The 70,748-nt window shown below is 49.2% G+C and overlaps 1 protein-coding gene and 1 long non-coding RNA gene across 6 annotated transcripts; one reads left to right on the top strand and one right to left on the bottom strand.

Moving 5' to 3' along the window:
* The first annotated feature begins 21,630 nt into the window (after positions 1 to 21,630).
* Positions 21,631 to 48,679, top strand: LOC132661245 (uncharacterized). 2 transcript variants are annotated; one of them, XR_009602140.3, is made up of 4 exons: positions 21,631 to 21,892; positions 22,354 to 22,469; positions 47,508 to 47,674; positions 48,270 to 48,679. It is a non-coding gene; the product is annotated as an uncharacterized LOC132661245 (long non-coding RNA). The 2 variants fall into 2 exon arrangements; XR_013550114.2 differs by lacking the exons at positions 47,508 to 47,674; positions 48,270 to 48,679 and adding an exon at positions 24,967 to 25,626 and having other exon boundaries at positions 22,354 to 22,474.
* A 349-nt stretch (positions 48,680 to 49,028) lies between these two features.
* TSKU (tsukushi, small leucine rich proteoglycan) lies at positions 49,029 to 63,332 on the bottom strand. Of its 4 annotated transcripts, XM_060605559.3 has the most exons (3): positions 63,233 to 63,307; positions 56,109 to 56,894; positions 49,029 to 51,528 (listed from the first exon to the last, which is right to left on the bottom strand). In XM_060605559.3, exon 3 carries the CDS (start codon positions 51,518 to 51,520, stop codon positions 50,447 to 50,449), a length of 1,074 nt encoding a protein of 357 aa, XP_060461542.2. In that variant the 5' UTR covers positions 51,521 to 51,528; positions 56,109 to 56,894; positions 63,233 to 63,307; the 3' UTR covers positions 49,029 to 50,446. The 4 variants fall into 4 exon arrangements, with proteins under 4 accessions (XP_060461542.2, XP_060461541.2, XP_060461543.2 ...); XM_060605558.3 differs by lacking the exon at positions 56,109 to 56,894 and having other exon boundaries at positions 63,233 to 63,332; XM_060605560.3 differs by lacking the exons at positions 56,109 to 56,894; positions 63,233 to 63,307 and adding an exon at positions 62,220 to 62,472.
* Positions 63,333 to 70,748: the final 7,416 nt, after the last annotated feature.

Raw genomic sequence — 70,748 nt, 5'->3', positions numbered from 1 at the left:
TTCCAGCCTCAAGACTGTAATACTCCACACAGTTGCTGGAGGGGTCGTTTAAGTGGTTTTGTTTGTTTGTTTGGGTTTGTTTTGTTTTCTTGCAAAGAGAAAGAGCAAGTGCAAGCGTGGGAGGGGCAGAGGGAGAGGGAGAGAGAATCCCAAGCAGGCTCCATACTGTCACTGTAGAGCCAGACAAGGGGCTCTATCTCACAACCATGAGATCATGACCTGAGCCAAAATCAAGAGTCAGATGCTTAACCAGTGAACCACCCAGGTGCCCCTGGAGGGATCTTTAAAAACAAATGCAACTATCCGTGCCCCTTGTGTTCAGCTATACAAACTCTTCCTTAGCTGGGAATGTACTGGGTCCATTCCATCTCAGCCTTTGCTCCGCTGTTCAGCTGGACTGTCTTCCACTCTTCTCTATTTGGCTCTCACTGGCCCTTTAAAATCTAGCTTCCTGGGGTAACTGGGTCAGTCAGTTAAGTATCTGACTCTTGATTTCAGCTCAGGTTGTGATATCAGGGTCATGGGTTTGAGCCCTGCATGGAGGGAGCATGGAGCCTCTCCTGTCTCTCTTCCCTACTCTCATTCTCTCCCTCTCTCTCTCTCTCTCTAAAAAAAATAAAAATTAAATTAAATTAAATTAGCTTCCTGAAGCACTGCCTAATTTTCACCCCAAGAGCTCCCTTGCCCTTTGTCCACATCCTCCAGTGATACATCCTGATCAGAAACCTTGCTGTCCATTCTTTTTTTTCTTTACTTTTTTTTTTAAGTTTATTTATTTATTTTGAGAGAGAGAGAAAACAAGCAGGGGAGGGGCAGAGAGAGACAGGGAAAGAGAGAATCCCTAGCAGGGTCTATCTACACTGTCAGCGCAGGGGGCTTGATCCCACAAACTGCAAGATCATGACCTGAGCTGAAAGCGAGAGTCAGGTGCTTAACCAACTGAGCCACCCAGGTGCCCCACTTGCTAGCCATTCTTTATGGTCCTACCACCCAGGACTCTGCCTGACCACGCAGTTTGAAATGAAGATTGTAGTTAAGGATGGAACAATTGGTATTTTCTAAAGGAACTAGTTGGATAAGGTATAATCAAAAGTAAAAGAGAAAACGGGGAAATGAGCCTATGGCCTCTCTGCAAAGTGACCGTAGCAGACGATAGATGCAAAATCTCTACTTGCAGGGTGCAGAACCTAGGAATAGAGGCAGTGTGTTTTAATAGAAATAGCAGGATATCTGAAAATTCTCTTTTGAACAGCAGACATTGAGCTTGGCCCTTGGCTGGGTGCTGGGAACACACTGAGGTAAATATAGGAAGAATCCAAGAGGGTAATCTACAGAGAAATAAAAGCCATTGAGGCCTGGGGAAACTTCTATTTCTAAGCATTTTTTTTCAATTTCAACCTCTAAAATTTCTGTTTTGTGTATGTTTTTAAATATGTATAATAATCATGTGTATGTAAGTATAAATGAATAAATATACAGATATTTGTATATTCAAAGTGAATATGCAGAAATACATACTCAAAAGTGATTTGCTGGAGTACCTGGCTGGCTCAGTTGGTAGAGCATGGGACTCTTAATCTTGGGATTGTGGGTTCAAGCCCCACTTTAGGTGTAGAGATTCCTTAGAAATAAAATCTTTAAAACAGTGATTCGCTGATGAGATTACAACAAAAACAGGGGAGAGGCCACAAAAATAGAGTGTGATAATGTGATAATATTTTGCTAGGACTAAACCAAAAAGTAGGGTGTTGTGGGAACCCCTATGTAGAAAGAACCACTGACCCAGCCAAGTGACTCAAGGCAGGAGATGAAGCCTTGACTAAATCAATACCCTGCATATTTCATCACATTTTCATCAACAGTGGAAAACAAAACAAAACAAAACAAAACAAACAAAAAACCTCTACTGTGACCAGGACAAAATTTAGGAGAGAAAAATTCCCCTGACCAGGAAAGCACTGTGGTAATATCACTTTCAAAAAACAAAATGGATTTCACAGTTCCCTCAGCAACGTCTATCTCTCTGTCTAGCTGACAAGTTTTTCCCAAATATAAAAGCAAATGCATGGAAATGTAGGGACCCTGAAAAGCCAAAACTGTCTTGAAAAAGATCAAAGTTGGAGGACTCACACCTCCCAATTTCAACACTGCAAAGCTATGCTAATCAAGGCAGTATAACACTGGCATAAGGAAAAACATGCAGATTACTGGAATAATATGAAGATTCCAGAAATAAACCCCTTACATTTTTGGTCAGTTCATGTTCAACAAGGATGTTAAGACAATTCAATAGGGAAAGAATAGTCTTTTCAACAAATGGTGCTGGGGCTACTGGATATTCACACGCAAAAGAAGGATATTAGACTCCTTCCTGCCACTGAATAAAATTAACTCAAAATGGATCATAGAGTTACATGTAAGAGTTAAAACTATAAATCTCTTGGTTTACATACAAGTAACTTTTTGTTACCTAAGGTTAGGTGGTGGATTCTTATATACAATCACAAAAGCAGGGGCGCCTGGGTGGGTTCGCCGATTAAGTGTCAGACTCTTGGTTTCCGCTCAGGTCATGATCTTGTGATTTCGTGGGTCTGAGCCCGACGCTGGCAGCGCAGAGCCTGCTTGGGATTCCCTCTCTCTCAGTTCCTCCCCCGCTCGCACTGACTCTGCCTCTCTCAAAATAAATAAACTTTAAAAAAAATCACAAAAGCACAAGCAACAAAAGAAAAAATAGATAAATTGGACTTCATCAAAATTAAAAACTTTTGGTTGCAAGTAATACCATCAAGAAAGTGAAAAGACAGCCCCAAAATGGGAAGAAATATTTACAAACAATATATTGGATAAGAAACTTGTATTCAGAATATATAAAGAACTTTTACAACTCAATAAAAACACACACAAAACAAACACAATTAAAAATGGGCAAAGCAGATGAATAAACATTTCTCCAAGGAAGATAAACAAATGTCAATAATCAGAACAGAAAAGCTGTTCACGTTTGCCATTAGAGACACACAAATCAAAACCACAATGAGAGGCCTGCCACTTCACGTATGCTAGGGTGACTGTAATCAAAATGTAAAACAAGAACAAATATTGTCAAAGGTGCAGAGAAATTGGAACCCTCATACATTGATGGTATGTAAAATGATACAAGCACTTTGGGAAACAGTTTGGCACTTCTTCAGAATATTAAGCAGAGTTACCATATGACCTAACAATTCTACTCTTAGCTATATGCCAAGAAATTTGAAAACATCCGTCCACAAAAACCTGTACAAGAATGCTCATAGCAGCTTTACTCGTAATAGCCAAAGAGTGGGAGCTGATGAATGGATTACTAAGATATCCATGCCATGGAATATTACTGGCAATAAGAAGAAATGAAATACTGATACATAATACAACATGAATGAGCCTTGAAAACATTATACCTCATCAAAGAAGCCAAACCCAAAAGGGTACATATTGTATGATTCCATTTGCATAAAACATCCAGAGGAGGCAAACCTTTAGAGATAGAAAGTAAATTCGTGGTTGGCTGAAACAGGGAGTGGGAATAGGAAGTGACTTCTAATGGGTACAAGGTTTCTTTGGGAACGATGAAAGTGTTCTAAAATTAGAGCGTGGCCTTGGTTGTACAACTCTGAATATGCCAAAAATTAAAATATAATAGCATACTTTATTTTTCTTTAAAGATTTTTTTACCCTTTTAAGTAATCTTTATACCCAAAGTGGGGCTCGAACTGACAACCCCAAGAACAAGAGTTGTGTGCTCCACTGACTGAGCCAACCAGGCACCCCAAAATTGTATACTTTATTTTTTTTAACTTTTTTTTTTTAACGTTTATTTATTTTTGAGACAGAGAGGGACAGAGCATGAATGGGGGAGGGTCAGAGAGAGAGGGAGACACAGAATCCAAAACAGGATCCAGGCTCTGAGCGGTCAGCACAGAGCCCGACGCGGGGCTTGAACTGACGGACCGCGAGATCATGACCTGAGCTGAAGTCGGACGCTTAACCGACTGAGCCACCCAGGCGCCCCTTTTTTTAACTTTTTAATATTTATTTACATTTTAGAGAGAGAGAGAGACAGAAAGTGTGTGTGAAAGTGCTCTGAGCTAGCTGCTTACATTCAAATCCTGACGCTGCTACTAACTACTTATACATATTTAGGCAAGTAACTTAACCTCTTTGTACTTTAATGTCGTTAACTATGAAATGGTGAAAGCATAATATCTACCGCATAGGCTTATTGTAAGATTTTTTTTTGTAATTTTTTAAAATGTTTATTTATTTTTGAGAGAGAGACAGAGCATGAGCAGGGGAGTGGCAGAGACAGAGGGAGACACAGAATCTGAAGCAGGCTCCAGGCTCTGAGCTGTCAGCACAGAGCCCAACATGGGGCGTAAACCCACAAACTGTAAGATCATGACCTGAGCTGAAGTCGGACGCTTAACCGACTGAGCCACCCAGGTGCCCTGCAGAATTGTATACTTTAAAACATACACTAAGTGTTCTAGTTAGAACATTCCTATTTTGGAAAATTGAGACAACACCTAAAACAGTGTAAAATATAAGGAAATCACTCATAATCCCACCAACTAGCATTAACCATTGTTAACGTGTGAGTATGTTTCTTTCCAGCATTTTATCTATGGATTTTTTTACATGATAGAGCTAATATTGCCTTTGTACTTCACATTCTTCCATAAACATTTCTCATGCTGTCAAAAAATCCTTGTAAACATATAATAGTTATATCGTATTCAATATTAGAGACATACCACAATATACTTAATTATCATATATCCATGTTACTTTTCTCTCATTACTGGGTACTTAGGTTGTTTCCAATCCCTAAATTTACTTTTCAGCTAACAAATGAGAACCAAAATTTTGGGAGCTTTCACCCATAGATTCCTAGTGAAAACTCTTTTTACTAGTTCCCAAGACAACAAAAGAAATCCAAGCTCTAATCCATTTTTTCCACACGAGATATGTTGCGCCATTTCATAACTGCAAAGGAAAATTTGAAACCGAAGAAACCAAGTCTGTAGGATCACTACAGATCAAGAGATTTCATGATCTACAAGTTACCTCTTGGCCTCTCTTAATACCGAGGCCCATTTAGGATAGCCTATCAACACTTCCTGGCTCCCGTATGTGGGAGATACTAGAAAGTCACTTACATGCAACACACTACAACCTCGGGATACAACCCCTAGCCTTTCTGGGAAGAGCCCCTGCCCCCAGGCTGGCTGGGAGCCCATCTGTGCTCTGCAGCCCTGGTTTCTCTCCACTGTTGTTTCTCTCACCTTTCATGGTAGTCTCTCTTCCAAACTCGGTCTCATTTTGTCTCTGTATCTTCAGTCCCTCATGGGGCCTGAACAGAGTTGGTGCTCAGGGAATATTTAAAGAACCACAACAATAACAATAGATATTTATTAAACATCTACAATGAGCCAGATCCTGTTCTGGGTTCTTTACATTGTATTAACTGAGTTAAATCTTACAACAAGGGGCACCTGGGTGGCTCAGTGGGTTAGGCATCTGACTACGGCTCAGGTCATGATCTCACAGTCTGGGTTCAAACCCCACGTCGGGCTCTGTGCTGACAGATCAGAGCCTGGAACCTGCTTCGGATTCTGTGTCTCCCTCTCTCTCTGCCACTCCCCTGCTCATGCTCTGTCTCTCTCTCAAAAATAAATAAACGTTTTAAAAAATTACAAAAAAAATATCTTACAATAAGCCTATGCGGTAGATACTGTGCTTTCACCATTTCATAGTTAACGACATTAAAGTACAAAGAGGTTAAGTTACTTCCCTAAATATGTATAAGTAGTTAGTAGCAGAGTCAGGATTTGAATGTAAGTGGCTAGCTCAGAGCACAGGTGCTTAACAGCTACATTAACAAAAATTGCTAATGAGTTTGTAGAATATTGCTAGCAAAGCCAAACTCTGAGAATTTTACAGGATACGGGAACACAGAGAGCCCCCATAAGGGTAAGCTAAGCTCCAGAAGTGTAGGAACTATGTAACGTCACTGTGTCCCCAACATATAGCTTGGCACAGAGTAAGTTGTCAATTAATATGTGGTGAACAAAATATAAAAAGGCAAGGATGAGAAATGCTACAAGAGAATAACAATTTTTAAAATGTTATTATATTTGTTATCTTTCTGTTTCATATAACAGTACCTGTTCACTATGGGAAATTTCAAAATATGGATGAGAAAAAACAGTTTTATTATGAAATACATAGTATATAAAAACAATATATAACCAAATATATTAAGAATAATAATGAGATAGAACCTGATTAAGATAGAACCTAACTGAGAGCTAGAACCTGACCAATGCCTTAAGCCCCATGTATCCTTCTCCAATCTTATTACTTCTCTCCCTCCAGAAGTAACCACTTTCCTGTATTTTGTTTTTATCATTCTTTTACCTTTGTATGCTTTTATCACATGACTATATCCTGGAACATAGATTTTTGCATGTTTCTTTGTTTTATAAAATTAGACTTATATAGTAAGTATTCTTCTGAGACTTTTTTTTTTTTGGCCCAACATTATACTTTTAAGATTCAGCTATGCTGTTGTATAACGCATATAGTTTTTTCCATTTTTACTCTTTTATAATGTCCTCTATTGTACAACCATGCCACGTTGTATTTATCCATTTCATGAGATGGATATATGTTGCTTCCCATTTTTGTTATTATAACCAAGGCTACCCTGAACACTCATTTGTACACATTTGGTACACATGTGCAAGACTTTCTTCAACATACTATCTGTGAATGGAAGGGGCTGCATATTTTCAAATTTATTAGAAAATGCCAAATAGTTTTTGAAAGTGGGTGTACCAATTTACATGTCCACAATAAAGCTATATTTCACAACAAAAGATATATTTATACAATAAAAATATAATCCACACACACACACTATATATATATATATTATATATTATTATATATTTATTATATTTATATATAATATATGAATACTATATATTTTATTGTATAAAAATATAATCCACACACACACTATATATATAGTATATATATATATACTATATATACTATATATGCTATATATATATATGCTATATACTATATATGCTATATAGTATATATATATAGTATATATATAGTATATATATACTATATAGTATATTTATATAGTATATATATATACTATATATATACTATATATATACTATATATAGTTATAGTATATATACTATTTATAGTATATATACTATAACTATATATAGTATATATATAGTATTTATATAGTGTATATATATAGTATATATAGTATATATAGTATATATAGTATATATAGTATATATAGTATATATATATAGTATATATATATAGTATATATATATACTATATATACTATAGAATATATAGTATATATATAGTATATATAGTATATATAGTATATATATATAGTATATATAGTATACAATATATAGTATATATATACTATATATAGTATATATAGTATATATATATGTATAGATAGTATCTATCTATATATATATAGTGTATATATAGTATATATAGTATACAATATATAGTATATATACTATATATATATACACTATAGTATATAGTATATATGCTATATATACTATATATATACTATATATATACTATATATATTGTATATAGTATATATAGTATATATATAATATATATAGTATATAGTATATATGCTATATATATATATACTATATATTTACTATATATATAGTATATATACTATATATATGCTATATATATAGTATATAGTATACACTATATATACTATATACTATATATAGTATATATATAGTATATAGTATATATAGTGTATACTATATACTATATATATATAGTGTATATATATATACTATACATATAATATATAGTATATACTATATATATATAGTATATATATACTATATACTATATATATACTATATATATACTATATATATATAGTGTGTGTGTGTGGATTATATTTTTATTGTATACATATTGTGTATATATATATATATATAATATATATATAATGAATCATCTGAAATTTTATCACTCGGTAGTGATTATTTTGAGCCAAACATTTTTTTCTGTGTATGTGTGCATATGTGTGTTTTATTAAGACATATGCAGATGTATGTTTGTTTATTTTTTTAATTTTTTAATGTTTATTTATTTTTTTTAATTTTTTAATGTTTATTTATTTTCGAGAGAGCCCGACGCAGGGCTCAAACTCAGGAATGGCGAGATTCTGACCTAGGCTGAAGTCGGACGCCTAACTGACTGAGCCACCCAGGTACCCCCAAATGTATGTTTTATTAAAATAGAGTTTAAAAATACAAATCATTTTGGAGTTTCTTGTTTTCACTTATAACACATGACAAACATCAAACAATAAATGTGCATGTACCTGCTGAGGCTTACTCTTCCAGAAACATCACTAGAATAATCTTGACTCTCAGTCTCAGACTTTAAGGCTCAACTGTCATGTCTGTAGCTGGACACCAGGCCCCACCCTTCAGACAGAGTTAGTGCTTTCTTTTCCTTGCTCCCTAGCACCCTGTGCATTTCCCTCACTTAACCTCATTGCCTGTTGACTAGCATATACCCAGAAGGCAGCTATGAGTTCCTGGAGACAAAGGATCACCCATACGTATCTCTATGTTCCCAGTGCCCAGCATGTGAGCAAACCCACAGATATATCTCAGGTTAAATAAAACACCCACTTTTATGAAGCAATCTGGCATAATGGATAATAGTGTCAGCTCTGGAACATGGCAAACGTGTTTCCAGGTAGATTTTTGGGTTTTGGATTTTTTTGTAGGAGGCAGGGTGGGGAAAAGAGAGGAATCAGGAAAATTAGCCTGATCAGCTTGCTAATTAATGAGGAGGCTGTGGCAAATAATCTTGGGAAAAGATAGGACAGTCAGGTTAAATCGCAATACAGGTCCTGGGTGGTCCTCATACTAGTCTTTCCAAAAGGAATTCCAAGGGCTCTTGTTTCACGGAAAACAGAGAAGTGAGGTTTACCCAGTCAGCTCCTGAGCCCCAAACACGCCACACCCTGGGAGGTAAGTCACCACACATATGAACCGAGTCACTGCCCTTGGGTAAGCCCTTCGAAATTTGCTACAAAATAAATTTCATGGGGTTGAGTATTAACTGAATAGCCCTAAATTGACTGTTTTGTGTTAAGTGGTTATGGAAACATCAACAAACAAAAGTAACCTAAAGACACTTGCCCTGTGAACAGGAATTTCTCCTTTCAACATTGCCTGCAAATTGAGCCCTCTCTGTCCTTCAACTCATGAGAATCGTTTACATTAGTGGGCACCTGGCTGGCTCAGTCAGAGGACCCTGCAGCTCGTGATCTTGGGGTTGTGAGGTTGAGCCCCATGTTGGGTGTAGAGATTAAATAAATAAAACTGAAAACATTTACATTTGTGACTATTCCGGTGCTGGTTTTCTTGTATCCACCCAAATGCTGTCAGTTATCATCTAGATGTTGACCCAAATCTCTATCTAACCCAGATCTGGCTCCAGAGCTTTAGCCCTGAATCAATTAGGATCATGTTTTGCTGCAGTGACAGAAAACCAATCCCAGGGGCTTAACTAAATTAGGGTTTATTTTCCTCAGATGGTAGACAGCTCAGGGCCACACAACAGCTCCACAGTGCCAGACTCCTTCTGTTTTTCTTCTCTGCTTCCCTTAGAACGCTAAGGGCCTGATCCTCATGGTCACAAAATGGCTGCATCTTGTCTAGGCATCAGAAGTCTGTTTAGGCAGGAAGAAAGTAGAAGGACAACGGTAAAAGGCCAGCTGAGTCTGTCCATTGTTATCAGGAAAACAATAGCTTTTTCTGGAACCTCCACCCAGTGATGTCCACTTATTGGTCAGAACTGGGTCTCATGACCAACTATAGAGAGTCTGGGAAGACTGGCAAGAGAGTCAGATGTTTTAACTAGGCACATCACTGTCCCAAACAAAGTTGGCTTCTGTTAGGAAAAGAATGGGGAGAGGATGTTGAGTGGGCAATTAGCAGGATACCCCATAGACCTGCATCCATTTCCAACTATCTTCTGGACAGCTCTACTTGGATATTTCAGAAGGATCTCAAATTCAGCATGTCTCAAATTCAGGTGATCTCATTGTCTGCCCTCCAAATTGGTTCCTCTTGCACTGGCTTCTTACTACAGTGAAATTAACAACCATTGACCCAGTTTGCTAAAGAAAGAAACCTTGACTTCTCCCTATCACCATCCAGCCGTATCCAATCACTTAGCACCCTATGGGTTCCTCTGGCTGTCCCCCTCTCTCCTTCTCTCACTGCCATTGTTTCTGTCCAGGTCACTATTGCCTGTGCCCTCCCTCGCAGCCCTGAGGAAACTCTTGCCCTGTTCTAATTCCACTACTATTCTTTCCGCTGCAGCTGCCAGAGGCTTTCTTAAATTCAAAACTGTCAATGGCCTCCTCTGAATAATCGCTCATATTTCAATGATTTCCACTTTTTCCTGTGGGAAAAAGTCCAAACTCCTTGACATGACCAGCAGGTTTCTCTCTGACCTGGCCCCTGCCCACCTCTCAGGCCTTACTGCTGCCTCCCACACTCCAGTCACATTAAAATACTTTTAAATACTTTCCTAGAAGAGCCACTTTTCTCACTGAGGGGCTTTGTAGACATTTTCCCATCAGCTTGAATCTCCCCTTCCCTTCCTGTTCCCTTAGCTAATTCTTCTTCCTCTTTTTTTTTTTTTAATGTTTATTTATTTTGGAGAGAGAGACAGAGACAGAGACAGAGCCTGAGCAGGAAAGAGGCAGAGAGAGAGGAGACACAGAATACTAAGCGGCTCCCAGCTTCAAGCTATCAGCACAGAGCCCAACGTGGGACTAGAACCCATGAGCCATGAGATCATGACCTGAGCCAAAGTCGTATGCTTAACTGACTGAGCCACTCAGGCGCTGCCCCCCCTCCCTTAGCTAATTCTTATCTTTCAGGTGTCAGATCACTCACGGCTTCCTCCAGAAACTCTTCCCAGATCTGCCATTGTAATTCCTAATGTTCTGCATTGTAGTCATCTGTTTATGTGTCTTCCTCAACAGCTAGATCAGTGACTCTCAAACTTATGAGAATTTCAGAATTGCTGCTTGTTATGTTCCTACAGAGACCTGCAGAATCAGAGTCTTTGGGGGCCCAGGAATCTGCATGTGGAGCAAGCAGCCTGGGTCATTGTGAGACAGATGGCGTAGGAACCAGATCTGGAGAAACACTGAATCAGACTCCAGGCAACTTCAGCGCAAGCAAAGTGTCTTGGTCCCCAGAATGTCCCTAGTGTGTAACACAGGGCCAGGCACAAGGTAGGTCACCTTTCAAGCTCCAATCCTTTGTCCTTCCTCTCCTCTACCTGCCTCATCCACATAATAACAATGACTACTATTTATAGGGTAGCAAAAACTATTCTCAGATAGGCAAACAAACAAATAAGAGTGATTGTCCTTCAGTGATTCTCCATTGTCCGCAGCTTCAAGTCTAAGCTCCCTAGCAGACCAGAGATTTGAATCCAGCAATGGAGCTGCTGTGAGTTTGAGCAGTTTGCTTGGCTTCCTCATCTGAAAAATGAAGCTAATAGGTGTCCTAACCTCATGAGGTTGCTCTTATGAATAAGTGAAATACTGAGCTTAAAACGGGGCTCAGTCAGTTGAGCATCTGACTTCGGCTCAGGTCATAATCTTGGGGTTTGTGAGTTCGAGGCCCACATTGAGCTGTCTGCTGTCAGCAAGAAGCCTGCTTGGGATCCTTTGTCCTCCTCTCTCTCTGACCTCCCCTGTGCCTGGGTGGCTCAGTCAATTGAGCAAATGACTCTCCATTTGGGCTCAGGTCATGATCCCAGGGTCCTTAGATTGAGCCCCGCCTCCGGCTCTGTGTTGAGCATGGAGCCTGCTTGGGATTTTCTCTCTCTCTCTCTCTCTCTCTCTGCTCCTCCCCCATTGACACACGCTCTCTCACTCTCTCTCTAAACATTAAAAAAAAAAAAACAAACATGCAAAACAACCATCTTTTTTGTGTGGCTAAATAGATATGTACTAGAAGCAATTAAACACACACATTGAGTTAATAAATTGATAAGCCCCAAATTCAAAATGGCAGTGACCTAGAAGCATAGATAGGAATGGAATTAGAGAGTTTCACAGAGACATTGAACTGTGTTCTTAACACTTCATTTCTTAAAGAACAAAAGAGCTGAAGCAAATACAGGAAAATAGGAAGATATGACTTAAGATGGGTAAAGAGTACATAGAGGTATATTATTGTATTTTTGTGTATGCCGTATAATTTTTTAAAGGCTTCAATAAGAACAGATAGAGTAGGGACTTTGGGGTCCAGAAGCACCCTAAATCTCTGGGGTCATTTCACCGCCATCTGTGATGGTGGTCGCCCTCCTCAAGCCTCTTAGCTGTCCTGGAGGTGGGCGGGGGGTGCGGGCCTCCCCTTACACAGCGTCACAGGGACTGACCCACGCCTGCGGACGCCCGCAGCTCTGAAATCCAGCAAGCCCCGGGCACTGGCATGACCGGGTCTGCCACTCCCCCGCTGGCGGGAACGCCTGCCCGCAGGTGCCACCAAGCCTAGAGTCCGAGTAGGAGGGAGGTCCCCCTCCCGGGAGCTGGACCCAGCCGGGAGCCTCTGCTGCGTGACCTCCGCTCCGCCCAGCTCTAGCCCAACCCGAGGGAGCTCTGGTGGGACACTTGCGGACACCAGTCCGGGGCGGCACCCGGTCCTGGCGAACCCTGTCGGGGCCCAGCATGCCCTGCGCTGAGCCCGCGGTCCCCGCCTCCGCGTTAGGAGCGTCAGCGGGAGCTGAGAGGGGTGTGCACAGGCCGCTGCAGATTCCCATTCCAAAAAGTTCAACTCGGCTTTCCCCTAGCGTAAGGGCTTGTAAACCACCTGAACGCCACCAGTGCCACAGATCTGTACTCACGCACGTGAAAAGGTCCACGTGGTATCACGTCATAAGATGCAGATGATGGGCCGGCGGGGGGCGGGGGGAGCGGGTTACACAAGGGTGTGTATAAATATAATCTCATTTTTAGCGTGTGCTTAGAAAAAAAAAAAGCCAGAAATGAGTATCTATGTAAAGTGGGATTAAGAATGATTTTTTTTATTCCTGGCTCTATTTTCTAAATGTTCTATGTTTTAATTGGCTTTTAAAACGAATGTAAGAGTGGGAAAATAGTTCTTCCTTATTCTTCTAGGTTCTTGGTTGAGACCCCACCCATAATAAAAAGATTAACAGGAGAAAAAGAAATTCCCACAAAGATATGGGACTCAAAGGCAACCACCGCGGTTGAGGCTTGTATATATACCTTCCCGATCTAAGGAAAAGGATAGGGATCTGGGATTTGAGAGGGGGGGATGGGGGAAAGCAATTCGCAGGAAGGTGAGAAGAGCAAATGTTTGGTAAACAAACGTTTGCCCTGCCCTGCAGGTAAGTCTCTCAGTTGAAAATGTGATCTCAGGTAATAGCCCTGTTCCTGTTTAGAGGCCCCCCTTTCTAAATTCTTTTAGGCCTTTAAGGGGAGATAAAAAGCTTTTCTTTAGTCTGCTGGGTCTTGATTGCCTTCAGCGTAAAATAATCCACATGCCACAGTGGCCATTTTGGGTGGCCTATTCTACCACTGCTTTGTTAGATTTAAAAAAAAAAAAAAAAAAAAAAAAAAAAAAAAATTACCCAGGTTCAAAAATTCACCAAGTACAAAAAAGTACTCAAAACATAAGTCCTTCTCTCATCTCAGTCCCCTTAATCCTCCTCTGCCACAGCAGGACTTTTGTATTCAGAACCAATTTTTATAATCAGAAACAAAGGGCCATTTGGAACGAATGAAGTATTTGTTTCTGGGTTTGCAGCTCCCATTTAGAGACTGGGGAGAGTCTTAGGGCAGGGTAAGAAGTCGAGCTTTGCGTTCAGACAGGGTCTTGAACCTCAGCTCTGTGACCAGTGCATTCTTGAGCAAGTCACCAAGCATTTCTAATGCTGCTTTCTCATCTTTGAAACGAAGATAACCACCCATCCCACCATTTTATTGTAAAGATAAGATGAGATCATATGTGTAAAGCTCTTGGTGCCATTGCACAGGTATAAATGCCCAGTAACTGCCAGCCTCAGTCATTATAGTAATTATGTGCCACATCAATCTGTGAGATAGGGAAACTGAAAGAGTGGATAAAAAACCTGGTTTTTGTTCCTTTCTCTGCTTCTATTTTTGCTAGGATCTACATCCCCACTTTACGCATGTTTCAGGAGGTAAATAGTTATGTCCTCCTTGTAAGGGACAAGGAGTTAATGATTTTTTTAAGAAATAAATAACATGTAAGGAAGGACCAGGTGAAAATGAGCAGAGGAAGCTATCATATGTGTATTCCAGACCGCCACCGGAGCTAGACATCTCCATGCCAACACCCCTGGGCACCAAGGAGTATAACACCTGGGTCCTGGTCTTTGTTCGGACGGGTTCCTAGATGCCTGAGAGGACAGGTACACCATGCTATCATCCTCAGTAAAAACCCCGAGACCCGGAACAAAGACCAGGCTCCCTCCTTTCCTTTCTGAGTCTCCCAGACACTGTCTGTGCCTGCCTTCTCTCTATACCTACAATACACTCTGCTTTCACCTCCTGCTGGCTCGCGCTTGATTTGTATCCTGTGCACAGCCAGGCACCCTCTTGGCTGGTCCTCGGGGACCCCCCTCTGGGTCCACCTGGCCTGCGGCATCATTTGCACTTAGTTAAGTCTTCAGAAACGGACAGATAGACCATTTGTTTGGCAGGGAATAGTGTCTGAGATTAAAAACAGCTGGAAAAAAAATTTCCCTTGAAGGTGACCATGGGCTTCAAGGAACCACAAACTCCTTTGTAGCTTGGCAGCTGATGGGTGGGGTAAAGGGTTCACTATGGGGGGAGGAAGGCTGAGACCAGGCTCTGTAGCTAAAACAGGCCCCATCAGGCTAGGGGCAAACCCAAATTTGTATGCTCTGAAAAGTCTCAGAGAAAGCAAGCAACCAACCAGAGGAAAATAAAGAACTAGATGCAGGAGTGAGGAAATTAATATGCATTTGTCCTTTGTGCTGAACTCAGTGTCCCCATCTTCTGTGAGTGAGCAATTCCCTGCATGCACAGACTAATACTTTAGGGCACAGAACACAGAGATTGGGAGTGGGGTAAGGGCATGGTGGGGCCAGGTAAGGGACCGAGGTTTATTGAGCCCTGACCATACTAAGGCAATTTTTTTTAATGTTTATTCATTTCTGAGAGAGAGTGTGTGAACGAGGGAAGGGCAGAGAGAGAGGGGGACAGAGGATCCGAAGTGGGCTCTGTTGTGACAGCAGTGAGACTGATGTGGGTCTCGAACTCACGAACCGTGAGATCGTGACCTGAGCTGAAGTCAGATGTTCAACGGACTGAGCCACCCAGGCGCCCTGTGAGGCAACTTATACGCATTTTTTCCATTGAATATTCATTACTTTGTGAGCTAGATGTCACAGCCTCATTTGCAAATGAAACATTCAGGATTAGGGAAGTTAATGACTTGATTAAAGTCACACAATTCCTAAGTGATGAAGCTGGCAGCCGTTCCTGCTACATCATACTGCCTTGTCAACTTCCATGATTTCATGGAGGGATGGCTTACTGTAGTGGATAAGCAAGGACTCTCACTTCAGAAAAATGGGATTCAATTCAGGAGACTTTTTGTGTGGACCAGGGCAAATCATGTGATATCTCTGGAGCCTGGTTTTCTTTTCTGCAAAATGGTGATCATGACACCTGTAACACTCACTGAGTGGTTGGATAGATCAAATGAGTCTGACAGTGCTGCTTAAACTTGAAAGAGCTATGTGAATATTAGTGCTTGTCATTAGGCGCCAGACTTATAGGAAGTCTCTATGAAGGAGACTATGTCCAGGAAGGTACCAGATGCACGGTAGGCCGTCCCTCTGCATGAGCTTGGAGAGATGAGATGGAGGGAGTGGCTTGGCTTGCCCAGAACAGGAGGACTTTGCACAGTATTTGGTACTTTCAAGGAGATCAGTGAACATAAACTGAAATTAATCCAAGCACGGCATGGGAAGTGGTTTGGGTGAAAATGGATTCTTTCATTAAATATTTGTTACTCACTCTGTGCAAGGCCCAGAGCTGAGATCTGGGGAGATTAAGGAGAATAAAACAGGTCCTTTATAACATGAGATAGAAAGTGCTAAATACCACTAGAGAAGTCCTCTGGAGCTGTTGGGAAAACAGACATGAACGACCCAGATGGACCCTTGCTCAAAGAGCTCCTACCTCGGTGAGGCATACTGCATCCTGGGCCCAGTAATCAGGTTCATCAGAGTAGGGCACAGCTATGGGTGGTCAGAGGGGGAGGGAAGACTCCTGCCTGGGGGCAAGAGGCTGAGGGATAGGGAAGGCGGGAAGGGGTGGGTGGGAGATTAAGGTCCTTAGTTCTTTGTTCTAACTCAGTGGTGGTCGACATTAATTTGAACAGTGGACAATGGTGGGTTTCAGGGATAGGGAGGAGGGGACAGGGAGGAATGAGGTTGGGAGGGAGGGGCTAGTGGTATGCTGGGAAGAACGGGATATTGGGGTGGGGGAAATGGGGGTAGGAATTGTCCAAAGAGGAACTCTTTGCTTAGAGAATGGGTCAGAGGCTGAGTTTCTCTTCTCACAGACCCCTTCATGACATGGGGAGATTCAATGTATAAAATCTTGCACTTCTTATTAGATTCATATCCTTAGTCATTTAAGTTTTCTGAACCTCAAGTACTTTATAAAATGAGGCCATTTATTTGTATTTCATGTGATTGTCGTAAAGAATGAATTAGACCAATTCTATAGCATCTGTGCCCTAGGAGACATATCCAGGAATGTTCTAGCAGCACTATGTTTAGTAGAAAACACTGGAACCATCTTAAGTGTGTCCCTCAGTTCAATGAATAAACAAATTATAATGTATTCATAAAACAGATTACTATACAGCCAAGAAAACGAATGAATTAGAACTTTGCGCATCAACAAGAATGAATCTCGGGAATACAATGTTGAATGAAAAACATAAGTTACAGAAAAATACATATACTCTAATTCCTTTTATTTAAAATTTAAAAACATGCAAAACTAAAGAAAATACTCTTTGAGGATACAAATACATAACTATAAAGAAAAGTGAGAGAGAAAGTCAGAAAATTTAGGAGTGCTATTATCTCTGGCATGAGAAGGAGGGCGATGGGATGAGAGAGGAGCACTAAGGTTTCCAAGGTAAAAGTAATATTCATTTTTAAAAATTGGTTTTAGGCGCAGGAGTTTTGTTGTATCTTTGTTTTTTTAATGCCTTATGCATATTTTGTAAGTATTCTTTTTTACCTGCTTAATATTAATACAAAAAATTTTAAAAACCTGCCCCATCTTTTAAAAAAAAAATTTAAATCCAAGTTAGTGTAATAATACTTTCAAGAATAGAATTTAGTGATTCATCGCTTACAAAGAATACCCAGTGCTTATCCCAACAAGTGTCCTCTGTTATGTCCATCCCCCCACCCAATACCCTTCCAGCCACCCTCAGTTTGTTCTCTGTATTTAAGAGTCTCTAATGATTTGTCTCTCTCTCTGTTTTTATATTTTTTTTGCTTCCCTTCCCTTATGTTCATCTGTTTTGTATCTTAAACTCCCCATATGAGTGAAGTCATATATTTGTCTTTCTCTGACTAATTTCGCTTAGCATAATACCTTCTAGTTCCATCCTCGTTTTTGCAAATGGCAAGATTTCATTATTTTTGATTGCCGAGTAATATTCCATTGTGTATATATGCCACATCTTCTTTATCCATTCATCTGTCAGTGGACATGTGGGCTCTTTCCATACTTTGGCTATTGTCAACAGCCCTGCTATAAACATTGGGGTGCATGTGTTCCTTCGAATCAGCACTGTTGTATCCTTTGGATAAATACCCGATAGTGCAATTGCTGGATCATAGGGTAGTTCTACTTTTAATTTTTTGAGAAATCTCCATACCATTTTCCGGAATGGCTGCCCCAGTTTGCATTCCCCCCAGCAGTGCAAAAGGATTCCTCTTTCTTTGCATCCTCACCAACATCCGTTGCTGCCTGGGTTGTTGATGTTAGCCATTCTGACAGGTGTGAGGTGATATCTCATTGTGGTTTTGATTTGTATTTCCCTGATGATGAGTGATGTTGAGCATTTTTTCGTGTGTCTGTTAACCATCTAAACCTGCCCCGTCTAATACCAACTGCTGTAAATTACGTAATAGTTTTAAAAGGAAACAAGCCAGGGTGCCTGGGTGGCTCAGGCTGTTAAGCATCCAACTCTTGGTTTTGGCTCAGGTCATGATCTCAGGTCCTGAGATGGAGCCCGCATCAGGCTCAGCGCTAACCATGGAGCCCACTCTTCCTCTGCCCCTCCCCCACTCATAAGTGTGTGTGTGTGTGTGTGTGTGTGTGTGTGTGTGCGCGCGCGCGCGCGCGCGCGGGCGCACGCGTGTTTTCTCTCTCTCTCTCTCAAGAAAAGCAAACAAACAAAAAAAGGGAAACAAGCAAATTTAGGGAATTAGCTTTGAACGATTTGGCTTATTGTGAATCAGCTTCTGGCTTATTAGCCATTTGGCAAAGTGATGGTTTGAGGAATTACTCATTTGGGCAGCTGGCTTTCTGTGATGTGCTTGTTGGAAAACTGGCCTGGAGTCTGGTGTTGAGTAAGATCAGGGCTATTAGAAGGAAGCAAGGTGGCCAAGCCCGGGGGAGGGATCCTAACCCCGCCTAGAGGAGGAGGGGAGGTTTGTTTGAGGCCTGGCTGAGTCCTGAAGAATGAGTAAGCCCTAACCAGTTCTGTCAACTCTGCCCCTTAACAGCTCTCGGAAATGCCTACTTCTCTCCACCCCCACAGCCAGCTCCCAGGTCCAGGCTCCTGGCATCTTGCCCCGGACCACTGCTGTAGAGGCCTCCTGACTAGTGTCCTGGCATCCACTCTGACCCCCTTCAGTGTGCCACACCAGAGCCAGAGGGAAATTTCTCATGCATAAATCTGATTTATCCTCCCTGCTTGACACCGTTCGATGGCTTTTCATGGCCCATAGGATAATAGTCAGAATTAATGTCCTCGCTTATTGGGACAATTAAAGGAGTTACCACGTGCAAAACATCTAGAAGAGCGCCTGGCACATGGTGAGTGCCACACGGATGTTAGCTCTCACTACAGTTACGAGGCTGCGCCCCTCCCCCTCCCTCCACCTTGCACGAGGTGTCCAGTTTCACCTGGGATCTTTCCCCTGATCACCAGGTGCTCCTCACTTGTCTTCCAGCCATTCCTCGAATGCACCATGTCCCTTCTTCCTTCAGGAAGTAGCTCTTTGAGACTTAGCCATGCGGTGACTTACCTGAAACACACTGCCTGCTTCCACAGACGAGGTGCTTCTCCAGGGCAGGGACAGTTTCATTTCTCTCTCTGTCCTCAGTGCCAAGCACAAAGCGAGCATCAGCAAACCTTGTTAAATAAAAGAATGAAAAAAGAAAAGGGAAGGGAAGGGATAGGAAGGGAAGGGAAGGGAAGGGAAGGGAAGGGAAGGGAAGGGAAGGGAAGGGAAGGGGAAAAGAAAAGAATGGATACTTTGAGGCTCTGAACAGCTGCCACCCTTATGATAACAGAGCTGATTTCGCGCTGTGCTGGGCTGTCCACAGCCTGTATGACCCGTTCGCTGGCCCAACATTTTGGGGGCTGCGGGGAAATTTTCTGAGGACTTTGCCCCTGGGAACCACTCAACCGAAGCCTGAGCAGGGGCCCCAGGATAGCCAAAGCGGAAGCATCTTTTTGCTATTGATCAGCAAGTTTCCAAAATAAGATGCCCTGCCAGCCTTTGGTCAGACCTCGGAAGTTGTCCCACTCCATTCCACACTTGCCTTCCTCAGTCCTCAGAAATGGACCGGTAGACCATTTGTGCCCGCAGTGTGGCTCAGTCACGGCCCCCCACCCCTCAATTCGTGAACACCGTGTGAGCACTCAGTGAGGAGGGGCACTTGGAGAAAAGAGCCAGGAGCAGCTTGGAGCTCAGGGCTCCAGGTGAGGAAACAAGGCGGGTACGAGCACCGTTCACATCAACGTAGAGGGAATGTCTGGCACACAGAGAATGCCCAGCATTTGTAGGGCAAATGTATGGTGGGTGCGGGGGTGGGGGTGCTCATACATCGGCTGTCTCTTCTCAGATGAAGCTTTCAGCAGAACTGGGTTTTGAGGCATGCATGGGCAGCTGTTATCACATGATGGGGATGTGGAGGAGAGGTGGGGTGTCGTTTGAAGAAGAGGGAACAGCATATGCGAAGACACGGAGGCCGGAAGCAGCACAGGGTTGCCACGGTATTACAAGCAGGTCTGGAGGAACATGGGGAAATGGGGTGGGGGAAAAGCAGGGTGCGCGAGCAGGAGATTGGGCTGAAGAGGAAGGCGGCTTTATCCCATGGCAGTGGGGAGCTCATCAAAGGTTTTCAGCAGGGGAAAGGCATGATGATATTTTCTTTTTAGGAAGGTCACTCTGGTAGTCTGTGTGGGGCTGAGAAGGACAGAAGGGAGACAGCCAGGGGGCTGGAGGCTGTCCTAATGGTCCAAGTGAGAGGTGGTTCAGCCTGACTTAGGGCAGCGGCAGGGTTGAGGACAAGAGACTGATTCTAGACACCTTTGCGCCCTAGAACGGACCAGGCTAGGTGACTCATCTGTCAAGTATGTATTACGCTCCTTCTTCATGTTTAAGAAAACATGTACGTGTGTGAGAGAGGAGAGGTACAGAGATAGAGGAGACCCGTCCCTACCCTTACAGGGGGAGGCCGACACACATCTGTTCACCGTGTGGACGGAGTGCCTGCTTGGCTCGTGCACACAGAGGAACACAACAGAAGGTCCGCAGAAGCCAACTGTGCCAGGAGCAGTCCCATGAAGTGCCGTAGACAGAGGTGCCAGAGGGACAATCCTAGCTTGCGGAACTCTGTGAGGCCAGATGGAGGGGCGGCATTTATTGGGACCTTGGGATGTGGCAAGGGCAGCCAGGGGGAACCCGTGATGCTTTGAAAGGCCACTCCAGGCAGAGGGAAGAGTCTGAGCGAGGGCACAGCGATGTCAAGTCCCAAGGAACGGGGATTCAGTCTGGTGTCCGTGTGTGTGTGTGTGTGTGTGTGTGTGTGTGTGTGTGTGTATGATTAGAGAAGGAGAGAGAGAGGATATGGCCAGGGCAGCTAGGGGTAGACGGTGGTGAGCCTCAAACACCAGCCTAAGGAGCAGGGGTGGGTTGGGTCAGCCCTAGAAAATCACAAAGTCTTCTGTGCAAGGCAAGGGACATGGTCTGAGCTGTGCTTCAGAAAGGTGAATCTGGTACCGTGTTCAGCACAGCTGAAGGGACAAGCCCTTCCCAGCGTGGGGAAATAGGTAGGTGGTCGTTGGCATAGCCATTGTGAGAGATGATGCTCTGGACAAGATTTCTAGCAAAAAAAAAAAAAGAAAAGAAAAGAAAAGAAAAGAAAAAAAAGAAAAAGAAAAAAAAGAAACCAAGGGGAGAGGTGTGGGAAATATTGCAAAAGCAGCCTATATAAGTAAGAGTCCACAAGTGCTTATTGTCTGTTTGCTGTTTATTGTCCATTTACTGTTTATTGTCTGTTCACAGGGTCAGGCTCTGTGCTAGGCACTAAGGGCGTGGGCAGATTCAGGCGCAGTTTACAAGGATCCCTTGCTTGGCGGGCTTGGTGAACTCACAGACCAAGGCAGAGAAGGAAGGAAACGTTCGTCGCCTTTTGAGGACGTGCCAGGTACTGAGCTAGAAATTTGATATACATAATTGCACTTGATCTCAAAGCTGTAGTCAAATGGGGCAAGTAAGCTTATCTGCATTTTTCAGATTTGGAAACAGATTCTAAAGGCTGAAGTGACTTGCCCAAGTTCACACCGGCTAATTTGGGGAAGCCTCCAAAGGCAGTGCTTTGTCTCCTATACCAGGAGTCTCCATTGAAGCCATCTAGATACTATTATTATCCCCATTACACAAACAAGGAGACTGAGACACAAAGGGGCTAGTAACTTATCCAGGGTCAAACCACTGGTAAGTGGAAGAGACAGGTTTTCGACCTTAGCAGGCTGTTTCAAAGCCCATGCTCTTAACCAATGTGCTATGCATAAATGATAACCAGACAGACTCCTACAGAGGCATAAAGTAAATCACCAGGTCTGCTTGCTTGCAGCATTTTCTATCTATACATGTTTATTCCTTCAGCACTTATCGAAGTGTTTTTTGCTTGCCAAATCCTATGTTCAGCACACCAAGGATCCAGGGATACCTACGACAAGAGCCTGCCCTCAACTCTGGTGGGAAGACATAGAAATGAACAGGTATGGTGAGGTACAGCGAAACCATCGGAGGGTTTGATCAGAGGTCTGACATGATCTAAATTAAGTTTTAACGTGAACATCATCGCTCTGCTTGCTGTGTATACAATAAACCTTAGGAGGGTAAGGGTGGGAGTCAGAAGACCAGTGAAGGTTGGTGCAGTTGATCAGAACAGAGACATAACGGTGGCCTGGGCAGTTGCATCACAGCCAGGGGGTCCCTGGTTTGGCCAAGAGCTCTGTTTTAATACTCTGGGGAGCAGGGAGACTAGGGTTTTCCACTAACTCTTGGCTCCCCCACTAATTGGCCTTGTTGGGTCTCTGAAGAGGTCTTTTCATGACCAATGTGAGATGCTTGGGTCAGAGTGCCTCTAAGGTTCCTGTCTTCTCTAAGGTTCAATGTCATTACCCTGCTTACCTTCTGCCAGTGACTTTGTACAGCTATGTAAACTCTGTACCATCGCCTCACGGAGCCACCTCCCACATCATTTTCTTTTTTCTTTTTTAACGTTTTTATTTATTTTTGAGACAGAGAGAGACAGCACATGAATGGGGGAGGGGCAGAGAGAGAAGGAGACACAGAATCAGAAGCAGGCTCCAGGCTCTGAGCCATCAGCCCAGAGCCTGACGCGGGGCTCGAACTCACAGACTGTGAGATCGTGACCTGAGCTGAAGTCGGATGCTTAACCGACTGAGCCACCCAGGCGCCCCATTTTCTGCCACTTTCCGAATCATTGATCTACTCCAGCCACACTGGCTTCCTCTTTGTTCCTCAGAGAGTCAAGCTTGTCCCTACCTCAGTGCCTTTTCACCTGCTGTTCCCTCAACTTAGGAAGTACTTGCCCTCAATCGTCACATGGTTGGGTCCTTCTCACCCTGGTGTCAGCAGAAACTTTGTTTGCTCAGAGAGGCCATTTCTAACTGCCTTGACGTAGGTGGATCTGCAGTCTGCCATATCGTTTCTCCTAGTTTACATTTGTCTTAGAGCTTATAATGAACTGAAATCCTCTTACTTAGTTGTTTATATCTTTATTGTCTATTTCCCAATACAACATCAGTTCCATGAGAGCAGAGACCTTGTCTGTCTTTGTTCATTATGATTATCCAGTGCTTCGAACAGTGTGTGGTCAGTACCTAGGCACTCGATAAGTATTTGTTGAATCATCGAGTGAATAAATAATGAATGGCTGAATGAGCCATCTTTTAGATGTTTGTAACATATAATCTAGAGCAGGATGTTATCCATTTTCTGAATCAGAGTTTTGTAATTTAAAAAAATTTAATTTTTGTTTTTGAGAGAGAGAGAGAGAGAGAGCACGTGAATCATAGAGTGCATGAGTGAGAAGAAAGGGGCAGAGACAGAGGGAGAGGGAATCCAAGCAGGCTCTGTGCTGTCAGTGCAGAGCCCAATGTGGGGCTCGATCTCATGAACCATGAGATCATGACCTGAGCCAAAACCAAGAGTCGGACCCTGAACTGACTGAGCCACCCAGGTGCCCCCGAGAGAGAAAGAATCTTAAGCAGGCACCACGGTCAGTGCAGAGCCCGACAAGGGGCTCGATCCCACAACTGTGAGATCATGACCTGAGCCAAAGTCAAGAGTCAGATGCTTAACTGACTGAGCCACTCAGGGGGGTCCCAGAAATTTTAAAACATTTAAATAATTAAAAGCACAGATCTAAGGATAGCAATGAGTACACATTCTCCTGAAGTATTATGTTTTTAAATCATGGAATCATAGACTGCTCAGGTTGGATGGGAACCATCTTAATCTTCAGAGTCAGGCAGATCTGGGTTCAAATGCCGGCTCTGTCACTTGCTAACTCCACAAACACATAAGTCACTTAACCTCTTGAGCCTCAGTCTCCACAGCTATAAAATGGGGGTTATAAAGCTTACCTTGGAGGAGGCATTGAGTCAGATATTAGATACAAAGTGCCTGGGACACAGTTGGTGCTCCGTAAATGTTAATCCTTCTTCCCTCTGCGGAGGGACTGCATAGGTCCTGATAACCAATATATGTTGAACAAATGGTGGGGCCTACTCCAAGGACCTCATTCTGCTGATGAGGAAACTGAAACCCAAAGAGTCACAGTGACTCTCTAGGTCGTGCGGCATGAGGACGTCAGAGTGTGGCTTACAGCACGGCTTCATTTACGGCCCAACACTTTTATATCCTCCCTATACTCTCCTGCTTTGGTTTTCTTCCCCGTCACGCACAGCATTCTGGAGCCCGAACTGGGTTTTCTGTGCATCCACACAGCTACTCAAACCTCAGGGGGACTGGGGGGCTGTGGGGAGGCCTGGACCAGAGCTCGTAAACAAAGCTCAATACTTCACAAGCTTTGTAAAAAGTGTTTACACACAGGCTTACTACTGGCTTCTAGTGGTAAACTGTCCCTGAAATGAGTTCTAACTGGCTAGAAGTACAGGCAGGGTCACACTATTTATATTCACCAGCCCCCAGCAGTGTTCATGTATCATTCTGTTCAGTTCACAGCCTGAGGCCACCCCACTGCCTGGCCTTGTGCTGGGCCCTAAACCTCCGACTCTGAAGACCAGTGAAACCCGTTCAGGGGCGGAAGCAGAGATGGATGTAGGCAGTTATCACACAAGTTCTCTGAGCTGACACAGAGAAATGCAGGAATCTGAGGGATCCCAGAGGGGGGGCCCTAGCCCAGCCTGGGAGAAGGCTGCAGGGAGGGCTTCCTGGAGGAGGTAACATCTGAATTTTATTTTATTTTTCCCTATATGAGGAATATTCTCTTGTTCTGGAAACATGGCTTTAGCAACCCTGGAAAACACGAGGTTGAGGGGGAACTGAACTGCCCCAAAGCACTCTTAATTTTTGCTTCTTGGAGGTTTGGATTGGCCCACGGGATCCTAATGTGGGCATTTTTGCCATAATGTCATATGCAAGGCCCTGAAAAGAAAACAAACGAAAATCCTTTTGCAAAATCCCCTGGCGTAAAAATGATAGGGTTTCACAACAACAGTGGAATAAGTTAAAACCTATGGGTCTTTGTAAGCAGAACTCTAACAAAAACAGCACCAATCCTAATAAATGGTGGCTCAGTGGCTGCTGGCCTTTTTACCCAGCATCAAGGTCACTTTGTGCTAGCAGCCTTAAGCCTGAGGTACCTCGTCCCAGATGTAGGATTTTTGCGGCATTTGCCTCTGACGGAACCGGATTCATCAAAGTGACAACTGTGGAGTTGCCCCCCTCTGGGATCCCTCAGATTCCTGAGCTATGATTTAGACTTCTTCAAAAGCTAAAGCAGTTTCTCATAAATACAAGAGGAAGTGTCTCCACAGTTTCTTCATCTGCACGATCTGCTTCCTCAGAGAGCCTAACATAGTGGAAAGGACAGCGGTTCCTGAAGCCACTAAATCAGCAACAACGCATACCAGAGAAAAGCACTTCTGCAGGATTCTCAGCATTTCTGTGAGATCTTCTGAAAAGGCTAGAGCTTCCTCTTTAGTTGTGAGAAAGCTTGTTCCTAATTGCCTCAAAACACAAGCATGCTGGAATATATTATACAGGAATCAATATGGCTCCCACATAATATGGACACTACAGCCCTCCTTACCAATCGTGTGCAACTACTCCTGTGAGAGAAACCCGCGTTTCAGCAGAACAGACCGTTCTGAATCTTCCCTGGGGAGGAACATTTAGAGTGGTTTCTTCTGCAGGAAGTTTTCCCAGAACCTCTGGTCTCTTCTTGCTTCCTGCTAATGGTCAGAGCCCATTCTCCCTTCACAGCGCAGGCGACCTGTGACAGGACGCTCTTTTCTTCAGCCATCACAGCAGTTTTGTGGATGAAGACATGCAAGTGACAGGCACCATCCCCACTGATCCCTCTCAGGGGGAGGAGGAGGGATTTAATCACTGCTGAGGGCTCCCGGGCCGCAAGGCTTGTGCCAGACATCTGCCATATGGCACTTAATTTCATCTTTACAGCAGCCCGCTGAGACCAAGGAAGGTTTCATTCCGAAACAGTTTGATGTTGCCTTCACTTCTCAGGGGAGGGACCAGGAGCCCAGAGATGTTTAAGGTGACCTAGCTGAGCAGTGGTAGGGTAGAAAGAGAACCCACCCTGTGTGAAGATAACACCTGTGGTCTTTCCCTACGGTTCCTCAAGGAGGCAAGCTGGCAACTGGCAGCATAATGGATGAGCTTACCCCTCTGCAGAGCAGCCCTGGAAAGCCTGGATGCCTCCCAGGCCCAGAGCAGGAAGCTTCTACCTGAGCAGGACCACGTGAATAATGACTCTCATTTAGGGGAGCATTTATTATAAGCTGGGCACTATGCCCAATGCCCCACAATATTATCTGTCTAAACTTCTCCCAAACTCTGTGAAATAAGGATTTTAAAGCCCAAGTTGCAAGTGAGGATCCTGGGACCAAGAGAAGTTCAGCAACTTGCCCAAAGGGCTTGTTATGCAAAGGGTGGGAATCTGAATCTACATCCCACAGATTCCATGTGAATCTAGAATCACTGAAGCCCAACAGGGTTGAGGCAACTTCCTGTTTGTCTCAGAGTGTCCATGGAGGCACTAAGGACCAAGGGAAGAACAATCTACATGGGATTTACTAAGAGACTAAAACCCTTACTGTGAAGATACACAGAAAGCTGGAGAAGGGGGAGGTGAGGGTTTCACTGGAGAGTGGACGGTATTGTCCATCTCTGTCCCTGCCTGTGCCCCATCCTGACTTCCACATGGGAAGGCTAAAGGGGATCCTCTTCCTTACTGAAGCCAACTGAGGGGGCTTCCAGGAAACCATCCAGAGAATGTGGCTTCGACATTTTGCGAGCGTAGAGATCAATACCCGATCCGCACCTAAAAACGTGTATTGGCTAGAGGCTTGGTTAGAGCGCCCACTGGTGGCAAAATCAGGAGATGGTTTTACTTGAAGAACAGCCCAGATTCTGGCTGAGCAAGGGGGTTTTTGCAACGGGCCAGATGTGCCTCCAAGGAGAAGAGTTGGATTAAGAGGGCAGGTGGCCTCTCAGAGGGGACAAGCTGGAGCTGAGCTAAGAGGAGAGGAGAGCTTTCAGCCAGAGAAGGCAAAGCCATATCAAGGGACTTCCCCAAGGATGGGGAAGGGCTGTGAGGGACCCACAGATCCTCCCACAAGACAAATGCCACTGATTTTGCACAGGTATCTTGAAGAAGGACCCAATGCCAGGTTAAATCTGCAACGGTCACATTAATCCTTGTCTGTTCCTGATCTCCACTTGCACCTCCCAGTGTGCTGGCGGGGAGTGAGGGTGGGGGCACAATAGCAGCTAGAGAATGGGGGTGGAGGTGCCAGGCCCACCAAGGGGACCCACTCAGAGACCACTAGCTTTGGACCACATCCCTTTGGACCCTGGACTCCGTCACTCCCTTCTGAGGCCAAGGGGACAATCATTCAAAATAGTTCATTTTTTTATAATGATGAAACACTCCACGTCTGGAATGAATCCTATTTTTTTTTCGTATTAGTAGGGGTCAGCCTAATATCTCTTTAGATATTGCCGTTCTTTCGCTCTGCAATAGAAGTGAGAGGTGCCTGTTGCTTTAAATGAGCATGTGGTTACACCGTGGCTGCTCAGTTCCTTCCCTTATCTTCTGTGAGCACAGATGTTCCTAAAGGAAAGCCCTCCTTCGGATAAGAATCTTACACAAGCCACAGACAGGAGGAGGTAGTGGCATGGTGGAGCCCAGCACTGAGCAGAAACTTTGTGCCCTGAGAAGAAACTTTCTCATACTCCTGGGGAGGTGGATGAGGAACTCTGTGTGTATGAAGACATGAGGGGAAATGCCCGTCCCCTCAGACAGGGCTCACAGGTCACTGTGTCTCTTCAAGGTCCCCAGGGGGACTGTGCCAAGCTAACCAAGCCCAGGGGAGACCCCAAAACAAGCATCGCTTCCTTTGGGATCAGTGGGAGGCAGGTTGCACTTACAAAAAGATAGGTATTATCTTTTTCCTTTTAATATATGTACTCTTTTTTTTTTTTAACGTTTATTTATTTTTGAGACAGAGAGAGACAGAGCATGAACGGGGGAGGGGCAGAGAGAGAGGGAGACACAGAATCTGAAACAGGCTCCAGGCTCTGAGCTGTCAGCACAGAGCCCGACGCGGGACTCGAACTCACGGACCGTGAGATCGTGACCTGAGCCGAAGTCGGACGCTTAACCGACCAAGCCACCCAGGCGCCCCATGTATTCTTTTATTAACAGATTTATTGGCATCTACTAGGAGTCTGCCACTGTGCTCCATTCTGGGTATAACTTGCAGATTTAATAAGAGCCTTTCGGGAAAACAAGAAGTATCACCTCACTAAATGTACATGTCAATTTCCAGATATTCCCCTCCTCCTCCCCTCCCCCCCCCCCCCCCGGCCTTTTCAGAAATCAACACAAGGAGGACAAGCATGTCGTGGAGGTGAGGAGCCATGGCAGCTCTCTTGGATGGGGCTGTTCTGGTGCCATCCTATGTCTTACCGGGTCTCTCTCCAGAGCTGGACTCTGCACCTGGTTCCCCCCTTGGCCAGGATCCAGCTCCAAAGATGCCTGGAACCTGGGACTCAAATGCTCAGGAGGCCCTACCAGGCCATCTGGGCAAGCCCTGGATGACAGAACAGGGTGGGGCCGCTGTCTCCAGATGGCTCCTGTAGCCAGACTAAAAACAGTCAGTGAGCGTTTTTCCACTGACACATCAGACTGAGATAGAAGGACACTCACAGGATTTGCTGGGACTAAAGGATTCAAGGGGGATGACAATGAAATACAGTGGGCTCCTTTTAATTTTTTTCTTTTTTATTGTGAAAGTCATTTATGTCTCTTGTTGAAAAGCTGAAAAATGCAGAGAAGGCGAAAGAAGAATAGCCATTAATTCCACTGCCCAAAGAGAAGCACTTTTATCTTTTTCAAGTAAGCCCCACCCCCCATGGGGAGCTTGAACTCACAACCCCAAGACCAAGAGTCTCATGCTCTACTGACTGAGGCAGCCAGGCGTCCCAGAACTTTTATCTTTTAATGTGTAGTGTGAAGAGTTGATCCACCTTTACCCTGCCTGCTGCCCTCCCAACACACGCACAACACATGCACACACATCACACACATGCACACATCACACACCACGCAAATACACACCACATATGCATGCACACCACGTATGCTTACACACCATATACACGCCCCTCATATGCATACACGCACTCACACCCACACCCATCATAAGGAGAACTAAAGAATTTCATAAAATCCTTTGACCAGGATGGTCAATTGGTTTTAATTGATTTTTGAAAGGTAGGGGAGGGGCAGAGGGAGAGAGAGCAGGGTCCACACTCAGCCCAGAGCCGATGCAGGGCTTGATCTCAAGACTGTGACATCATTACCGTGAGATCATGACCTGAGCCGGAATCAAGAGTCAGATGCTTAACTGACTGAGCCACCAGGTGCCCCTGGTCGTTCCTTTATTTGAAAGAGGCAACCAAGGGGCGGAATTTCCCCGAACCTACCAGGCCTAAAAACCACCTGGGACTCTATTAGAAGCACAGATTTCTGCCTTCACCCTCCCCCTCCCCCTTCCCACCCCGCCCCGCCCAAGGATTTTGATTCAGTAGGTTTAGGGGAGGATTTAGGCTAAGGCTCAGACATCTTAGTAAGCCCTCAGGTGACACTGACACAGGAGTTGGGAAACCTTACCTACAGGGACACTGTGTTAAAGGGTGATGGCACACATTTTGGTTCTTCTGATGGGTTTCCAGATAGAGCAGGAAATTAACTCCTCTCAGCAGCACAGGGGCTGGGGCTGGGGGCTTGCAGACTCTTGGCATGCTATTTAAATGAGCACATCTCCTGTCACTATCCCCTTTTAGGATTGTCCCAACCATCTGTGCAGAAAGGTTTACCCCCTGCCCAGTTCAGTGTGTAATCTGAGGGGCACTGAAGGGACAGAGGAGTGAGGGCAAGGAGCTCTGTCCCTTCCCATATCTTCCAGTGGGCAGCGACCCCAAATAGCCAGGGGTGCTTCTCCGTGGACAACCCAAGAGAGGCAAGACTGAAGCTCCTCTGACCCCTGCCTAATAAGAGTTTCACTTTTTTTTAATGTTTATTTTTGAGAGAGACAGACAGAAAGAGCGTGAGTGGGGGAGGGGCAGAGAGAGAGGGAGACACAGAATCTGAAGTGGGCTCCAGGCTCTGAGCTGTCAGCACAGAGCCCAACGCGGGGCTGAACCCATGAAGGGTGAGATCATGACCTGAGCCGAAGTCGGACGCTTAAGCGACTGAGCCACCCAGGCGCCCCCTAGAGTTTCACGTTTGAAAGCAGAAAGAAAGACACCACAGGTACCAACCTACCTGCAGCACAATGGGTGCTTTTGTGTAAATTAGGAAAGAGCACCCCTCCTCACAACACTTGGCTTTAGTCTGTAACAATTGTCACAATATCTTGAGAAAGCAAGCACTTGACTACCACCCACTAAAAAACTTTGGTAACAAGCACACAACTCTTAGTGGTGAAGGGCACGTCCTGAGAAGGGGCACCGTGACCTACACTGCAGGCTGCATGCGACAGCCTTCCTTACAGGGGTCCGTGAATCTTCCAGATGAGGAAGCTGAGCAGAGAGAAGATGAAGAACTTGACCAGGGCCACATAGCCAGTTAGAGATGGAATCAAACCCAGCCAGATTGACTCCACAGCCCAAGCTCCGCACGATTAGGCCACCGTTTTTGTTGAAAACGTTTGTTACTCCCACATCTCCCTGACACGCCCTTGACTACTATACTTAAAATGTCAAATTAGAAACTCCAAACCTCACCTCCTCTTATGATGCTTTCTCTGATCTCACCAAGTGCAATGGGCTTCTCTGTTGCATGCTCCCCTCTCCCAGACTTTATCCAGCCCTCTATTGAAGCCTTATCTTTCTGAAACAATTTGGTTAAGTTTACAGTCCTCTCTGCCCTGTGAGAGCAAATTCTTCAAGGGCTGCTGGGGAGACTACGAAGCACCAGCTCTGTGCCCCCAGAACCTGGCACTGAGCCCAGCACAGAGGAGCAGCTTGGTAATGAAGGATGAAAAGGAGGGAAATGAATTTGCACAGGGGACAATTGGACCTACACTGCCACCGCCCCCTATCCCCCAGGACCCCTCCAGCTCTGACCTTCATGAGTCCATGACTCAGCATTTGATTCTAAACCTGTGGCAGTGTTAGGGGGCAGAAACCATAGTGGTGCAGAACAGAGGGAGGCGAGATGAAGAATAATTGCCAGGAAAGGGTAACCTTGTCTGCTCAGAAGATGTCAGAGTGATTGGATGGGAATTGGTCTAGAAATCGTGGAGCTCCTTGGAAGGCTTCTGTGAACCTATGAAATACCACCGAATGCCCGAGGGCGCCGCAGGCAGGGCGGCTGGAGAAGCTGTCAAGGTCATTGCCAACTTTGAAATCCCCCAGATGCTCCTACATTAATAGGTTTTCAGGGAAGGAAGGAAAAAAAAAAAAAAAAAAAAAGCAGTGAGCTGTCATTCCGGAGTCAGAGAACATTAATAACGCTCTCATTAGGAAAAGGTCAGGGGCTTTCTGCCAATTTCAGGCAAGTGTCCAAGGACATCCCGTGTGTGCAGAACTTCTGGAGGGACGTGTGAGAAACTAATGAGCTCAAGGGGGTAACGGCACAGCTAGTGAGGCCCCTGGTTCCATCCCCTTCCCTTCACTTAGTGGAATGTAACTGAGCCGCCACTATGGACCACGCCCTGCCAGGAGAGAAGAGCAGAGCTCAGTTGGATCTCAAGGGGCCAGTCGTGTGTCCCGCCCATTGGATCTCACTAAGACTGAGCACTACTAATCTGGGGCAGCTGATCTACAGACTAGCATTTGGTGTTGAATTAATTTCTTTAAAATTCTGTTTAATTCACTTGTCATTTGAAAAAAGAATTCCTGGGGTGCCTGGGTGGCTCAGTCCGTTAAGCGTCCGACTCTTAATTTCAGCTCAGGACATGAACTCACAGTTCGTGAGTTCAAGCCCCGCATCGGGCTCTGCGCTGACAGCGCAGGGCCTGCTTGGGATTCTCTTTCCCTCACTCTCTGTGCCTGTCTGTCTGTCTCTCTCTCTCAAAAATAAATAAATAAACATAAAAAAAAATTCCCACATATCAAAAAGATTTGCAAAGTTGATCTTGCCCCTTCATTAATTCATTCAGTATATTTTTAATGAACATTTCTTTGGTTTTATTTACCACATGCACCTGGACCAGCTCAACAGCACATTACCTTTGCCCTTTTTCTCTTCCGGACTCTTGGCCTCGGCAGGTCGGCCTCTCTCCACTTGGGGTAAGTTCCCAGGGCCCTTCTAGGTCAGAGATCCTGGTGCAATTTATTGGTGGCCTCTGTCCTACATGGATCGGGACGCAAGAATCAAAAGGAATCGTGCCACTTAGAACCCAGACAAGCAAGCACCCAGCTGCTGCTTGGGTCCAAAGGGTTGCTTTCCCACATGACAGAACACGCAAGGTGGGGGACACACACATGGGGGCAGAAGTATCTTCAGATGCTTTGTCATTGTTTCAAGGAGTCCAGACTCCATATCTGTGAGTCCAGGCTCCATATATTCCTCACAACAGAGCACACTGGTAAGTAATACTTATTGTTCCTTATGAAAGAATAGAAAAAAAATGCACAAAGAAGACAGTAAAAATCCCCAGTGATTCATCTTTAAGAGTTAACCATGTTTAGCGGTGCCTGGGTGGCTCAGTCTTTTGAGTGTCCAACTCTTTTTTTTTTTTTAATGTTTTTTTTTTTTAATGTTTTTATTTATTTTTGAGACAGAGAGAGGCAGAGCATGAGCAGGGGAGGGGCAGAGAGAGAGGGAGACACAGAATCGGAAACAGGCTCCAGGCTCTGAGCTGTCAACACAGAGCCCGACGCGGGGCTCGAACTCACGGACTGTGAGATCATGACCTGAGCCGAAGCCAGACGCTTAACTGACTGAGCCACCCAGGTGCCCCTTGAGTGTCCAACTCTTGATTTCAGCTCAGGTCATGATCCCAGGGTCGTGGGATCGAGCCTGTGACAGGCTCTGGAGTAAGGAGCCTGTTTGGGATTCTCTCTATCTCTCCCTCTGCCCCTCTCCCCCATTTGAACTCTCTCTTTCTCTCTCTCTCTCTCTTTTTTAGAGAATTTTTCACTTAAAAAATTCATACAAAGATACATACATCTTAGTTTTTATAAAACTAAGATGATGCAGGGCTCAGTCGGTTAAGCGGCCGACTTCAACTCAGGTCACCATCTCGCTGTCCGTGAGTTCGAGCCCCGCATCAGGCTCTGGGCTGATGGCTCAGAGCCTAGAGACTGCTTCCGATTCTGTGTCTCCCTCTCTCTCTGCCCCTCCCCCGTTCATGCTCTCTCTCTGTCTCAAAAATAAAAAAATAAAAATAAATAAAACGTTAAAAAAAAAACCAACTAAGATGATGCAATACTTTTTAATGAGCCACTTTCAAAACATAAATTACTGTGACTCTTTCCCCATACCTCGTATTTTATGTTATTGCCTAGTACAGACGTAACAGTTTATTTAACTTAACTCTACTGATTAAGTCATTCGCAATTTTTTTCCTATTGTGCATAAGGTGAAATTTTATTTTTAATTGGTTAAGTTTATTTATTTTGAGAGAGAGAGAGAGAGAGAGAGAGAGAGAGAAAGCACATGCACACCGGCAGGGGAGGGGCAGAGAGAGGAGAGACAGAATCCCAAGTAGGCTCCACACCAACAGAGCAGAGCCGGGTGCGGGGGCTCGAACCTGGCAACCGTGATACTTTGCCCTGAGCTGAGTGAGCTCACGAATCGGACACTTAACCATCTGAGCCACCCAGGCGCCCCTCATAAGATCAAATTTTATTATTATTTTAAAAAAATTTTTTAATGTTTATTTTATTATTTTTGAGACAGAGAGAGACAGAGCATGAACGGGGGAGGGGCAGAGAGAGAGAGGGAGACACAGAATCGGAAGCAGGCTCCAGGCTCTGAGCCATCAGCCCAGAGCCCGACGCGGGGCTCGAACTCACGGACCGCGAGATCGTGACCTGAGCCAAAGTCGGACGCTTAACCGACTGAGCCACCCAGGCGCCCCCATAAGATCAAATTTTAAAAGAGACGATGGGCGTTTCCTGCTAGCTCATTTTGTAGCCCTCTCCCCTGGTTTTCTCCTCTGCATTTCCCCACCCACACAGCAGCCACTCCAGAATATGGAGCCGACTCCCACCTCTCACTGTCGCCCACCCCCACATCTAATCCTGTGGTGGCCTCCTCTGCGGGCCCTCAGCCCCAGCTCAGACCTCAGCCACTCCCTGGGGACTATCACCGAGGCTCGGCCTCCTGGGGTTGCCCCCTAACTCCTCTTTGTCTCCATTCTGACTCATGTCAGAACCAGGGTGGTGTTACCTTTACCCAGTAAGGTCCCTGAGGGCAGAGAGAGAAGCCAAAGCTGCTAGTCTTGGCAGAGGAGGACAACTGTGATTAAGGGGATCTCTGTACCTTTGTCTTAAGGGGGTAGGTCTCCAAGGGGACAGGGGAGAAATGGGTGACTGGCATCCATGTGGGAAAGGACCTCTATACCACTTGGGTGCTAGTTAGAAGTCCTGGGGGTCAGGTCACTGGCTGGGCCGCTGTGCTGCTGGAGGCCCAGCCCCCCTCTGCCAGCCGAAGCCCTTCCGGGTCCTCCCCCACCCACACCCTCTCTTAGGGATCTTCACCCTGGCAGGAGGTGCGGGGCGGAGGGCCTCCCTGGGGAACTTCAGAATGGGATGCTGAAAGCTGAATTCTGGGAAGATGAGGGCCCTGAGGGCAGGAGAGGCTGTGCATGTTTGAGGTTGCTCCAATGGCACACAAATGCCACCGAGGGTTTTGTAATCTTTCGGCTCAAGGTCCTTCTTTAGTCCTGAGATGTGACACGGCCTCTTGGGCACAGAGGGAAAACGACCTTGTGCTTTCCTTCTAATCAAGGTCAGCTCGGAATCTCAGACCTTAGGAAGACCTCAAAGGCCTTTTGTTCCAGCTTCTCTGTTCTCTGCTTCACGTTGTCTGTCCATAGCAAGGCAAAAGAGGGCGGCTTCTCACGCCCTTCCTTCCCGGGGAGTCTCTCCTGTCTTTGCAGGCATCTTTAGAAAGCCGTTCTGGGGCCAGGAGGGGAGGCCTTTCTCACATCCATGCCTCTGCTCTATGCCCTTCTCCATCTTGTCCACCAGGGCTTCTTCAAAGTCCAGCCAGAGGCCACTTCCCCCTCCTTGTATCTCACAGACTGAGCTGACTCCATTTCTCTGGATTCTCTCACAGTGCCCTGAGCTTCTCATTACCGTTTGCAATTGTCGGTTTACTTGCCTGTGTTCTGCCCCCCTACCCCGCCAGCCTCTGGCCACCATGGACTCCTGAGGGTGGTACCTGGGCCGATTCATGTCTCTATCACTAGTGCCTGGCCCAAGGCTTGGCCGAGAGAGGAGGTTTGAATGAATGAATGAATGAATGAATGAGAAGGGAAGAAAGGAGGGTCTAAGATCGTTTTAAACAGCAATAGCTCCTGTACCGCTCTGTTATCCCAGGTCCCTGATTTGCCTACGCCCTTCCCTATCCTTGATCCTCCTGGATCCTCCCAGCAGCCCTGATTTGGGTCAGGGTGGGGACCTGCATGTTGGTGGGCAAATGAGGAAGCTGAGCTCTCAAGAGAAGTGCTTGCTCAAGGTTACCTCAGAGCCCCCCCGCCCCCCGTGAGAGACCAGGAACTGTTTTCCTTCCTTCCCCACATTTTCCTCAGCCCCTCCTGCCTGACTCATTTCCCCCAGGACTGCAGGAGCAGAGCTGGGACTCCTGGTAGGACCCGAAGGCTTGGGGACGCTTGGAAGTAATTCTGGGCAGTGAAGTGTGTGGGTGGAGTGCCGACTCCCCTGAGTGCGTGCGGTGGGGGGAGAGGGTAGGGTGCTTATGGCTCCTGGAGGACCCCGAAGCAGGTTTGGCACTGAGATATGTCTCCTTTCCACTCCCTACTCCTGAAAAGGAGATCCCAGGAGGTCGCCCCCAAGTGTCCAGGCGGCTCCAGCCATATTAGCAGAGTCAACAGAATGTGTTGTACCATGGCAGACACTCAGTAATCACCCACTGATATTGTTGTGTGACCTTAGGTAAGCCATTCAATTTCTCTGGTCTCAGAGTTTGGGTCTAGAAAATTAGAAGCTTAAAGTCCTATCCTTAGGAACGAGAGACAGATTGTTGCCTCCCCAATTCTAGAGGACTGACACACGAAAGAGGGAGCACATTTGTTTGCATAGCCCAATGAGCGGGATGATGGATGAAGGAAGGTGGAGGAGTGGGTATAGGTTTGGAGTCAGTGATAATGCTGGGTAATTTACGGAGCATAGAGCAGATCTAGAATGGAAGGGGCTGCCTTAGGAGATAGTGAGGTCCCTGTCCTTGGAGGTGTGTACGTAGAGACCGGTAGCCATTTGGGGGCGTGATGCAAAGATCGTAGGATTGGACTAAATGAGATGTGAAGTCCGACTCAGAGAGCTTTGATTTTAGTTACCTTTGACATTCCTTTTGCCCAGCACCGTCTTTTGCTGTGTTAGCAGGGTAGTGGCGAGAGCTCAGTGCAGGAGCTGGGAGGCCTGAGGCTAGCCACTCCATAGGTAACCGTGGTGAGGTCTTGGAGAAGTGGCTCCCTCCCGGGGCTACTGTTCCCTGATCTGTGGAATGGGAATAATAATCTCTGTCCTGTGGATCTTTCCAAGAACATGGTTATGAAAAAATACTTACAAGCTAGGAAAGCCCATACAAATATGGAAGGTTAGCATTTGAAACAACTATACGTATGTATATAGTTAAATGTAACAACTACACGCACGCACGCACGCACGCACATATATAGTTAAATGTTATTCTGTGGGTTTACCCTTAAAAAGAAAATCTTTGTACTGAAGTGTAATATGGATTCAGAAAAGTACATGTGTCAAGGGGTACAGCTTATTGAATTTCACAACACAGAGTGTAACCAGATCAACAGGACAGGGTATTACTGTCCTATACACCCCCAGAGGGTGTCCTCAGGCCCCCCTTCTCGCAACAACCCATCCCCTAGCTGGGGTTCTTGCAGCTTCATTTATTTTGAAATAATTCTAGGACATTGCGTACGTATTGCCAAACTGCTCCTTCTCAAGGTTTGTGCCAAAGTTCTCTCTCTCTTGAGCTGGGCGTGAGACTGGCTATTTTCCCATTCCTGCCTCCAAGGAGAGACCACCTCTTAGAAATGAAACAAAGCCAGTGCAAATGGATCTCCACAGGGTTTTAATTTGTGTTTTCTTTGAATGTTTATTTACTTTTGAGAGAGAGAGACAGACAGACAGACAGACAGCACGAGTGGGGGAGGGGGAAGGAGGAGAGAAAGAGGGAGACACAGAATCCGAAGCAGGCTCCAGGCTCTGAGCTGTCAGCACAGAGCCCGATGCGGGGCACGAACTCACGAACTATGAGATCATGACGTGAGCCAAAGTCTCAGGTCGCCTAACCAACTGAGCCACCCAGGCGCCCCTAATTTGTATTTTTTTTATTACTAAGGGCAATTCGGGGTGGGGGGAGACATAGGGGGAATTCTGTGCTCTCACGTCCTTCCCTCCTTTCTCACATCTTCCCACTTACTTCCCACCCCTGTTCTCACCAGGTCGGGGACCAGGACCAGAGTTCACTCATTCTCTCTGCCACTGCATGTAGGGCCCTGGACAAACCACGTACCTCCTCTCTGACCCTCAGTTTCCTCTTTTGTAAAAGGAGCTAACAATGCCATCTGGGCTCCTCACAAGGTTTTTGTTAAGATCTAAGCATTATCGCGGATAGGCAATTGCTCTGAAACATTACATGCTGTTCAGACGACAGATTTTATTGTTACTTTTAGTTCCTTTTCCTCTTTAGTTTCTGGCTACATGCCCCATTAATTTGTCTTATCAGCGCCGGGTGTCAGTGAAATAATGGCCCAATCACCACTTGGGTCCTGCTCAGACCTAATGGCGTAGAGAGTCACAGGATTTCCGTACCAGTGTGGCACCCAGTACTGCCCAGTCAAAACTGACACAGGCCTGAATCTCAGCCTTGGGAAGTGGGGGAGTTGCCGGCACTATCTGAGGCCCTCAGTGTGATGGGGGCTCTGAGGGTGGTGTAAATGTGCTGCAAACAGCCTTGATGTCCCCACTCTCTGGTGAGGGACCTGGGGCTCCAATGTCTTAGCTGAGGGGGTGCCGCTACGAAGTGGCAGGAGCAGCCGGGATACAAGGTGCCCCAACTTTTCCTGCCCCCCTGATTCCAGAGGCTAAATATTTCCCCTGCTGACCTACCTTCATGCCTGGGTATTCCCATATAACCAAACATTTTTAGTTAAATCTCTGCGGTCCTTGTTAAAGAGCCACGGACTTGGGCGGGGACTCTGCCATACTCATCCACAATTGGCAGTGGCCCATGAGACATCCTTGGGTACACCTCATGCTGAACAGGGCCCCAGTATGGGACGGGAGGAGGCTTGGACAGGAAGGTCAGAGGACCCCGGTTCAAATCCAGGCCCACTCGACTGGGTGGCTTTGAGCAGGTGGAGAATGAAGGCTTGGGCCCACAAGGCCTTTCTCTGAGGGGGTTCCCAACCCCAGAGTAACCACCCTTGGCCAGCGAGATAACCAAGCAGGGGTGACTGGCCCTGCTCAGAGGTCGCTGGACTGGGCTGGAGTGGGGATCAGAGCCGTCGGATCACTAGCCTCAGGACCTCAAGTCCCTTCCAAGGTTCCCACCAAACCGCAGCCTCAGCTACTGTGAGGGAAGAGCCAAGGAGGCTGACACTCTAGAATTTTCTGTTTCTGATTCTGTAAGGTTAGCATTGTGCTTTCCACATACACACTTTATTTATGGGCTCCAGAGTCAGACAGACTTGCTTTTTTTCTTTTTTTTTAAACGTTTATTTATTTATTTTGAGACAGAGAGAGCACCTGTGCATGAGCTGGGGAGGGCCAGCGAGAAAGGGAGAGAGAGAATTCCAAGCAGGTTCTGCGCTGTCAGCATGGAGCTGGTCGCGGGGCTCAATCCCATGAACAATGAGATCATGACCTGAGCTGAAATTAAGAGTCAGGTGCTTAACCAACTGAGTCATCCAGGTGCCTCCAGACTTGCTTTTGAAATCTGAAATCCAGGGGGCACCTGCCTGGCTCAGTCAGTGGAGCATGCGACTCTTGATCTCGGGGTCGTGAGTTCAAGCCCCACATTGGGCGTAGAGCTGACTTAAAAAAAGAAAATCTGAAATCTGTCACTTACCTGCTGTGTGACCTTGGGTAAATCAGGTAACCTCTCTGAGCCTCAGGAGTCCCATCTGTCAAACATCTTCCTGTATAGTGAGGATGAAATAAGTCAACATATAAGCAGTGACTATTTGTTGAATTAACACACACACACACACACACACACACATGAGAAAAATGTTTTAAAATTCTGTAAAACACAAAGATTGGAAGCTATTTAATCAGAGGGGAAGATGTCAAGGCAAGACAGTCCTTGGTGACTACCGAAATCCACTACTCGTTCAGACTCCTACTTCTGCGAGTCCCCCTCTGCTCTCTCCTCCTGGGGATGCCTCCCTGAGCCAAGCCTCAGGCCAGAAACAGGGGGTGTAAGAAAAGGGGCAAATGGGTGGAGAAAGAAAGAAGTGCCGTTGGCCGCACCCTCTGGTGGGAACGGCCCTGACAGGTCAGAGACCTGGATTCTGCTCCTGGCTCTGCCACCAACTCGATTCTTGCAAGGATCCCTGGTTCCCCCACCACTCTGCCGGATGGGAACTCGGGCTCTGGCCCCACTTACGCCACCTTCTGTTGCCGTCCTGGGGAGCCGCCAGGGTCAGGGTGTCTGGGCGCCCTGTGGCCAGACTGTGGTGTCTTCCTGACAATTGCAGGGCTTCAAAGTGTGTGTGGGTGGATCCTGAGCCCTGAGGCCTGCCGTCTCACCCCCTGGGCTGCCCCGATCCTTTGAGTCACTCTCTCAGCATCCTGTCACCTTTGTCCTAGGGTTTTATTCTTCTTGTCACCTCTCACTCCCATCTCCTAGAAAATTATCTTCATCCTTCTTGATTTTTTTTTTTCTCTTTCTTTTCTTTACGTTTTGAAACAGATTCACTCTGTGGGGAGAACAGAATTTGGAATAGCGCTTCTGAGTACAAGTCCCGGGGCCGGCCGCCTACTCTCTGGGCATCATCTTCCCCGTCTGTGAAACGGGTTAGTGATAAGGCCTGCCCTGCCTCCCTCATGAGAAGGTTGTGAAGAGTAAATGAGGTATGGGTGTGAAATGTAAGCTCTGTGCAAACTTTATTTATTTAAAAAAAATGTTTTTTAATGTTTATTTATTTTTGAAGGAGAGAGAGAGACAGAGTGTGAGTGGGGGAGGGGCAGAGAGAGAGGGAGACACAGAATCGGAAGCAGGCTCCGGGCTCTGAGCTGTCAGCACAGAGCCTGATGCGGGGCTCGAACCCACGAACTGTGAGATCATGACCTGAGCTGAAGTCGGACGCTCAACCAACTGAGCCACCCAGGCGCCCCTCTGTGCAAACTTTCAAATGCTGGCCGAACCTGGTGATGCAGTCGAATCATCAGGATTTGTTTTTGAAGCCCCAAAACTACCATCACCACCGTCCGTGTGGGTACCAACATACCAAGCATGCACGTGTGAAAGTTTGAAACTTACGGAACATGGAAGTGAAATGTTGGCACATTTGGAAAGAATGAGATTTCTGGGCCTTTCTGGTGCTTGGGGAAGGTTTGTGCTGTGTACCACCGCAAGCATTATGGGGTGTGCCTCCTTCGGTCTTTTTCGTAGGGGTTCACAGACCCTTGGTTAGAAGGAGCCCCTTGCCCTCTGAGGCGGGCTCATGTTAACAGCTGGGGAAGCAGGCTCAGGGGGGGACTGATTGCCGGTAGGGTTGCTGTTGGGATGGATGAAGCACAGATCTAGTCACCCAGGAGGAAGTCAGAACGGAGGTAGTTCCCTGCCAAGGATCTGGAGAGGAGGAGGGGATACTCACAGGGGACTCCTTCCCCATCCCAGCTTCAGGTGGTGAAGCACACACCTGCCACCTGAGGGAGAGAGGAGGGGACAGGGACAGAGGAGCTGGAAGTCTGAAGAGCTGGTTTCTGCCATGAGCTTGCTGTGCAGCCTTGGGAAAGTCACTTAACCCCTCTGGGCCTCCATTTAACTGTCAGTAAAAGGGATGCAACGGACACATTTATTTATTTTCAGGGAAGTATTGACAACCAGCTATGTGTCAGGCACCAGCTTAGGTGCTAGGGACCCTTTGGGAAGCAAGTTCTTGCCCTCAGGGCAGAGTGTAAGCTGGAAAAATAAACAGAAAATAAATGTGATCAGTGTCACTCTGGAGGGAAGGTGAGATACTGGGTTAATGCAGAGGAGGAGCATCTAACATTGCCTGGGGAAGAATGCGGGGAGGTGGTCAAGGGAAGCTTCCCAGAGGTGGTGGCATGGATGCTGAGATAGGAAGGCTACGTGGGAGGTAATCAGGCTGGTGGGTGTGAGGACAGGGAAGCATTTGTCGCCCCCTCCCTTACTCCTTCGACGGGGAGCTTTCTTCAGAACATGTTAGCAAAGGGAAGTTCTGTGTAGCCGCTCCTGAGAGGTCTGCTCTGAACCCCGAGAGAACGTTCCCTCCAAGCACCCATCCTGGTTCCTCCCCCCTTCTCACATGTCTGTACACGATGTTGGATTTAGCTGGTGGGTGGGGCAACTCAAGGGAATTACAGTGTTTGTGTCCGTGTGTGGGGAGAGGATTTTTAAAGCTTGTGCTAAGTATGACTTTGCCCACAGTCTGCGGGAAGCAACAAAAAGCTACGCTTTTGTTGTCCGCTCGGTGCCGCTGTGTTCCAGACCAGCCTCTCTCTCCCCACCCCCGTCTGTGACTGGCCTCGGGCTCCTCAAGGAAGTCCCTCCGTCTGGAAGAAAGCCCCAGAGAGAAGGGGAAGGCAGTTGGCAGGACAGAGGGTTTGGCTCTTGATGCCTCCAGTTCTCGGCTGGGAGTGGGGGTGAGGCAAGAGAAGTCCCTGGCTGAGAGGTGGTCTGTCGGAGGACCTGCGAGTCCTCTGTGTGGGCTGGAGTGGGGGGGGTGGCTTCGAGGAGAGTGTGAACCTGAGGGGGGCCTGGCCAAGCTCCCTGGGAGGCCATGAGATGCAAGGATGACGAGAGATGAGCTCATGGGCAGGGCAGCACCTCGTAAACTTTAAAACACCTGCTACATGTGTTTCCTGCCACCTGTGCCTCTCTGCCCCATCCCTGGAGGGGGCTCTGGCTGTCTGGCTTTGTCACTTGGTCCCCTTGCATCTTCAGCTGCTCTGGCCCGGGGCTTGGTTAGCCGTTCTTTTACCAGGGAAGCCAGAGGGGGTAAAACAGGGGCAGTGGGGCTGAGGGCACGTGGGGCCTAAGACTTGATTAGTTTGGTTATTTCTTGCCTTGTAAGAAACCGCTCCAAAGAACAATGGCTTAGCACAACAATCCTTGTATTTGCTCATGATTCTACAATCAGGGCTGAGATTCCCCTGCTGGTTTTGTTGGGGGTCACTCGCATGTTAAGCTGGTGATTTGGACCCTGAGGTCCAAGATCTGCTGGGATACAGGAGGGTTGAGTTTTCTCTCTCCATATGGCCTTACAGCTTCTCTGCACGGTCTCATCAGACTCCATACATGGCAGCTCTGGGCTCCGAAGATTGCAAAAGTGAAAGCTACCAGGCTGCCTTTTTTTTTTTTTTAAGTTTATTTATTTACTTTGAGAGAGAGAGAGAGAGACCATGGGGGGGGGGGGGGCGGGCAAAGAGAGCAAATCCCAAGCAGGCTCCACACTGGTAGTGCAGCCTGGGGAGCGAACCCATGAACCGTGAGATCGTGACCTGAGCCGAAATCAAGAGTCAATGCTCAACCGACTGAGACACCCGGCGCCTCTACCAGGCCTTCTTAAGACTTAGGTCTGGAACTGGCCCAGAGCCACTTCTATTGTGTTCTATTGATTAAAGCAAATCACAGATCCAATCCATATTCAAAAGGATGTTTCCACACTGGGTGATAATACTAGGAGGTGGGGTCACCAATATCTGGGCTCCCAAGATTGCAAAAGTGAAAGCTACCAGGCTGCCTTTTTTTTTTTTTAAGTTTATTTATATAATTTATCCTGATAACAGGATATCACACTGGTTGGTAGAGAAGGCCGCGTGTGGAAGAGACCTTATCCTTCAACTACCTTCTTTATGGATCTCACCATCTTGCCTCCGCAACTGGCCGAGCACATCCCCTTAAAGTCATTTTTAGGGTGTATCACGTTTGGAGAAAGTGGTCAGGTACCCCTTTGCTCTCCATCAGTTCGCAGATGCCCTAATCCCACACAGACACTTGTTCGTCTCCATAGCTTAAGCCAAAGAGTGACGGTGGAATTTCAGACGGAGTGAGGCTGTCGGGAAGAGAGACAGGAATGGAAGGTTTGCCCTGCATCTCCATCCGTGACCGCCAGCCCCGAGGAGGATGGTTAGGAGATTGCCTAAGCACTGTTCCCTTACAAGTATCGGATCAGAAGGAAACTGCATGGCAATTTGGTTTTTGTTTTGTTTTTTTTTTTTTTTTTTTTTTTTTTAATTTTTTTTCAACGTTTTTTATTTATTTTTGGGACAGAGAGAGACAGAGCATGAACGGGGGAGGGGCAGAGAGAGAGGGAGACACAGAATCGGAAACAGGCTCCAGGCTCCGAGCCATCAGCCCAGAGCCTGACGCGGGGCTCGAACTCACAGACCGCGAGATTGTGACCTGGCTGAAGTCGGACGCTCAACCGACTGCGCCACCCAGGCGCCCCTGGTTTTTGTTTTTAATGAAAACAACTGTTCGTTTATTTTGTTTTATTTTTTAACATATAATTTATTGTCAGATTGGGTTCCATATAACACCCAGTGCTAATGTTTATGTATTTTGAAAGAGAAAGAGAGAGAGAGAGTGTGTGCACATGTGTGAGTGGGGAGGGGCAAAGAGCGAAGGAGACAGAACCCCAAGCAGCCTCTGCGCTGTCAGCACGGAGCCTGACGTGGGGCTCCATCTCACGAACTGTGAGATCATGACCTGGGTGAAATTAAGAGTTGGACGCTTAACTGACTGAGCCACCCGGGCGCCCCAAGGGTAATTTTGAAATGTACCGATGCAGAGAGTAGAACCTCTCTTCAGGCAAATTCCTAAGCATAATATGAGGTTCACCTGATGGCCACTGAAGAAACCCTGCCTGAGAATATTTTGCATCATAGCATGCTAACAAGTTTGGCAAAAGAAAGAATTTTCAAAAAAAAAAAAACAACCCAGTATTTTATGCTATTTATTATATGGCACTTATTACATGCCAGGCACTAGTTTAAGCACATTGTACATTGACTAACTTATTCCCTACAGACAAACTTGTGAGATAGCAACCAACGCCATTTCACAGATGTGGAGACTGAGGCTCAAAGGTTAAATGGCTTAGCCCAGGCCACTTCGCTATAAGTAGCAAAGCTGGGCTTCGAGCCTGGGCCTTCACTGCAGGTTACACTGCTTTTAAGGAGCCCTCATTCAGGGCCTTAACCCGATTTGGGAACCTGGGTTTTTTTCAGCCTGCAGTCGGGCTCTTTGACCTTACCTGAGCGGGAGGGCTGATGCGTTGAGTCACCACTCAACTTCGGAAAAGCTGCTGCTTTTAAGAAGCAACTAGTTAGAAAATTTTTCCTGGCTTGACACTTCTGTTCCAAAATCATTTTCTCTTTTTCTCTGTCTTCTTGTATCATGTACATGATAATTACATACTGTATATACACGTTACATATACACCTACATAAACACAAGTGTGTATGCCTAAATCTGGATATTTTGACTAACAGGTATGCACAATAAAATAATAAATAGCTTTTGGAATTAAAAAAAATTTTTTTTTTAACGTTTATTTATTTTTGAGACAGAGAGAGACAGAGCACGAACGGGGGGAGGATCAGAGAGAAGGAGACACAGAGCCCGACGCGGGGCTCGAACTCATGGACCGTGAGATCGTGACCTGAGCTGAAGTCGGCCACTCAACTGACTGAGCCACCCAGGTGCCCCAGCTTTTGGAATTAAACAGTAAACCCAGGAAGAAGCTCCTGTCTAGTTCAACGACCTAATCATATCCATAAATACAACCACTGACAAATAAATAAAAGAGAAGAATAAACACAGGCCATAGGACTTAACTGGATGGTTAAGGTGTGGAACTATGGACTGACATTAGGTATGGATGCCTAGAGCGGTTACAATGCAATTAGATACCTGCAAACACTGGGCACTTGTACGTGTTGAGCAGTAGTGAACGTTACCACCACTGGACATTTTCCGATTGTGGATATCAGCTGTTGGTGGGGACTGTCACTGATGGACATTAGGTACTGATAAGTGTTAGGTGTCAGTGAACATTGGCTCCCTGGTGAGCATTGGCCAACACAGAGCACTGAGCACTGATGGGACAAGGCCCTGTTAACCTATGATGACCTCTACCGTCGTGGTGGACATCAGGTAGGAACAGAGGGTAGGCCTCTGCCCCAGACATGCCTGGCGGCCTTGCCCAGAGACACATCCTGTGAGCTGGTGCGGAAGCATCTCTATCTCCATCCGCCCTTTCTCTCTGAGAGCCTTTGGCCGTGACAGTTTGGGGACTTCAAAGAGGTGGCATGGTAACACCCAGGGAGGGAAACTCCTTGGCTCCCAGAGGGATGGGGTTACACACAAATCGACACAGACTCTCTTCTGCCATCCTGACCAAAACTGGGCGTTGGCTCCTTCCTTCTCCGTAAATGGTGTGACTGAAGCACAGCAGGGCTGGCTTCGTGGGCGGTGGGACATTAGAAGGGTCTTGGGCTTGGTTTAACGCTCTGCTCTTGCCATCCCGAGATTCTTGAATGAGTACCCATATTGTCACTTTATACTGGGTCGCACGAATTGTGTAGTCAGTCCTGAAGAACAGAATCCTGGTCACCTGCCATGCGACCTTGGGCTGCTCTTCTCTGGGCCTGAGTCTCTCCCTCTGTGAAATGGGGACCAGGAGGGGAAGAACTTTGACTTGGCTCTTTGGCTTTTCATGCTCTAGGGTCTAGAATCAGGGGTCTGATCGGAGACATTTAGAGTTGCATAACCTCCCCAGTTTACTTTCAACAGGAAAATAAATGGGATCCCAGTGTTGTTTTGGTTTCTCGGAGCACCTCTGCCCTCTCTGACACATGAGGTCTGTACAGCTGGCCCAGCCACTGACATCGGACAAGCAAAAACGACTCACCATTGGTCAGATGCAGCCAGGCCCCGGCTGGTATCCTCACCTGTATGGGGACAATATTACTCGGGGCAGTTGTGAGGAGGAAATGTTAGCAGTACTCCAAGTCCCAGGAACATGTGTCCAGTAAGTGGCAGCTGATTATTAGTGAAACGTAAGGAAATGTTTGTGAGCCAGCCTGTGCTGTGATGACAAACTGTGTCTCAGTCGTCTGCCCATCCCTAAAACCTGACTGGCATGTGTTGAAGTTCTAGTCTATGTCCGGCACACTGAGCAAAGATCCTGTGGATTAGAGTACTGTTCTGCAGCCACAATCCCGAACCTTTATGACACCCTTCGGTTCTGAGTCAGTTATCAAAACAGGAGTCTAAGACCGCATGATTCTCTGACCTATTTCATAATTCTGTGATTGAGTGAAGGAGGGACCAAGCATTTATGGAGTGTCTATTTTGTGCCAGGCACTGTACTTGATTCTTTACAAACATTTACTTCATTTGCTCATTCGGTCCTGTGGAGGGATATATTTTCATCCCCATTTTCCAGGCCTAGAAAGGTACAGTGACTCGGCCAAAGTCACACAACTGGTTCGTGATGGACCCAGGATTTTAATTACCCCTTTTCTGTGAACTCCAAGATGGAATCTTTGCACTTATCCCTCTAATTCTGTAATGTCCTCCTTCTCGGCCCCAGGATCCCAGGAGGGCGGACTGTAGCAGCATGAAGGTGCTGTGGCTACGGGAAGGAGTGCTCGCCGGCAAGCTGCGCGACAGCTCGCTCCGGGGTGTCTGGCCATGCGCGGCCACGTGGTGGCGCTGCGGACTGGGAGCCTCCGGAGGGGCACGTGGACGCGGAGTTAGGTGAGGGCCGCTGGCCCCCGGGGTTTTTGCTCTCCCGAAGGCTTGCAAGAGGCCGGAGCTGCGGGATGTGCGGGGTAGTGCCCCACAGGGCGGGGGAGCCCCACAATGTGATGGTCCCATCCTCGCCATAGAGCTTCATCCCTGCCGATTTTGCGGATGTGAAGCTCCAGCTCAGGCCAGAGGTGACCTGCCCCGGAAGACACACTCACATGTCTCCCGCAGAAGGCTCGGCCTCCCCACGGTGCCTTTGTCCCCATTTGAAAGACAGCTACGTTCCATTCCCTCTCTCCCCCCACGACTCTTCTTCAAGGGGAACTTTGGGGAGGGCCCAGCCTCACTGGGCGAAAGCCCCTGGGATCCCTCCCCTGCCCCTGCCCTTGAAGGCTCCCCTATCCCAGGAGATGAGAGAAGTGTGGAGAACCAATCTGAGAACTGTTATCTATGACCATATTGACTGATGGGTGCCAGCCTCCAGGTCCTGGAGCCCAAGCCCGGGGGGCCTAAGTGGCATGATGGGCAAGCTTCCCAGCCATACCTTGTAGCCTGAATGTTCTAGGTTCTGTGCCATAGCTCACCTGTGACTCCCTCCTCCTAGGTGCCACCCTCTTCTGTCCAGGTCCATTTGTTCTTCTCAGCTCTGTGGACCGGCCTCCTCCAGGAAGCCTTCCTAACCGTGCCCCGGCAGGCTCTCACAGCTACCTGCCGCTCAGGTGTCTTCTGTGTGTCCTTCCCACTCACACCCCAAGAACAAGATTCCCTTGGCAGAGTAGTTATCAGAAAAAACTGGTCATTGTTGGTGATGATGGTGATGGATGTTCCCGCAGACCTTGGCCAGTGAGAAGTAATAACTTACAGGCAGCGGACCCATTCAGATGAACTGGAAGGGAGTTCCCTGCGACTGGAAGTATGCAAACAGCATTTAGGGTACCACAGCAGGCAAAGTGCCAAGAAGGAACAAAGTACTGAAGCAGCTCAGGGGGAGGGAGGGGAGGGGGTCTTAGGGAAAGCTTCTGAGGTGAGGCCAGAACTGGCGCTATTAGGGTGGGAAGGAGCTGAGAGGCAGGGATGTGGGGGGTGGGGGGAGGGCAAGGCCCCAGAGGGACAGCCTGAGCAAAAGCAGAGGTGTGCGAGGGCCTGCCAAGTTCATGGAGTTGGGGCAGCAGGGAGAAGGGAGAGAAGGGTGGACGGGGTGCAAGCCACAGGGAAAGGAACGACTCCTTTCAGTTACCCCCCGAGTAACTCCCTCCCTCAGGTCAGCTCACTCTTCAAATCCTGCGAAAGGGGATGGGGCTTTTCCGGGACAACAGGCTGCCCAGAGCATGTTGGAGGGTGCTAGTCCAAGGATGGAAAGATGGACTCTTTATAGTGTTTATTAAATCAAGGATCAGTTAGGTGTAGGGTGGGGCTAAGTGGGGGAGGACAGAGCTCTCCTTGTCCTGTGGGTGGCTCCTTGGGACCCCTGATGCCCCTCATGCCCAATCGCTTCCCCCCAACACCTCCTCCCTCAGCACACCCCCAGGACACAGTATTACAAAAGTGAACAAATGCAACGTTTTTCTTCTTTTACAAATGACACGTTTCCATCCCCTGCCGGCAGGGGTGGGGGGAAGGGTGGTTGAAGTAACAGTCCATTACAAAGGCAACAACTTTTATAGAACAAATACAAAGGAAAGAGCCCAGGGCTGGGAAGCTGAGAGCATAAACATTGATGGGGGTACCTGCCACCTGCCCAAAGATGGGTGAGAGAGGCTGTTGGGCTCAGGGCCAGTGGGGAACGAGTCCAGGAGGCCCCTTGGGGCTCCAGGACTGCATCAACTCCTTGCACTTAGAGGCAGTACCGCAGGGGTCAATGGACGAATTTCCAGTCTCAACGCTGGAGGATCCCACTGCAGAGTGGGAAACTGGTAGGGCTGGGACTGGCATGCCTGAAGCTTCCAGAGGCTCTGAGGTGAACTCACTTAACCTGTGCCATACAGCTGGTCTCGGGTCCGAGTCCCACCTCGGAGGCCCTTGCCTGTCCTGGGGACGACAGGGAAAGGGTACAAATGGCAGGATGGGGGAGCCCAGGAAGGGGACAGAGGGCATGATTTAGAGAAGACAGAAAAGTGCAAAAGGCCTCGCTGGGAGGCAGGATGCTGGGGCCGGTTACGTCTCCATGGCTCTAGTGCCTTAGATTAGCCATTTGCCCTCTCTGGACTTCAGTGTCCCCACCTGTCACATGAGGAGGTGCACTTGATTTTTTTCTCTAGTCCCTTCTATGACTAAGGTTCTACCCAGCGTTCTAGAGGAAAAGAAAAGGATGACGTGGGCCTCATGGGCCCAGGGCAAAGCGGGGGCTACCTCATAAAAGAAACTCACGCCCCTGAGTGACTGGACCGTGGGCCCAAGGGGATGCTCAGCCGTGGGCCTGACCTCTTTTCTGCAGCAGTATCGCCCTTCCACCCTCCCCCTGTCACAGGTCAGGTTGGCCCAGGCCTGAAGGAAGGCACTTTGGGGACAAACGGGGAAGGACGGCAGGGGACTGCCGTCTGGGTTTGGCATCTAAGACCTTCTACTTATGGTCTGGGGAGCAACACAGACAGAGGGGCCAGACTTTGCTCCTGGGTGTCGGCCCCAGCCCCAAAGCTCTCCCTAGGTCCACAGCTCTCTTCCGCGCTGCTACAGAGGCCTGCAGGGTGCCCCCTGGCATTGGCACATGAAAATATAAATTACCCAGGCCCTGAGGAAGCCCAGGGCAGCAGTGTGTCAGACGGCCCCGGGCCACACCGTTTGTCACAAAGCGTTGGGGCTCTCCGCAGCCCTTTCCCGGGGGTCTACGCAGTGCAGGGCCACCTTGGGGCTAGAGCCAGGCTGCCGAGGATAGGCGCCCTCCCGCACTAGCCGCCGGCACCGCACGCCCTGGCCCACGCTGATGCTCTGCAGTGCTGGCAGGTGGACGAGCAGCATCTCAGGCAGAGGCACCAGGCCCGTGCCTGACAGGTCCAGCTCCTGCAGGGAGCCCAGGCCCGAGAATACCTCAGCTCCCGCCCACTTGAGCTTGGGGTTGCCTGAAAGGTCCAGGACCTGCAAGCCTTGCAACTCACGGAAGCCATGGGGCGCCAGCTGGGGGAGCCCCTGCAGGCTGCCCAGTGACAGATGCGTGAGGCCTGCCAGCCCCCTGAAGGCACCCGGGCCAACGGCAGCCAGCGGGTTGCCATCCAGGCTCAGGTAGCGCAGGGGCAAGTCCCGGAGGTCGGGTACGGTGCGGAGCCGGTTCCAGGCCAGGTTCAGGCTCTGAATGGCGGGTGCGGGCAGGCTGGCCCCTGCAGGGTGGGGCACCAGGCGGTGGATGAGGTTGTGGGAGAGGTCCACGTGCAGCGCCCGGCCCGGGCTGTGGGTCGTGAAGGCAGACACCGAGACCTCTCGGAGCCGGTTGTGGCTGAGGTTCACGTCGCTCAGGGGCGAGCTGGTGAAGCTCTCTGCCGGCAGAGCTGCCAGGCCATTGTGGCTGATGTCGAGTGACTCCAGGTAGCGAAGGCGGGAGAAGGCGGTGGGCGAGATGCTGGCGAGCAGGTTGTGGCTGAGATCCAGGCCTGCCAGCGTGGTATAGCCCGGCCCCGCCAGCACCGACTCGTTCACGGTCTCCAGCCGGTTGGAGGACAGGTCCAAGTGGGCTGTGTCCAGAGGGATGGGCACGGGCACGATGTGGGGGCCCAGGCCGCTGCAGTCCACGCGTGTCAGGCTGAAGCTGTCGAAGAGGCCGAAGGTCTCCACCTCGCACTGGCATCCGGGGAAGCATGGCCGGGTCATCTGGGCCCCGCTCACGGCCAGCAGCAGCAGTGGGAGCAGCAGCAGGGGCCACGGCATGGTGGGGGCTGGAAGGAGAGCCACAGGTGAGGGACGGCAGCAGGCACCCCACACCAGGTGGTTCTGGCCTACCACGTAAGACACGAGCCAGCGTATCTAGGCCCAGCTGGAAGTTGCCACCACCAGTCCTGTCCTCCCAGGAAGCTTTCCCCGAACACCCTTCCTCATAAAATTCCGGGTCCCCATTCCTCTCTGGCCTCAGTCTCTCCATCTGTGTGATAAAAGGCCAGGTGGGTGGATTGTAAACTGAAAGCAGCGGAAGGCTTTCTTAGAAAAAGATTAGCAGAGGAAAATGGGCATGTTCTGGCTGACATGAGGGTGGGGACTTGGAATTTTCCAGGCCTCCTTACCAGCCCTGCCGTAGGATGTTGAGGAACCCTGCCAGAAACCCCCTGGACTAGATGGGTCTGGCCCCTCCGGCTCTGATGGGCGAGGGTCCATGGGCTGGTCTTGCCCTAGGCCCTGCTGAGGAGGGGTCAGGGTGCTCTATCCAGCTCTGAGCGTGCGCCATGAGCCGCCATCACGGCCTGGCCCCACTTAACCTTCACAATTACAGACACCGCAAGGCAGCTACTTCACCAAGACGGAACTGAGATGCAAAGGTTCAGAAAGCTATGCATGGCCACACGTAAGGGGGATGGAACTAGATGGAGTACAGGGGAGGCATGACTCACTGTCGTGCTTTGGGAGTGGCTGGAACCACGTCTGAGACCCATACTCCATCCGCTCAGACGGAGGTCTCGCGCTGTAAGGGGGGCCTGCATTGACTACCCACCTTACCCCTCTTGTGGGTAACAATAGCTGAGTCCACAGTCCTAAGCCCTCTCCCTGGCCTGTCCTCCAGAAGCAGCATACTTCATTCCAATTGGGGACCCTGTGTCTAGACTTCCAGGTGGGCTCTGGGGACACTTGTCCCAAGCCCCACCCCCCCCCCCCAACCCCCCGCCCTGTCCCTCCCTACCCAAAGCTGATATAGCTGTTATGCCTCTTTGGCCCTTTCTTTAACCCAGGGCAGGCAGCTGGGCTGACTCCCTCATCTGGAAGAAGGACTAGAGGCTCAGAGAGGACCTGGGTTTTATCCCAAACTAGTAAAAAGCAGGGCAGGACTAGAACCCACGCCTGCTCAGCCCCAATTCCGCTATTTTCATCTGCTGCCTCAAGCAGGGCTGGTCAGGTGGCCAGTGGAGACAGGCCCACGAGGCGCTCTCCCCACTGCCACTTGCCATGACGCAAGCCACTACCCTCCCCTGGCCTCGGTTTCCCTCCCTGTACGATTCTAACAGCAGCTGCCAGCGACGCCAGACCTGCATGTGTTGTCACCTTCATTCCTCACACCCACGCACATCTGTGTGACCCAGAGCCTGAGCTCACACCCACCGTAGCTCCATGGACAGAGGTGCTGGGGGAGGGGCTCACAGGGGGATGAGAGAGAAGGTTGAGTAATGAAGGCCTCTAACCGGACAGTCTGTGGTTCCCACCCCCCCTCCTGCCACACAGTGACCACTCCACCCGGGAGACAGAAGGCACCCTGCCTCACCCCAGCAGGTCTCTTCACCTGGCGTGGCCCTGCTCTGCCCCCCTGCCCAGTCTCCCCTTCCCCACCTGCCCCTACTGGCCTTCAGGGAGGGGGTAAAGGGGAGGGAGAAGCGGGATAGCATTACTAGCCCTACATGAAACTTTAAAGGGGCCGTCATTTGATCCACACTCTGGCTCTGCACAGGGACAGCGAGAAGTGGGGCTCTTCTCTCCGCCCCCCTCTGTGGGCCTCTCCTCTCCCACCCCTTTCTTTTGTAGAGGCCAATTTGAGGATTAAACCCGGCCCAGGTGCATCCTGGACTTTGTCCCAACTGAGGCAGGACAGAGTGTTCCAGTGTCTGGAACCAAAAGGAAAACATTGAGTTGCTCCAGGCCCCCTTTGTTCTGTTGGGTGAGCTTCTCACCACAGGGGTTCATTACCACTCAGAGCCCCACCTTCCCTGCCAAGCCTATTTGTCCATACCCATCCTTCCTGGGGTTTAAACAAACATCACACACACACACAATGGCCCTGAGATTGCGCTTTGGTTCCCCAAGGTGATTATACAATGTGCCTATTAAATGCCAGATGGCCCCTCGTGAGCTCCTGCTTATGTAACCGGCAGCCCAGACACAGCCCAAACCTTCCCTCCAGAGCAGGGGCCTCTTACTGCCCTCCCCAGGCCTTAGCCTGTCCTCTGTACCACAGGCAATAATCCCTGCCCTGCCCTCCTCAGGTCAGGTGATTCAACTCCCACCAAAGTGCAATGTAAACTGTGAAGAGCTGTGCACGAATGCAAGGTGGTCATTCCTGGGCCGCTGGAGACACAACAGCAGACGTAAAGGGAGCAGGAGCACAGATCGAGACCCACCTGGATGACTGTGCTCGCCAGTGTTCCCAGGGCAGCCCAGACAAGGTCCGCGCTCAGCCCTGCACAGGGGCCACTGCTCCGGGCCTCACACTGGCAGTGGAAAGTGCTGACGGGGACAGTCGGAGCCTGTCCCCATTATGGGCTAGTGCCGGACTCACATTCTCTCCCACATCTGCGGTCACTCCAGGAGGTCAGCATCTTGTGTCCATTTTAGAGTAAACCGAGGACACGAAAGGGAAGGTGACAGAGCCTGGAACTGAATTCAGGCCTCGGTGACCTTATAACTGGTTTGGTTCAAGTGGAACACGCACTTCTGTATTAGCTGAGAAGAGAAGAGCTAAGTGGCGAGAGTTGTAAGGCCACCTCTGGCTGCCACTCAGTGGTTCTGGGGCTTTCATGAGGTCACAGGAGAGCCCAGAGGCCTCTCAGAGGTCTCCTAGGAGGTTGAAAAAAGGGAGAAACCCCTGAGATGCCTTACAACGTGGACCCAGAAGGGGGCAAAGGCAGAGGTGTGTGGGTTGGTGGTCTTTGAGGGTCAGTGCCCTTGTCCTGCTCTGAGGAGATGTCCCCTCTGGGAGGGATGCCTCATGTATGCATGTCTCAGAGATGCTAGGGTCTGCCACTATTGCTCTAAGCCCTTAGCAAAAGGCTCAGGGGCCAAAGGGAAGGCAGAACTTTCTCAGAAGGAGACCGAGGGAAAATAAGGAAAATTCCTGCCAGGGGCACAGCTCTCTAGAGTTTACAAAAGGCCTCTGCTCGTTTGATGCCATGAGGGCGGCAGAGCAGGGCATGAAATCTGGCACTTTAGTGATGAGGCGGCCGTGACCCAGTGTGCAGTGACTTGTCCACGGATTCCCCATGAGGAGGTGGCGTTCAGGCTCTGGTCCGCTCATTCCAGGCCTAGGGCTTCCCAGCTCGCTCAGGATGGCTGCTGAGACTCAGGAAGTCCCCTGGGGATCTTACAAAGTCCATAAAAGTCATGTTCAGAAAAGCCTGCGGCTTCACAGAGGGGGCTGATGCCATAATGCTAGGTATCGTAAGGATAAATTGCATGTCTAGGAAAATTATAACTATGCATTAAAAACAACAACCACCACCCAGATCCTAATTTTGGAAAGTCTAGAAGAAAATCTATCCATACAACAGTAGTTTCTCTTTAGATGGTAGAACCGTTGAGTGATTTAAGCATGGCTTAATCTCCTTTTCTACCCCTATTTCCTCTCTTACAGTAAAAAAATGCATGCAACACACTGGCAAACATACTAACAAAGCCTCCTGAAAGAGTGCCCCGTGGCCATCTCTGCTTTCTCTGATCTTGTGTAGCTACTATCTCTGAGCCTCAGTCTCCTCATCTGTAAAATGCAGATATTAATAGCCACCTCCCGGGACTATCATGGGGACGAAATGAAACGATGGCAGGGCGGCACCTGGCAGCCTTCCTAGCACATGGGGAGAATGCAGTGTGGGCTCCCCCGCCTTCCTCCACAGACAGGGAGCAGGTGCGTGGGCACCAGCGGAGGGCGGGGGCTGCCCCATCTCTCTTCTTCCTTGCTTCGGCATACAAGCTCTTATCGGCACCCTCTGGAAGAGCGATTCTTTCCTGGGAGGCCCGAGTTTCTCAACAGCGCTGCTGGCTCTGGGAAGGGATGAGTAATGGGAGTTCCCCTTGACAAAAACCACCAGCCTCAGCGTCGTGGGCAGAGAAGGCCTTCACAGCCAGAAACCTTGGACACTAATTTGCAGGGTGAACCAGGCAAGTCATTTTACATCTTTGGACCAGTTCCTTAGACTATGAGTCTGGGATGGAAATGATGGTCCTTATCAGCCTCAGAGGGGACTGTGAAGGTGAAGTCGAACGTTCCTATAGAGAAATGGGGCCCCCGGGGGTGGAGGCCACATAATGGAAAGGTGGTGCCTTTTGATCTTACCTATAGCCCTATCCACTGCAGAGGTCACGAATCAATCACAGCACCGCTTCCCGGGGCCCTGCACAGGGCCTCCGAGCTATTCCTGACACGGTGCTCTAGGAGGGCTCTACCCACTGATCAGAGTTGGGGCTGAAGACAAAGGCTGGCATTCTGGGATCAGTTCCCTGATTTGAAGGAGCTGCAACACTGGGAAGCAGTCTCCAACACTGGGAAGCAGTGCCAAACTGGGCAACTCTGGGAAGCGACTCCCTCTCCCTGAGCCCGTTTTCTCACCGAAAATGGAGACAGCAAGCCCTTCCTCGAGGGGTTGCTGTGAGGATCAGAGACCACAGGGCCAGGACTTGACAGATGAACAGTGGATGCCTCTCCTAGGTTACACGGTAGAAGGGGCCCCCAGAGAGGGCCGCCGAGGCCCCTCCCCATCCCTCTCACCACTCTCTGGGGCTGAAGGGGAGGACAACTGTGCATGGTGACAAGACAGACCCTGGAGGACAGTCAGGGGCGCCTGCCTTAGTCCCTGCTCTGCCTGGCCTGTTCCCTCTGCGGATAGGTCCCGTCTCCCCTCTGGGCCTCAGCTTCTCTAGCTTCACAGTAAGAGGCTGAGTCTAGACAGTGCAGCTCTAGCATTTCAGGAGTCCAGAACTTATCAGGAACGTTTACTAAATCTCTACGAAGTGCAGGGAGTGCTGGGCAAGGCCATGTGAGGTATATGTTGGGTGGGGGTTGGGGGTACCAGGGCCCCTGTCCTCATGAGGCTTACAGACCAGCCGTGGGGACGGGAGACCAGCTCAGAACAAGATCACTAATGCTTGTCTTGGACCCAGAAGACCAGGCCTCTAGTGCCAAGGTCTGCCACTCCCTGTGTGACCCTCATGGTTTTCATTATTTCTTTGAGCCTTGCTTTTCTCATCTGTGTAACAGTATGAACTCTGTCTCCCTCTTGGGACCTGTGATCTACCCTGGGGAGAAAGGGAGAGGCGGACAGGGGGCCACCATTGAAGCTGAGGGAGGAAAGGGATCTTTGGCCCAAGATGTATCACTTCTTTTCCAAACCCCGACCTGCGGATCAAAGACACTGGTCAGCCAGCTTACAGAACACGAGGGGTTAGAAACTACACACTCTGGGGGCACCTGGGTGGCTCAGTCGGTTGAGCGGTTGAGCCGGCTCAGGTCACGATCTCATGGCTTGTGAGTTTGAACTCCGCGTTGGGCTCTGTGCCGACGGCTCAGAGCCTGGAGCCTGCTCCTTGGTCTGGGTCTCTCTCTCTCTCTCTCTCTGCCCCTCCCCCGCTCATGCTGCCTCTCTCTGTCTCTCAAAAATAAATAAACATTAACAAAAAAAAAAAAAAAAGAAACTCCCCACTCTGGGTTCAGGGGACACAGCATAAGGTCCTCCGGGCAGGGGCCATGAGTTACTCCTTGGTGCGCCCACTGTGACACTAGGAAAGTCTGCTGATGGCCCTGTGAGGTCAAAAGACTAAGCAGTGTGGCTATTTACTAACAGACTCCAGGTAGGTCTCCCTGGTAGGAGAGCCTCCAGAACAGCTTTGCCCACATCACTCCCCTTCCCCAAAACCTCCCAACTTCTACTTGTACCCGCAGAAATCCAGTTCTCCCTGGCACAGGGCATCTGTCAGCTGTCCCCACCGTCCTCCCTCCCCTAGCTGAGCCCCCATCTTGATCCGAACCCACGGTGGTGACCTCTGGACAACTCCTGGCCCTGTCACGCTTCCTCAAATTCAGAGAATTCAGGGCTGGGGAACTGGAGGGTCCCCCACGATAACGCACGGGTAACGGAGGCCCAGAGTAGGCAGTGACAACAAGGAAATGGCAGAGCAGGACCTGGGTCTCGATGCCTCACTGCTGCCAGCTGCACCCGCACCCACACCCACCTGGCCTGCCCTGGCCCCGCCGGTGGAACAAAGCCTGTTCTGTCCGCTGGGGCCCCCAGGGCCACCTCTCCCTCCCTGGGCCTCTCACATCGTCCATCCGGATGCACACTGACTACGTTCTCTACTGTTCTTTACCTGCCCATCTCCCGACTGGAAGTGCGGCCAGCTTGGGACCCTGACTCTGCCATCTTCACCTATTTATCCCTTCCCCCCAGACCTCCACCGGGGTCAGAGCCAGGCCTGGCAGGCACGGCAAATACTGTCGGGTGAGTGGACGGCCCAGCAATTTAGGATCAACTGCGGGATTCAGACCCAGGTGAAAGTCCAGCCCTGTACCTACTCGCCTGGTTGAGTCTCCATGTCCCCAATAGGGAGAACAACACAGGGTTGGTAAAAGCATTAAGGGACGGCGTGTGAAACATTTGGCTCAATGTCTGCCTCATGCTAAGTGCCCCAGTGCACAGTAGACGGTGATGGTGATGATTTACTGAGATTCCAGAAGGCAATGACCATGTTATTCTCCTTTTTCCCCCCTACCCAAGTCCCCAGTGCAGCGCCAGGCACCTGGCAGGTCTGTGATCGGTTGTATGAATGTTCTTGGGTCAGTGCGCTGGTATCGGCTGGCCAGGCCCCAAACCCTCTTCCCCTCCTCCCCTGAGACCTGTGTAGAGCTAGGGGTTCTAGCTTGGGCCGTCCTGGCCCCACGTGCCTGCCCCTGGTGCTGCACCACAGCATTTCTGGCCCCAAGATTTGCCAGCTCCTCACCACACCTGCAAGAGGGAGCTCCTGGCACAGGGATGAGGTGGGGAGGAGGCTGAACCTTCGGTTGGACCAGGGCCCCAGCACCCACCTGAGGCAGACTTTTGCCTCCACCAGCTGCTCAATGTTGAGCTGCCTCCCACCGGGCTCCCTTTGCCATGAGCTCACTTGAGATGATGCCAACGAAATCCCCAGGTGGAAATTCCATTAGCATCCTGCCCACCCCTCCCCCACCCCCGCCACTTCGTCAGCTCTGGAAACGCAAGGCAAAAAGAATTTCAGGGCCAAACTCCCAGAGCCTTGAGGGCTGGCTCTCCCGACATGATCGCTAATGCCGCACATCTGTACAAACACGTCAGCTCACCACACTCTTCTACGTCACCGTCTCGCTTTGGCCTCATCACCGTCCTTGACCGCAGGTAGGGATTACTGTCCCTATTTTGCAGACAAAGAGATGACACTGTTCCGCTGGGCAGTCGAAGAACCAGGTCTCGAATCCAGATGTCTGAGCTCCAAACCCTTCCTTAGGCCACTGTGACTCTACTTCCAAATAGGCCCGTGTGGGTGACGGCTAGAGCCGATCGTGCTGGACTCTAATTACGTTTACCCGTCTGTCTTCCTGGGAGTAGGGATGGGATCAGGTTGATTTTTATGTCCTTGGAGCTAAGGAAGCACTGGAGCTGGCACAGAGCCGGTATTACATGAAGATATACCAGGCATGTAGAATACTATTATTTCCCCGAACAGTACCTCTCAACCTTTCCAATGCCTCAACTATTAGCTGTTCAGGCACTCTGTAAGATCAGCAGGTTAGACAGCGCTGTGTCTATCCTGCAGTTGCGTAAAGAGACCCAGAGACGTTTGGTGATCTGTCCAGAGTCACGCAGCCCGTGAAGACAGGGGCTGGACTCAGGATCCAGGAACTCTGACACCCAGAGCCTGGCCTCCTCGGTGACATTATCCCTGGTGAAGGTGGGCCCTGGAGGCCCAGCAACCTTGCCTAAGGAGAATGATCTACAGAGAGATGGGCCAGGCTCCCCATACTATTTTCGCCAGGCAGCGTACCTTCTTCCTGAAGCTTGCCAAGTTCCCTTCGGTGTAACGCAGAATGTGTGGACACACGAGGAGGCAGTATGGGGCAGAGGAATGGGTTTTGCAGCCAGATAGACCGGGCTCCAACCCCAGAGGGCCTCTCCTGCTAGGAGGCTTGCACGTGCCCTCACCTGAGTCTGAGCTTTCATCTGTAACATGCTTGAGAATTCTAGTATTGCTCCCAGCAGGTCACTGGGATGATTACACAAGGTAAAATGAAAACTCAGCCTCGGGCCTGGCACGCTTTGGCGCTCACTGTGTGTGGGTTCCTGCCCCCAGTGACACCTTGCAGGGGCCAGGAAAGAAAAAGGAGCTTCGACACCAGCTGATCTGAAAGCGAGGCAGTGGCAGGGTTTAGAGAAGAATCCAAAATGCATCCTCAAGCCTTGGATTCTCTTCCAGTGCACCATCCAGGGCCCTACCAGGGCCACTAGTGCTGACCAGGATCTATCTGGGAATTGGGAAGGGGGTTTGGAAAGGTTGCAGGAGCCAAAGCAGGCTGAAACAGTTGTGGCGCACATGTGGCGGAATGAGGACAGAAGGAGAATCAGCGGCTATGCCTGGGTAGGTGGGTCACTATCTTCCCCTCTCTCATCCCCCCAAGCCAGGCAGTTACCTCGCCTTGCCCAGGTCGGGCTCAGCAGGCCTCATGACTTGGACTGCTACAACAGCCTTATTCCTGGCCCCCTGCCTCCAACTGTCAGCCCTGCTGGGCGTTGGAGTACAGTCCCAACAGAAGAATCGGCCCTCACCACCCCTCCCACTTAAAACCCCTCCCACAAAGAGAGCTTGCCACGCTAGAAGCCTATCTTGCTTCTAGGGCCCCACACCTTTGCACAGGTTGTCCCCTGTGATGAAGATGACAGAGATGTCCTTCTTTTCTTTGTCTACCACGCAAATGCACACATTCAAGTCCAAAGCCACCTTCTCTGTGAGGCCTAATCTGCCCCTCATCCAACAAAAGGTCGCGGTCCTCCTAAGCTCCTATGGCCCCTGGGCAGCTCCTGTCAAAGTATCACACACTTTGTGGTCTGTGGCCATCTTCATATCTGTGTCCAGCTCGTCTCCCGTGTGGGGCCTGGCCAGGTGAAAGGGGATAGAGCAGATGAGAGAGAGCTTCCTCCTGCTTGGTGAGGGCAACAATTGGCTCAAGCTTCCAAGAGACTGAGGGCCCCGCCAAGTGGTGAAATCAGGTTTAGGACCACAGTCGATGCTGTCTCTGCCTTCTGTTGTCAGTGCAATCCAACAATGTAAGGCAGACTACAAACCTCGTGTCATTTTGTTAGCACACGTAATTCATTATGCCACTTGACACAACAGATCAGTGAGACGGGAATTACTACCATTCACATTTGAAGGATGAGGAGACTAAGAACCAGAGGTAAAGTTACCTGCCCGAGGCCACAGGGCTAGGAAGCAATGGAGTGGGGGTAAAATCTAGGTTCTTGACTAACTCTGCCTGCAGACTGGTCTCCCAGTCTCCAACACCACCCACAAACCAGAGGAAGTTTCCTTAGAATTACCAATCCCACTCTATTATGCCTGCTTAAACCCTCCGGCAGCTCTCTACCACCTACAGGTTCAAATTCCAGCTCCTAAGCCTGGCATTCAAGGCCCTCATCTTTGGCCCCTGCCTTCCCTTCCTGCTGAAGTCCAATTCCCACCCCCCAAACACACACCTTGCATCTGATAGTCCACAATGCTGACCACCTCTGTCTGTGTTATCAGAAAACACAGAGCCATGCAGTGGTGTTCCTCAGTGGGAGACACTTCCTGCTTCCTGGACATATTCCCCGGCTTCCCCTGGCTGCGGAGTTCCAGCCTTCCCTTCCAGGGCTGCAGGGGCTCCAGGCCCCCCTCACTTCATCCCTCCCTAACTTCAAAGACACCTCTCCTCCCCCTCATTCAACACAGCAAATTAGTGCCTGGGAACTTCTCAAGTCAGAATGGAGGTGTGTGTTAAACATCAAAGTGTCCCCAGGTTCTGGGGTCTCAACCAGTCAGCAACAACAGCAAGGGAGGGGAGAAGTCAACACCTTCCTTTCCAGAAGGTAAACTGAAGCCCATTAGGGGAACGGATAGCGCCCACGGTAGCCTCCTTCCTATGTGAGTGGGTCGTGGCCCTCCTTCACATCTGCAGCATCTGGTAAAATTCTAGGTTAAAGACTGGTGCAGGGTAGGGGGTGAGGGGGGCAGGGGAGTGAAAGTGTAAAGGCTACTATCTTCGCCACTCAGGATCAAAGGCCCAGCAGAGTCCCACCCCTGAGCCCTCCCTCACTATCAGACCTAGGCTCCGCAAGTCTGGACTTCTCTGAAGGGTAGAGCAGGCAGGGAGGAAGGATGGGAGAAGAGTTCCTGAGTCACCTCCTCGCCCCGGCCAAGTGTGGGCGGCAGGCTCTCAGGCGGGTTCCCGCGGCGCAGGTAATCCCCACCGCCAGCTCCTCGCCCCCACTCACAACAGGGTGACTGTGACTCCGAGAGGCTGAGCAACTCGCCCAGAGCCGGACTGTGGGCCCGTGGCCGTCCCATCGGAAACCAGTAGGTGCCCGGTTCCTGCTCTCTGCAGGCCAGCTGAGGGTACTGGAGCCGGCGCCGCGGACGCGCCCGGATCCCAGGAGCCCAGAAGCCGTCGCCTCCTCACCTACAGGATCGGAGGGCTGGTCCCCCCACCAGCCCCCGGGGGCGGGACGCCAGCGGAGAGCGGATCTCAAAGCGGAGCCGGGGGCTGGGGCCGGCCTCTCCGCCGAGCAGACACGTCTCTCTCGGTCACATACACTCGCACCGAGAAGATCAGGGCGGGCAAACCCAGCTGCCGGCTCCTTTCCTGTCTCCGGCCCCCCGCCGGGGCCCAGGACTGGCCGCTTCCCTCTCTCGTCCGAGCTGGTTCGGCTGGGGCGTCCGGCACGCTCCTCCCAGCCCCGGGCCAGTCCGCTAGCGCGACTGACCAACCCCCCCCCCCCCCCCATCCTATCCCCTCGCAGCACTAAGGACCCCAGGAGGTGAAGGAGGGGAGGGCTGCCAGCGCCCCTGCCCGGGCTGCAGGGGGAGGAGGACCAGGGCTGTTGCCCGAGGAACCAGGAGAAAAGTTTGAAGTCAAGTCTGGGGCCCCGGTGGACAGCAGGGGAGCGAGGAGCTGGGGCGGTGTCTGGATCTAGGCGCGCATACACTCCACGGACACCCAACCCAGACACGTCGACAGGCACAGACCACGTACGCGGACACACAACGATGCGCCCACCCACACCCAAACGCTAGCCCACAGAACGTGGACACAGGCACCAAACAGCTACGCAAAGCCACAAATACACAAAGGCGCAGGCAGATGCACGTCCCCGGATCCAAATCCACAAAGACCCACAAACGCGTGATGCACGTGTCCACACAAAGACCCCAGAGGCGCCGGCCCCCGGTCAGAGCCTTTGTCTCCTGGAAGCCCTCTCCCCTTAGTTCGGGCTCCCTACCCCGGCCGAGGCCGGGGCGTCCGGCAGCGGCTGCCGACGCCCTGGGTCCACGAAAAGTTGAGGGGCCCTGGGCCCGCCCCCAGAGTCCAGCGCCGCCCGCCTGCCCGCCGGATGGGGCGGCGAGGTTGGGGTCGTGGGCTCTGGACCTTCTCCCGCAGCGCAGACTCCCGCTCCACCCGGGACCCGCACCCACCTGGAAGCCTGCGCCTCAGCCGCCTCGGCGCGCTCACCCAGGCGGCCCGGCCGCGGGCCCTTCGGCCGGCGCTTTTCTCCGCGCGGCGCGGCCCGCCCCCCCGGCCCCCGCCCGCTTCTGGGAGCCCACCCCCCCCCCCACCCCCCCGCCCCGCGGCCCCGCCTGCCAGGCGCCCAGTGGCGGCTCGGGCCCGCAGCTTGGCGACCTAGGGAGTGTCGCCAAAGTGCCGGCTTTCCCGGCGCGCGCCCGCCCCGCCCCCCGCCCGCCTGCCGAGCCCGAGCCGAGCCCGGGTTCCACCCTAGGGAGCGTCTCAAAAGTGCGCACGCAGCTCCCGCCCACTCCAGTCGGCCTGGCTCCCAGCTTCCTGCAACCGGGATCCCTGCCCCCTCCCCCGGAGCGCCTGAGCAACCTCAGCAGATGGCCGCACGGTCGGGAACATCTGGAGGTCGCCAGAGAGAGAGAGAGAGAGAGTGTGTGTGTGTGTGTGTGTAAGACAGAGGGTGGGGGGATGTTGGTAAGAAAGAGATTGGGTGGGTGAGGGTCCCCTTTTCTCGAGTTCAACCCCGGTTTTTTTTTTTTTAATGAGTGAAAAAGAGGTCCAGAGACTTTAGTGAGAAGTACATCAGGAATCTGAAACTGAAAGACTGGCTGAAAGACGAACCCACAGAGAGGAGAGAGACAGGCTCAGGCAGAAAACCTGGGGAGAGAGAAGGAAAGCAGCAGACTAATTTTTTCTGAAGGGGACCGTGGACTGCTGGTTGGATTTCTAAGAAGGGAAACTGTGTGTGTGAGTAGGCACCGGTTTATTCCTCCCTCTGCAGTCCATCCTCTCTTCACCCCTTTTTATGGTTGTAAGGGCAGGAAGACATAAAACAACCCAAAACTTTTAAAAGTGGGGGTCGGGGGAGAAATCCCTATGTGGGGTTGGCGCACAGGGTGAGTTTGAGTCTCCCAGTCTACACGCTTAGACAGGGATGAGGGAGGTTGTTAGGCACCCCCCAGGTATCTGGGCCAGGGGTTGAGGGAGGTTTTGGTCTTGACCCTGGACCTCCCAGGAACTTTCTGTTGTTGGAGAGGGCCCCTGGGTGCAGAGACTGGGCAATGTTCCCCCTGCAGTGGCCCAGACTCGCACTCCCAGTCTTTTTGATCCTTATTTATTACTTTTTTTTTTTAATTACAAAAAGTTGCTTGGGCTTGTGTGTATATGTGTGCCTGTCTGCCTGGGGAAGGAGGGAGGCACGTAGAGAGATGGGGAAGGAGGAGAGGAGGCCTCAGGGCAGCAAAATTGAATTTGCTGCACGGAGAACAAAGTACTCTTGCAAGTCCTCCCAGCACCCAGTCACTGTGTGGTCCTGAAGGCGCCACTCACCTGGGCTGAGACCCCCCAGTCCCTGCTGGTTAGGGAGGTGAAGGGAGAAGGCTGGGAGCCCCATCTTATCAGTGCAGCACAGGAAGAGCTCACCCCTCTCCTCTGCCCATTGTCCTCCCAGAGTTAGAAACCCAGCTGCCAGAAGTGGAGGCCAGAGGGACCAACCAGCCCTTCGCATCAGTCTTTGAAATTGTACCATAGGCTCCTTTGCATCCAGTCATCTCCTCACAGTGGAGCTTATAATTAATGGGCAACTAAGATTCAACTCTGCATCCCCTAATCATTTTCTGTGCATCCCGGAGCCCTCAGGAGGAGTCAGACCCTTCCCACAGCCCCCTCCCTGCCTGGGGGAGGAGACCCCCAAAAAACATTTGGTGAGGGCCCTGAGGGTGGACTGGGTTTAGGCTCCAACCCAAGCTAGCCAGCAAGTAGCCTAATCTTAGGCAAGTTACCTAACTCTCTGAGGTTCTGTAAAAGAGGCTGTTGTGAGAAGTAAACAAGGTAACTTAGTAAAACTTCAGTCGGCTTCACAGGAAGCGCCATCCTGTATTGTTAATTGCCATTATTGTTTTATACCTAGAGGTCTCATCTAGGGATGGTGTAGAGTCTGGAAAGCCCAGCAGGCTTGGGAGGAGAGGGGACAGGGGCATGGTCACCTGACTTTCTGGCCCCCCTCCCCATGGGGGAGGGGGCTTTCTTTTGGTGAATCCCCCTTTGCCCTGGCCTGGAGACTCACATTCCTTGATGTGGAGTTACGGAGTGAGGCTCCTGCTGAGCATTTGAGCAATGGAGATTAATAATCAACTCCCAGGGAATGCAGGGGGTGGGGGAAGGGGGATGCTACCTCCCATTGCCCTTTGTATGCAGGGTCTACCCGCTGGGCTGGAGCCTCCAGGCTCCCCTAAAGGGCTTTTCACTTAACAGACACGTGATGAACAGCTCTTCACATCTTGGTTGGTGGCTGGAGGCAGCTTCCCCACGTTCATCATTTCCCTGATCTTTCCTAACTGGGGCTTTGGAGAGGGAATGTCCAGCAGCCTTGTCTGCTGTCTATACTGCAGCAGAAATAGCATTCCTAAACTGCAAATCCACAAAACTGATCATGACATTTTGTCTGCTTAGAACCTTTCCAAGGCAAAAGCCAAACTCCTTGGCTCGGCATTCAAGGCCCATGAGATATGCCCCCACCTTACCGCCACCTCTTCAGTCTCCTTTGTGACCACTCCCTCTTACACATTTAAAGCTCTAGTCCTCTAGTTACATGGAACTGGGGAAGGGAAGCCCCTGTACATTTTTCAAGTCTCTGTTCAGATTCCCCTCCCCCAGAAGCCCTCTGCCAGGTAAAGTAGGTCCTTCATTATATTCTGTTGCCACTCCCTTTATACATATGCACTCTCACTTCCGTTCTCTTCACCCTTCTGGGGTCATCCTAACCGTGATCACATACCAGGGACTGTGACTAGATACTTTAAAGGTCATTGTAGGGGCGCCTGGGTGGCTCAGTCGGTTGAGCGTCTGACTTTGGCTCAGGTCATGATCTCGCGGTCCGTGATTTCGAGCCCCGCGTCGGGCTCTGTGCTGACCGCTCAGAGCCTGGAGCCTGTTTCAGATTCTGTGTCTCCCTCTCTCTCTGACCCTCCCCCGTTCATGCTCTGTCTCTCTCTGTCTCAAAAATAAATTAAAAAACGTTAAAAAAAAAAAAATAAAGGTCATTGTATCATTCAATCCCTGTAACAACCACCCAGATTGATTCTCTCTCTCATCATGGATATCAAGGCCTGACCAGAAAAAACCTCCAAATTCAATGTATTTCCATGAAACTCCCAGATCTCTAACTATTTTTCTTGCTGCATTTTCTTCTTTTCAGCTGTCGAAGCTGGCAGATGTAAAGTTAATAGAGCATCAGGACTATGTGAGGAAATAATAGAAAAGAGGAGCTGGAAGAAAAAGGATGCCTTTCCTAGCCCCCCCCTCTGATTTCGTAGAGCTGAGTTGGCTTGTGGTATGCTCTGTTTTTTAAAAGCTTGTGTGGTGGGGCGCCTGGGGGGGGGGCTCAGTCGGTTGGGCGTCCGACATCGTCTCAGGTCATGATCTCACAGTTTGTGGGCTCGAGCCCCGCGTCGGGCTCTGTGTTGACAGCTCGGAGCCTGGAGCCTGCTTCGGATTCTGTGTCTCCCTGTCTCTCTGATCCTCCCCCACTCATGCTGTCTCTCTCTGTCTCTCAAAAAAAAAAAAAATTAAAAAAAATAAAAGCTCGTGTGGTGATTCTGATGTCCGTTCGGGGACTGGGGGTCATGGCAGAACTTCCTTAGAGTTTGCAGAGTCCTTCCATACACATTCTCATGTCTACACCTCTAAGCAAACTCCTTAGGTAGTCTCTCATCTCCATTTTACGGGTGTGGAAACTGAGACCCAGAAGTGACACGTCCAGGGGCACACAGAGTTTAAAACTGGCTCTGAAATGACTCCAGCCCTTCCTTTGCAGACTTCTGTGCACGGGCTTTGCTGGTGCCTCAGCAGTCACTGTGCGATGAACACCCTTCTCCTCCTGCTAAATCAAATGCTTCCCTAAATATTTCTCTCCCACTCTCCCACCTCCATGCTTTTTCCCCTGCCTGGAATGACTTTCTCGGCTCAGTCTGCCAGCTGCAGTCCTCGTGGTCTTCCAAGCCCTGCTGCCTCCTCCACAAAGACATTTTCATTCCCCACAGTTTCTCTTCCTTTGAGCTTATTTGCGGTGGGGGGGGGCCCTCTCCACCCTGCCCCCTGCTGCGACTTGATGCCCCGACCTCCCCCGGCTGTTGGGGATCCCTGCAGGTTCTGGCAGTGGCTCACTGCCTCCGTGTGTTTGTTCCTGCTGTCCCCCCCTACGGAAGTGGCCCTTAGCCCACCCCATCTCTTACTCAGAATTCAGCTGAAGTATCACCTCCAGGGAACCTCTCCTGACTTTCCCAATCCTTCACTTTATCCCTGGGGGGTTCTTCCTCTGTCCTTCCATGACAGTGAAGATACCTCTGTCATGAACAAGGTGGTTCATTCATTCACTTACTCACTACAGCAAGGTGCAAACTTGGGGGCCAAACCGCTGAGGTGTGAATCTCAGCTCCACAGTAGGCAAGTTCTTAAACTTTTCTCTGTGCCTTACATTTCTTCTTCTTTTCTAAGATTTTATTTTTAAGTAATCTCTACGCCCAAGATGGGGCTCAAATCTACAACCCCAAGACCAAGAGTAGCATGCTCCAGGGGCACCTGGGTGGCTCCGTCGGTTAAGCTTCTGACTTGGGCTCAGGTCACGATCTCAAGGTTCATGAGTTCGAGCTCCGCATCGGGCTCTGTGCTGACAGCTCGGAGCCTGGAGCCTGCTTCAGATTCTGTGTCTCTCTCTCTCTCTCTCTCTCTCTGTCCCTCCACCACTCACGCCCTGTCTCTATCTCTCTCAAGAATAAATAAACATTAAAAAAAAAAAAAAGAGTAGCATGCTTCAGGGGCATCTGAGTGCTCAGTCAGTTAAGCAGTGGACTCTTGATTTCAGCTCAGGTCAGGTCATGATCTTGTGGTTCATGGGATCGAGCCCAACATCAGGATCCATGCTGACAGTGTGCGGGGTCTGCTTCTGCTTCTCTCTCTCTCCCTCTCTCTCTCTGCCTCTCCCGCTCTCACGCTTGCTCTCTCTCAAATAAACTTAAAAAAAAAAAAGTAGCATGCTTCACTGAATAGGCCAGCCAGGAGCCCCTGCCTTACATTTCTGATCTGTAGCCAGGAGCCCCTGCCTTACATTTCTGATCTGTAAAGTGAGAAAAATAGTCCCTACCTCAAAGGTTATTGTAAGAATTAAAATGAATCCATGCAGAATGTGTAGAACAGTGTCTGGAATATAGCGAGCACTTGCTGAATGTTGGCTACTACTATTATGATTTATTTATTCATTCTACAGCATAGGACAAGCGTTTGTAAAAATCGACAGGGAAACTGAAGCAGGAGCCTGATTGGATGGCCCCGGAGAACACAGTGTGGGGTGTGGAAAGTTCGGTAGGCACGATGATTTGTTTTCCAGATGCAGAGAAAAAAATGGAAGGAAGGTGGCTTTGGCCTAGGGAGTGGGGAGGGAGACAAAGTAGAGAGGGAGGCTCCCTCTGTTGGCCCCCTGGATCTCTGGTTGGCCCTCTCAGCAGGAGACCCTGGCTTGCAAAGAGGCCCAAGATTGTATCCTACCACTACCCTCAGCAGGCAAAAGCCCCTGTCTGGAGGTCAGGATGTGGGATTCCAGTCCTGGCTTTGTCACCAACTGACCTGGGCAAGAGCAGCTTATTAATAACAATATATTTGCAGGGCCATTACCAGCTGGCAAAGTCAGTCCGGCCAGTGTCTCCTTGGCCCCTCACTACAGCGCCCTCTATAGGGAAGATGTCTCATTTACACCATCGTGCAGAAGACTTCCTGACTAGGTCCAGTCCTTGAGGGCCAGTGAACTCGGGGGACCTTTGTTATCAGGCTTGGGTTACATGATTACATTATTGCGTGCAAAGGGCCGTGTGCTCAATTTATTACCTTCTGTCCCAGGACAAACAGACTACAGGATGCTACCCCCACACAAGTTCACTGCCAGAGAACATTGGAATCATTCCTATCCATAAGCAAACCTGTTCTATCAAGAGGTTTTCAGACTTAAAAAATTTTTTTTTCTAATGTTTATTTGTTTTTGAGACAGAGACAGATCATGAGCGGGGGAGGCGCAGAAAGAGAGGGAGACATAGAATGCAAAGCAGGTTCCAGGCTCTGAGCTGTCAGCACAGAGCCCAACGTGGGGCTCCAACTTGTCAACTGCAAGATCATGACCTGAGCCGAAGTTGGGTGCTCAACCAACTGAGCCACTCAGGCACCCCTCGGACTTTTTTTTTAAATGACAGCCTATAGTAAGAAATGCATAGTATCACGCAACCAGGGACACGGGTACAGAAACAAAAGTTTGACAGAACAATACTTACCCTTACCACAGGTAGTATGCTCTGATGTTTTCTATTCTATTCTATTCTATTCTATTCTATTCTATTCTATTCTATTCTATTCGCTATAACAAAGGTGGACATAACCCAGAAAATGATTTCTCATCCCACCAAATTAAAATGGGAAGTTTGAGAACCTCTGTTTTAGTATCTGGTGTTTAAGTCAAACCAGCCAAGAAAACCAGGGAATGCCTCCCACAGCCATCTCTCTGACTGATGCATTCACTTAGAAATATTTGCTGAGCATTTACGGAAGATCCCAGCTTGCATCAGTTACGCTTCTTTTTTTTTTTTTTTAATTTTTTTTTTTTAATGTTTTATTTATTTTTGAGACAGGGAGAGACAGAGCATGAACAGGGGAGGGTCAGAGAGAGGGAGACACAGAATCTGAAACATGCTCCAGGCTCTGAGCTGTCAGCACAGAGCCCGACGCGGGGCTCGAACTCACAGACCGCGAGATCATGACCTGAGCCAAAGTCGGCCGCTCAACCGACTGAGCCACCCAGGCGCCCCAGCAACAGTTACGCTTCTTAAATGACAGTCTAGATTCATTGTTTCGACTTTCTCACTCCCATTTATCCCTGTAGAAAACCACAAACTGGTCCTTGCCACTGCTAAGCTGCTGACAGTGGCTCACCAACTCTCACCATGTGACATTTGTCATAGCGGACTGTCTTTCTCCTTGGCTTCCCCCCTCACGTTGTCTCCTACCACAAGCTGCTCCTTCTTGCTCTCCTTTGCTGGCTCCCCCTTGGTTCCCAGCCCTATGGTTCCCCAGACTCTGCCCTGCATCCCCTATGCCTCTCACTCTGCAGGGTTTCCTGGGTGGCTCACCCCTTCCCTGCCCCATGCCTTCAGTTGCTACTGCCCGATGCTGAAGAATGTTCTGTCTCTGGTGGTGCTGCTCATGTCAGCCTCTGTCAGACCTCTCTGGCCAATCTGCCTGCTCACCCTCTTCCCTAGGGAGTCCTATAGGCCTTACACTTCGTTTACTTCATTCAGAGCTTTGCTCCCACCCAAACCTGCCCCTCCTGAATCCTCATCTTATGGAAAGGTGCCCACCCAGCTGTATAAACCTGGAGCCTGGTACCCATCCCGGACTCCCTCCTCTTCCTTGTCCCCGGGGGTCGGGGCATCCCTAAGC

Source organism: Panthera onca, chromosome D1 (assembly GCF_046562875.1).
Source record: "Panthera onca isolate mPanOnc1 chromosome D1, mPanOnc1 haplotype 2, whole genome shotgun sequence".
Lineage (NCBI taxonomy): Eukaryota > Metazoa > Chordata > Mammalia > Carnivora > Felidae > Panthera > Panthera onca.
The sequence above is the reverse complement of the archived record's forward strand: the minus strand, read 5'-3'. Positions and strand labels throughout refer to the sequence as shown.

Excerpts from the sequence above, each read along its gene's own strand:
- TSKU (XM_060605557.3), bottom strand. The coding sequence starts at position 62,107 with ATGGGACGGCCACGGGCCCACAGTCCGGCTCTGGGCGAGTTGCTCAGC. Across the intron at positions 51,529-62,034 it reads GGAGTCACAGTCACCCTGTT|CCCCCACCATGCCGTGGCCC; the intron begins GTGAGTGGGGGC and ends CTCTCCTTCCAG.